Below are 72,089 nucleotides of genomic sequence, written 5' to 3' on the forward strand. Positions count from 1 at the left end.
CCTACTACATTAAAAACAATAAAATAAGTGAAGAGTAAGAAATACAAATACTTAAATCACTACATAGTATAAAACAAAGTCGATTTCCCTGTCCCTATGTCCCTAATGTCCCTATGTCCCTTTGTACGCTTAAATCTTTGAAACTACGCAACGGATTTTGATGCGGTTTTTTTTAATAGATAGAGTGATTCAAGAGGAAGGTTTATACGTATAATAACATCCATTAAATAGTGGAAAAGTACTGTTATTTTTGAGGTTTCTAAAGTGATGTCGTAAAAAATTACATTTTTTCCGCTTACATTGCAAACGCAGGCTGAACCCTACGAGTTTTATCAAAATAATGTACTAAGTATTATACACATTGAAAAGGTCTATAGAAAAGTCCGCGATGGTATATGTCTATCTCTTATGGATAACCCACAATAACATTTTTTTGTCATTTACTTTTTACGAAAAATAATGGCTAATTTTCGATGCGATTTTAACCAATACAGCATTAATCCTTAACCAATTAAATACCTTGAATACATTGTTCGTTTAATATAGATCTATATGGCCCTTTACACCGTATGATTTAAGTGAATATTTTCGAAGATATTACAGATTTAAAAATTGCGGGACGTAGCGTTTGCGGCGGTACCGGCTGGCCGCCAGGCTATCTAGATACGAAGTCGGAGCGGGCCGCTATGTTTTTATATACAACGTTCACAGTTTTTCTGTAGTGTATTTAGTATCAGCATTGCACCCGTGCGAAGCCGGGGCGGGTCGCTAGTAAATAATATAAAGTTAAAACATTATTTTATACCGTAACAATAAAAGCTTAAAAAACACACATTTTTCAAAAAGAGCGAACAAAGTAGCATTAATAATAACAAAACAAATACAGATTATAAAACGTCTAGCGCAAATTCGCGCCAAATGTGCATCTCAAAATGGCGGCCATTAATTACTCTGTAAACAGCGCGACATAATTGGGTTTTTGTCTGTTCGTAAATGATTCACGAGCAATCAAGTGATCATCTGTTTTTAATTAATGACTATATTTGGTGACTATTAATGAATTATTTAACAATTAAGTAAATTGCATTCTTAATTAAAAGCGCTCAAATAGTGGCGGGAAATCTGAACAATGGAAGTATTTTTAACGAAATGTCATATAATTGTAATCTATAATATAAAAATGAATCCCAAAATGTGTTGGTAAGAGCATAACTTGAGAACGGCTGAATCGATTTCGATAATTCTTTTTTTATTATATTCCTTGAAGTACGAGGATGGTTCTTATGTAGAGAAAACGTAAATATCTACCACGGGCGAAGCCGGGGCGGACCGCTAGTATAATATAATATTATGTTACTAGATGCTTTCTAGATGCGAGAGAAGGATAGACCTATGAAAAAGTAAATTTTTACTGTAGTCTGCAGCGACTATAATAATTGCATTGCTGTTGTATTCTTAAATTTATGAAGGCTCTTTTGTAATTTAAAATTAAAGATATTGAATATGTAATGTAATAATATTTTTGTCTTAATATTTTTCTAGATCACACACCCACTCGAAATCGTAGAACTTATTTACTCAATAATTTATTATTCAAGTTATTTGATCTAAGGAAAGAAAAACAAAACAGTGAAGACGATATTAATATTCATTATACAAGTTTACAAGTGAGGCGCTTCGAGAAAATGATATAAAGAGATATCGATAAAATTTTATCATAGATTTTGTTCGTTAACACAGCCTTTGAAGTCGATTGAGGATAGTTACTATAAAGTTATAAGTTGCGGAGTTATAACGATCTACTATCGGGTTGCGTTGAGAGCTGTGGACGACACTATTGCTAGTGATGTTCGATTGCGATATCGATATTTTGAATTAATATTTTTGTTTCTTGTGAAGAAAAAAAAAATTCATTCTTTTATAAGTAAATTACGATATCATTCATTGTTCATTCTAGATAATAAAACAATAAAAAAAACGTCTAATAAGATGTTTTAATTTTTTCTGCATTCAGGATTGAACACTTTGGTTTTTAAAAGCAGTGTTTTATCATGCAAAGTGTTTTGTCATGCAAACTTTTAACCAGTAATCAACGGTGAACACAAAACAGACATTATTTTGCATTCACAATATAAGAACACTTTGATTATTATGATTGTAGAATTGATAATACTTTCCTTGCTGGTTGGCTTTTATATTACTTTTACTAATGTATTCTGTTAATGTTTAATTATGTATTATAGTTATTACCACCCACACTACACTATCAGTCTATCTCTAAAACAACGTCAAACCCATTGCCACTGCCGACAGGCCCGTGAAACTTTTAATTAGTATCGTATTTCATCTCGGAGATGTTATGCTTTACAGTTTACAGTGTAATCTTACTTGCCAACTTGTCAAACATATTTGTGTTCGTACTGTGCCAATCTTGGATAGATTGTAGAGGCGATTGAAGGAGATAGTCAGACAATTCGCTATTAATTATTATATAAGAGGACTGAGGAGGACCAGATTATTAGAGGAGAAAATTATTCAGTCATGTAGTGTAGAATATGACCGCCTCCTCGGTACAGTGGTTGACGCGTGAGCGTAACACCGAGGGGTCCCGGGGTTCGATTCCCGGTGGAGACGAACAAAAAAAATGTCTCGGTCTAGCAGGACACAGAAGGCTGATCACCTACTTGTCCCTAAAGAAAATCGATCAGTGAAACAGATGTATAATCTGCCCCTTACCCCACTAGGGGACATGGGACTTCACTTTCACTTTTTAGTGTAGAATATAACAGTTTGTCAATTAAAAAGTGCATTTAGAAACAAGATATTGGAAAGAAAATGCTTCGAGTTTATTTTTAGTTATTAGTCGCGAAAAAAGACATGCTCATGCTTCAATTGAGTTTCTGATTTTGAAATATTTCTTTAACATCAATTATAATCTGTGTTAATGCTTAAGAACAAAGAACACGTACATGTGAACAACGTGTGAAAGGTTTTGTTATTTAATCAGCTTAAATAATAAATAAGAGGTTCCATAAAAACAAGCAAGGTTGTGTCTAACAAGGCAAACGTATTCCTAAATTCGAAAATACCTGAAAACGAAATCTTATAGATAGACCGTAATCTCTTTTTATTGCGTCCATTCAATACGACTTCAAAAACTGTACTAGCTGTCATTTATAAATACAAAACCATCACTACCACATTGCCTAGCGACATTTGAAAAGCGCTTCAATATTGCTTATATCAGCAGCCAGCTAAAATCACCGATTCCGAATCCGTATCCAGAACATGCAATTTGTACTGCACAGTGAAAAGCCTACAATTCGTCACCTACGACAGCTTATTCTCTACATTCACGAAATAATAGCGTGGAAACCAAACTGTACTATAAACAAGCCAAAACCAACCTTATTACGTCCACTTAAAGTTCATAGAAAACGCAGGATTAAAGTCGGGAGCGTGCATCACGTCCAGTTTGTATAGAACCCCAGCATTTGTAACATGTTTCCTCAAAACAGGGGGGGGAGTGACGGATCGGGAGAGGTCAATGTTAAATGGTGTTGAATGGAAACATCCTAAGTGTATCTAGTTAGGGAGCAGGAACATTGTGCCATCAATATTGGCTGCTTCCTCTTTCAAAAGCGAACCTGTCGATAGTGCAGACGAGGTTTTATGTGCCTTTAATTGCTGTTAATATTTCGCCTATAATATAAATGAGATTCAAAACTTTTTCATCAACTGTTCAAAATTATACTCGAACTAATTTGGCGATGTAATCTAGCATGTATAACCAAAACTAATGATAAGTATAATGTCATAGAATAAACTTACCAAATTGTTAAGCAGATAGATTTTAAAAAGTTATGTGAACACAATTTTATTTTAACAGAATTTATATAAATTTTTGGGAAAAATTATATAACGATGGGATCATAAATACTAACAGTTTTTACGGGACATCATAAATTAACAAATTACATACCTTGAACAATATTCCATATTGAGCGGACGATGTCACGGGCAATAGCTAGCATAAACCAATTTATAATTTACATAAAAACAATTACTTTTGATGCGGGTTGTATAAGCCTAATTGACTGAGCCGTTCTATATTAAAATTTACTTTCAACAAACGAACAAATAAAAGAAAATTGTGGATTTTCATGCCGTTGAGGGTGCGGGTAAAAATTAATTTACCGTTGCACCATTACATGGTTATCTCTCGGGTTCGGTTCGATTTACCGCGATTTGAATAAATCTTATCTAAGTATTTCGCGATTTGCCTATCCTGCTATTATTAAAAATGTGATAGTTTGTGAGGATGGATGTATGTGTATGATGTTTGTTAGTCTTTTACGCAAATACTATTGAACTGATTACAATGAAATTTAGCACACATAATATAGAGGGCAACTTGGATTAACACATAGGATAGGTTTATCCCAGAATTGGAATGGGTTTATTGATTTATTCTATCCATTTCTGAGTAATGGACAAGTTTCTTAACAATAATAAAATAAATTCACACAGAATATTACTTTTGTTATAAAATTTAAATTCCCGGAACACTGAAAAACAATTTGCTTGTTCTAAACTTTAAAACACTTTTTAGTTTTTCTTGAACAACAACAACAGTATTTAGTACTCTCGAATTATTTAGTATTCTATCCCTATAAGAAGTTGCCTTATACACCGCTGTCACTACCACCCCATCTCTCTAATTCGCACTTCTAACCAAGTTTTTCTTCTTTTTATCGTTGTTTGCTTTTAACCTTACTGGCTCAGCAATTACCATACCAGCTTAGTAGGCTTCTCGGGAAATCGGAAGGCTTTAAAGGGTTTGCAGTAATGTGTAGTATGTACTGAAACTTCTGAAAGGTAGAGTAACTTTTCTTTGGCTATAAAGGGGTAAAAAAAAGGTTTTTGGTAAAACAAGTGGAGAAATGCTTTGAAAGAATTGGGTAGACTTGTTAAAAGGAAAGAAAAGAACAACACCGAACACCGAACACCGAACACCGAACACCGAACACCGAACACCGAACACCGAACACCGAACACCGAACACCGAACACCGAACACCGAACACCGAACACCGAACACCGAACACCGAACACCGAACACCGAACACCGAACACCGAACACCGAACACCGAACACCGAACACCGAACACCGAACACCGAACACCGAACACCGAACACCGAACACCGAACACCGAACACCGAACACCGAACACCGAACACCGAACACCGAACACCGAACACCGAACACCGAACACCGAACAACGAACAACGAACAACGAACAACGAACAACGAACAACGAACAACGAACAACGAACAACGAACAACGAACAACGAACAACGAACAACGAACAACGAACAACGAACAACGAACAACGAACAACGAACAACGAACAACGAACAACGAACAACGAACAACGAACAACGAACAACGAACAACGAACAACGAACAACGAACAACGAACAACGAACAACGAACAACGAACAACGAACAACGAACAACGAACAACGAACAACGAACAACGAACAACGAACAACGAACAACGAACAACGAACAACGAACAACGAACAACGAACAACGAACAACGAACAACGAACAACGAACAACGAACAACGAACAACGAACAACGAACAACGAACAACGAACAACGAACAACGAACAACGAACAACGAACAACGAACAACGAACAACGAACAACGAAAAACGAAAAACGAACAACGAACAACGAACAACGAACAACGAACAACGAACAACGAACAACGAACAACGAACAACGAACAACGAACAACGAACAACGAACAACGAACAACGAACAACGAACAACGAACAACGAACAACGAACAACGAACAACGAACAACGAACAACGAACAACGAACAACGAACAACGAACAACGAACACCGAACAACGAACAACGAACACCGAACACCGAACTGTATCATTTTTTGGGAATAAATGTTTTTCTATTCTATTCTATTCTATTCTATTCTATTCAAACACCAAACAACGAACAACGAACAACGAACAACGAACACCGAACACCGAACAACGAACACCGAACACCGAACTGTATCATTTTTTGGGAATAAATGTTTTTCTATTCTATTCTATTCTATTCTATTCTATTCAAACACCAAACAACGAACAACGAACAACGAACAACGAACAACGAACAACGAACACCGAACACCGAACACCGAACACCGAACACCGAACAGCGAACAGCGAACAGCGAACAGCGAACAGCGAACAGCGAACAGCGAACAGCGAACAGCGAACAGCGAACAGCGAACAGCGAACAGCGAACAGCGAACAGCGAACAGCGAACAGCGAACAGCGAACAGCGAACAGCGAACAGCGAACAGCGAACAGCGAACAGCGAACAGCGAACAGCGAACAGCGAACAGCGAACAGCGAACAGCGAACAGCGAACAGCGAACAGCGAACAGCGAACAGCGAACAGCGAACAGCGAACAGCGAACAGCGAACAGCGAACAGCGAACAGCGAACAGCGAACAGCGAACAGCGAACAGCGAACAGCGAACAGCGAACAGCGAACAGCGAACAGCGAACAGCGAACAGCGAACAGCGAACAGCGAACAGCGAACAGCGAACAGCGAACAGCGAACAGCGAACAGCGAACAGCGAACAGCGAACAGCGAACAGCGAACAGCGAACAGCGAACAGCGAACAGCGAACAGCGAACAGCGAACAGCGAACAGCGAACAGCGAACAGCGAACAGCGAACAGCGAACAGCGAACAGCGAACAGCGAACAGCGAACAGCGAACAGCGAACAGCGAACAGCGAACAGCGAACAGCGAACAGCGAACAGCGAACAGCGAACAGCGAACAGCGAACAGCGAACAGCGAACAGCGAACAGCGAACAGCGAACAGCGAACAGCGAACAGCGAACAGCGAACAGCGAACAGCGAACAGCGAACAGCGAACAGCGAACAGCGAACAGCGAACAGCGAACAGCGAACAGCGAACAGCGAACAGCGAACAGCGAACAGCGAACAGCGAACAGCGAACAGCGAACAGCGAACAGCGAACAGCGAACAGCGAACAGCGAACAGCGAACAGCGAACAGCGAACAGCGAACAGCGAACAGCGAACAGCGAACAGCGAACAGCGAACAGCGAACAGCGAACAGCGAACAGCGAACAGCGAACAGCGAACAGCGAACAGCGAACAGCGAACAGCGAACAGCGAACAGCGAACAGCGAACAGCGAACAGCGAACAGCGAACAGCGAACAGCGAACAGCGAACAGCGAACAGCGAACAGCGAACAGCGAACAGCGAACAGCGAACAGCGAACAGCGAACAGCGAACAGCGAACAGCGAACAGCGAACAGCGAACAGCGAACAGCGAACAGCGAACAACGAACAACGAACAACGAACAACGAACAACGAACAACGAACACCGAACACCGAACAACGAACACCGAACACCGAACTGTATCATTTTTTGGGAATAAATGTTTTTCTATTCTATTCTATTCTATTCTATTCTATTCTATTCAAACACCAAACAACGAACAACGAACAACGAACAACGAACAACGAACACCGAACACCGAACACCGAACACCGAACACCGAACACCGAACACCGAACACCGAACAGCGAACAGCGAACAGCGAACAGCGAACAGCGAACAGCGAACAGCGAACAGCGAACAGCGAACAGCGAACAGCGAACAGCGAACAGCGAACAGCGAACAGCGAACAGCGAACAGCGAACAGCGAACAGCGAACAGCGAACAGCGAACAGCGAACAGCGAACAGCGAACAGCGAACAGCGAACAGCGAACAGCGAACAGCGAACAGCGAACAGCGAACAGCGAACAGCGAACAGCGAACAGCGAACAGCGAACAGCGAACAACGAACAACGAACAACGAACAACGAACAACGAACACCGAACACCGAACAACGAACACCGAACACCGAACTGTATCATTTTTTGGGAATAAATGTTTTTCTATTCTATTCTATTCTATTCTATTCTATTCTATTCAAACACCAAACAACGAACAACGAACAACGAACAACGAACAACGAACACCGAACACCGAACACCGAACACCGAACACCGAACACCGAACACCGAACACCGAACACCGAACACCGAACAGCGAACAGCGAACACCGAACAGCGAACAGCGAACAGCGAACAGCGAACAGCGAACAGCGAACAGCGAACAGCGAACAGCGAACAGCGAACAGCGAACAGCGAACAGCGAACAGCGAACAGCGAACAGCGAACAGCGAACAGCGAACAGCGAACAGCGAACAGCGAACAGCGAACAGCGAACAGCGAACAGCGAACAGCGAACAGCGAACAGCGAACAGCGAACAGCGAACAGCGAACAGCGAACAGCGAACAGCGAACAGCGAACAGCGAACAGCGAACAGCGAACAGCGAACAGCGAACAGCGAACAGCGAACAGCGAACAGCGAACAGCGAACAGCGAACAGCGAACAGCGAACAGCGAACAGCGAACAGCGAACAGCGAACAGCGAACAGCGAACAGCGAACAGCGAACAGCGAACAGCGAACAGCGAACAGCGAACAGCGAACAGCGAACAGCGAACAGCGAACAGCGAACAGCGAACAGCGAACAGCGAACAGCGAACAGCGAACAGCGAACAGCGAACAGCGAACAGCGAACAGCGAACAGCGAACAGCGAACAGCGAACAGCGAACAGCGAACAGCGAACAGCGAACAGCGAACAGCGAACAGCGAACAGCGAACAGCGAACAGCGAACAGCGAACAGCGAACAGCGAACAGCGAACAGCGAACAGCGAACAGCGAACAGCGAACAGCGAACAGCGAACAGCGAACAGCGAACAGCGAACAGCGAACAGCGAACAGCGAACAGCGAACAGCGAACAGCGAACAGCGAACAGCGAACAGCGAACAGCGAACAGCGAACAGCGAACAGCGAACAGCGAACAGCGAACAGCGAACAGCGAACAGCGAACAGCGAACAGCGAACAGCGAACAGCGAACAGCGAACAGCGAACAGCGAACAGCGAACAGCGAACAGCGAACAGCGAACAGCGAACAGCGAACAGCGAACAGCGAACAGCGAACAGCGAACAGCGAACAGCGAACAGCGAACAGCGAACAGCGAACAGCGAACAGCGAACAGCGAACAGCGAACAGCGAACAGCGAACAGCGAACAGCGAACAGCGAACAACGAACAACGAACAACGAACAACGAACAACGAACAACGAACAACGAACAACGAACACCGAACACCGAACAACGAACAACGAACAACGAACAACGAACAACGAACACCGAACACCGAACAACGAACAACGAACACCGAACACCGAACACCGAACAACGAACACCGAACTGTATCATTTTTTGGGAATAAATGTTTTTCTATTCTATTCTATTCTATTCTATTCTATTCAAACACCAAACACCAAACACCAAACAACGAACAACGAACAACGAACAACGAACAACGAACAACGAACACCGAACACCGAACACTGAACACCGAACACCGAACACCGAACAACGAACAACGAACAACGAACAACGAACAACTAGGGCATGCAGAACCGGATCCGGTTCCAAGTTTCTGAAACCCGGTTCCAAATCGAGCTCAGAACCGGGTAGAACCGGGTTACCCGGTTCTTTTATAATACTTCGGAAAAAATACGAAATTAAACAAAAGTAACTGTAAAAGTATTTTATTTTACGCGGCTTGTGTCATATTTTATTAAATTAATAAAGAAACAAAATTTCAATACTTCTCTTTATTTATCAGTCTTATAAAAGTACCTTGGCCCTTAGTCAAACGTCAGTATCGCCGAGGAATAGAAATTGATAACGCTAATTATTGACATAAGCTCATGATATTTTGGTAATGGTTCGGTCACACTACCAACGACGATGACGACCACGACCAAAATTCAAATCTTGCCAAAATTTATTCAAAATAAAATATTTAAATCTCCCGTCATTACGGTACTCGGAAAAAAATTAATTCGAGGTCAATTAATAAAAAAATAGTTTTTTTTGCGATTTTCGCCGAGACGGTAAGTTTATCATACAATCACCTGGAACCAAAATTGTACATCATAAAATTATCTATAAAAAAGGTTAAATATATTTTTTCCTAGGAGCTACCGTTTCTACGAAAAACCTATATTTTATCCATTGATCTCGAAAACATTTTTTTAATTGTGTTTTGCACAATTTATTTAATTTCGACTGGATGAAAACTTTGTTCGTGGTCGTCGTCGTCGTTGGTAGTGTGACCGAATCCTTAGGCAAAACATCATAGGCTTATGTCAATGTGTATCGATAGCGTATTCTATTCCTTAGCGTTTTGACGGTTGTCTCGGCGCTCTTGTTATAATATCATATAAAAACATGAAAAGTACCCAGCTGTAGGTTTTGAGTCCCATGCGAATGTCGAAATTTTCGAAAATTTTCAGCATTTACGGCTGTATCTTTTGATGCGTTGGCTGGTGAGTTCGACTTTTTCACATAAAAGGGACCGAAGACTTGAGTATTCGATATAAATTTCAGCTTGATACCAAAAACAAAAACATGACTGGATCATTAAATATGAATCAGTAAAATTAACAGCTTTTCAAATTCACGAGAAATCTAATAAAAATATTTCTGTAGCCTAATTTTTGTCATTTTCGAAGCCTAATTTTTTTTGGTAATGCAACCGTAGGAAACTTATAGCATCTAAGGTTAGACAACCAATCGGAGCCACGTTTGAGGCGTGGCACGAAAATTCGCGATGCACGTGAGTCTGGCGTTGCCAGATACAATAAATTTGTTAAAATAATGCAGCAAAATATAAATAATACTTTATATTTTAATATTTTGGTCGGAACCGGGAGAACCGGGTTTCATACTATTCAGACCCGGTTCTCAAGATCATCAAAAAACCCGGGTTTACCCGGGTTTTTCGGAACCGGGTAAACCCGGGTGCATGCCCTACGAACAACGAACAACGAACAACGAACAACGAACAACGAACAACGAACAACGAACAACGAACAACGAACAACGAACACCGAACAACGAACAACGAACAACGAACACCGAATACCGAACACCGAACACCGAACACCGAACACCGAACACCGAACATCGAACACCGAACACCGAACACCGAACAACGAACACCGAACACCGAACACCGAACAACGAACAACGAACATATACATATTATATATAATAGAACCGCGTTCTTTAGCTATTTAAGTAAATTGTTGTGTTCCATAATTATTACCAGACCGTCGCCGTTGTATACAATACACGTAATTATTTAATTGAATAGTATTCTGATAGGAATAATTATCGTATGATTTATTTTTAATCGATTTTCAATATATACTTATTATTATAAAGCTGAAGAGTTTGTTTGTTTGAACAACGAACACCGAACACCGAACAACGAACACCGAACACCGAACACCCAACACGGAACACCGAACACGGAACAACGAACAACGAACAACGAACAACGAACAACGAACAACGAACAACGAACAACGAACAACGAACAACGAACAACGAACAACGAACAACGAACAACGAACAACGAACAACGAACAACGAACAACGAACAACGAACAACGAACAACGAACAACGAACAACGAACAACGAACAACGAACAACGAACAACGAACAACGAACAACGAACAACGAACAACGAACAACGAACAACGAACAACGAACAACGAACAACGAACAACGAACAACGAACAACGAACAACGAACAACGAACAACGAACAACGAACAACGAACAACGAACAACGAACAACGAACAACGAACAACGAACAACGAACAACGAACAACGAACAACGAACAACGAACAACGAACAACGAACAACGAACAACGAACACCGAACACCGAACAACGAACAACGAACAACGAACAACGAACAACGAACACCGAACACCGAACAACGAACACCGAACACCGAACACCGAACAACGAACACCGAACTGTATCATTTTTTGGGAATAAATGTTTTTCTATTCTATTCTATTCTATTCTATTCTATTCAAACACCAAACACCAAACACCAAACAACGAACAACGAACAACGAACAACGAACAACGAACAACGAACAACGAACACCGAACACCGAACACTGAACACCGAACACCGAACACCGAACAACGAACAACGAACAACGAACAACGAACAACGAACAACGAACAACGAACAACGAACAACGAACAACGAACAACGAACAACGAACAACGAACAACGAACAACGAACAACGAACAACGAACACCGAACAACGAACAACGAACAACGAACAACGAACAACGAACAACGAACAACGAACAACGAACAACGAACAACGAACAACGAACAACGAACAACGAACAACGAACAACGAACAACGAACAACGAACAACGAACAACGAACAACGAACAACGAACAACGAACAACGAACAACGAACAACGAACAACGAACAACGAACAACGAACAACGAACAACGAACAACGAACAACGAACAACGAACAACGAACAACGAACAACGAACAACGAACAACGAACAACGAACAACGAACAACGAACAACGAACAACGAACAACGAACAACGAACAACGAACAACGAACAACGATTAACGAACAACGAACAACGAACACCGAACACCGAACACCGAACAACGAACAACGAACAACGAACAACGAACACCGAACACCGAACAACGAACAACGAACACTGAACACCGAACACCGAACACCGAACACCGAACACCGAACAACGAACACCGAACTGTATCATTTTTTGGGAATAAATGTTTTTCTATTCTATTCTATTCTATTCTATTCAAACACCAAACACCAAACAACGAATAACGAATAACGAACAACGAACAACGAACAACGAACAACGAACAACGAACAACGAACAACGAACAACGAACACCGAACAACGAACAACGAACAACGAACAACGAACAACGAACAACGAACACCGAACAACGAACAACGAACAACGAACAACGAACAACGAACACCGAACACCGAACACCGAACACCGAACACCGAACACCGAACACCGAACACCGAACACCGAACACCGAACACCGAACACCGAACACCGAACACCGAACAACGAACACCGAACAACGAACAACGAACATATACATATTATATATAATAGAACCGCGTTCTTTAGCTATTTAAGTAAATTGTTGTGTTCCATAATTATTACCAGACCGTCGCCGTTGTATACACGTAATTATTTAATTGAATAGTATTCTGATAGGAACAATTGTCCGTATTTATGCAAAATGGAACCACTCGACAAATTTCGTTTTTTGCTTTTATTGAAGAATACTCATCCAAAAGTGGTCTAAATTCTTATACAAACAAGAACCACATGATTTTTACGTTGGAAACAAGGTATACTAAAAGCAGAAAGGAACCACCAGCAACAACGAATAATACCATATTAAGCAAAACCGAACCACAGCACCACGGGACTGCTTTGTTCAAACAAATAAACGATATTACTATCATGTCATTTTATACAAAACAGATCCACACCTACTTGGTACCATTATACATTACACATATTTCTATTAATAACAATTATTTTTAATACACAAAATGGAACCAGGTTTCTGTGGTATGGTTATGCGTAAAATAAATACATAATTTAATTGTAATTTTTTTATTGCAAAATAAAACCACAAGCATTCGGTTCTATTATGCATAAATAAATATTGTAAAACATTCTGAAACCCATCATCGCTATATGGAACCAAATGCCTTGACTTGTTACAATGCTTCTCATCTTTAAACAACGTATTTCATTACTTAAATAGCTCAAAGTGCAAAACTCCAATTTTTAAAGTAAAACGTCGAACATCTGTCAATATAGGTGACATTCAGCGAAGTAGTTCGAATACGTGACGGTGTTTTTTTCCTCCGCGAAGTAAGTTCTATTGTTTTTGTTAATTACCTTTAAAATTAAATGTGAAAATGTTTAGTAATAAATAAATAAGCAAGCAATGGGTAAGAAAAGCATTGGAGACGAACACCGAAGATAATAATGAAGATACAACGGGTAAGTAGTTTTATTTAATGCATTTAAGTACTTATTAAATCTGAGATGCAGGTACGCTTTATCCACTTTTGATTCATTCCCGATTGTGGTGTGATTTTAAGAAGATAGTTCATTAAGTAAGTACAAGAGGAATCCTCTGTGGATTTACGTATTTTAACGACAATGTCGTTGTTCACGAAGGCGCGGCGAGTCGAATTAAGAGATCATTTTGTTACGATTCATCTGTCATTGTGAGATGAAACTACTAAAGTCTAAACCCTGTTTTAAAAATAACTGTCGATGATCTAGGTACCTACCTACTATTTTGGTAAAATACGTTTAGATGTATTTCTGATGCCGCTGTAACAACAAATACTAAAAAACAGAATAAAAAAAGACGTGTGGCACTCGGGGACTGCCGCGGTAAAGCTATTGCATAGCATGCCTTCAAGCCACACCTCCGAGCCCGTCGGAGTGAGGTTTTTTCGTTACGGAATTTCTCGATTCAGTCCCCGCGCTCAAGGCCCGCGATAGAAGCTATGCAATAGCTTAATAAATATTTAAGAAACTCCCATACAATAAGCCGTGATTTTTTTGCCGTTTTTATAGATAATGGTACGGAACTCTTCGTTGCGCGAGTCCGACTCCCACTTAGCCAGTTTTTTGTACATGGCGCATGTACATACAACATACTTAGTCGTCTAGTAGGGACACGGCTTTATAAGAACTAATAATATTTTGCTGTCGCCATATACCTACGTATAAAAGCCACGCGGCTTTATTGTTTTGATTTAAAGCTTTTTTTCTTTATATTACAGAAGATAACGAAGAACCTTATACGTCGCTGCCTCTGGAGAAGCTTTCTTCACCTTCTAGCGATATTCAGTCCATATTACATCTCATTCCACAAGATGCACAGTTTTTATAACGGTCTCATTAGTGATGATGCAATAGAAGACCACATAGATGGACTAGACATGGTGGATTTCGAAATCCAATTTGATGATAACGTCGAATAAACGTCCTATATAAGTATTATTTTATATATTTTATTAATTAAAGCTTTAATTACGATATTATAAATACATAGTTTCATTTATATCATTAAATCCCTGGGATGTGGTTCCTTTTTGTATAAGAGAAAACCTATCAATTGATAAATGTTAAAAGGAACCACATGCACATTTTCTTAATTATCTAGAAAGTTTAAGAATATTCAGAGCAAATTTATATACACATACTTAAATAAGTAATTTATCAATGAATTTAAATAAAATAAATTTTAATTTTACTTCATCTGACAGAGCTGCAAATGTTTTTGTAAATCCTTTAATATCTCAGAAGTGCGTTTTTGCTGGGTGGTTCCTTTTTGCTTAAATACGGACAATTATCGTATGATTTATTTTTAATCGATTTTCAATATATACTTAATATTATAAAGCTGAAGAGTTTGTTTGTTTGAACGCGCTTATCTCAAGACCAACGTCCGATTTGAAAAATTATTTCGGTGTTAGATAGCCCATTTATCGAGGAAGGCTATAGGCTATATTATAGCATCACGCTAAGACCAACAGGAGCGGAGCACTGTGGGTAAAACCGCAGGGCACTAGTTATTTATGTGTTTGTGTTCTTTAGTAGAGTGATGAGTTAGACAACTGTTTAGCTGACTTGACAGGTATTTAAATACATAGATGGTTGAGAAGTCATCACGATAAGACAAACAAGAGCAGAGCAATGCGGGTAAAATCGCGGGGCAGAGTTAGTCATAGATAATTGAAAATCGTTATTGTAATAGAGTTGTGAATAATAAAAGGAGAATGACCACGGGTGGTATCGGTAAAATTTTAGTTGTGCCACGTATTCGTTATATTGTTAATTCCTATTTGTATTTATAATGATCATATGTATCAATATTAAGTCTTAATTAAACCGGATAAATTGAAATAATAGTAAGAGTTTTTCTTTTGAAACATGTATGACTACGTATGGAATCGGTAAAATACTAGTTGTGTCATGGTTGTGTCACGTGTTCGTGATATTGTTAATTCCTATTTGTATTTATAATGATCATATTTATCACTATTAAGTCGTAATTATACCGAATAAATAGAAATAAAAGTAAAAGTTTTGGTTTTGACACATATATCTATCTCTCTTGCAAACGTCATATGTCATAGTTTCTATTTGAAATGTCAAATGAATGTGTTCGACGCATTGTTCGATGTTATTTTGAAATAATGTTTAAATTACGATTTACTTTTCACATTTGTCTTGTAAATTAAAATATTACCTATGTAATAAATGTAAAACTTAACGTTCATCGTTAGTTTAAACTCGATTAAGTAGTTTTTTGAAGTGTTGAATAAAACTATTGTTTAATTTTTATTGTCGCGAACTGCGGCTTATTTACATAAAAACTTTAATCATATCTAAAAGTACTAACATCAAGCTTTAAATTGAGCTATATTTCATCTTGACACAATAAGTTTGATTGCGATACCAAGTGCCATAGTCACTTGGGCAATCTCCTTTATACAATATCGTATAAGGTATAAAATAAATATTGTTCAGAAGAATTCAATCATATTTAACAACTTCGCACATTAATTAGTTTAAACAAATTGCAAATAACTTAAGTAAAAGAATGTTGAAACAATGTGAAACTTCAATTAGGAAAGAAATTCATTTTAATAAATCAGATTTCATACTGATTTTTTGTGTAGGCCAGAGATACAATAGGCCGAATCGTTTATTTATTAATAATTTTATTGTTAGCCTAATACAGAATTTTGTAAATAAAAATTTAGTTATTATAGGTTTGATGCATAATATCAATTTACTCTTGTTTTTTAAATTTTAGGAATGTATTTTTTTGTTGTAACTTGAGATCATATAAATGATTATGAAAATAAATATTTGTATAAAGAATTCATATTTTACTACTGGCTTAAAATTAACTAAGATCGCTGTAAAATTCAACGCCTATTTAAAATATACCTACATTATCATTCAGTACTCATTCCCTCACAATCGAAACAAAGTCTGTTAAAAAATTTAGCGCCTTACATACGCGAAATTAATGAAATTTGTACAAAAATTTGCCGTCCCGACGAAGCGTTAAGCGCCAATAAAAAAACAGTTGTTAAAAGTTCAATGTGTCCCCAACTTTAACGAGGTTGGGGTCAAACCAGGAGTCCAATTAAAAAACTTTGTGAGCTACTCCTAATTAGAAATGCTTGATATTCAGACGTTGGTACTTCACTGTAATTGCTTTCAAATTAGTGAAACGGAAAAAAGATGGCGGGGCTTACATAAAAGAGTGATTATGTCGCTGGCTCATAAGAAATTTTTAATTAAATAGATCCTTACAACTCGGATTTCTTTATGTTTTAAACGTGATTTAATTCAGCTCTTTTCGAATATGTGGAGAGGGTATGATGATATTTTTTTTATGATTTTACAATTTCTCTGCTCGCTGCTCATTTCGTTCAAGGAAAATCTTGTTACGGTGCGTTTTCGAGCGAAAAAGTTTGACATAAAGTTTGTGATGGTTCACACTCGCATGGTAGATTAAAATATCATAGGGGCTTATGTTTCACATATTATTATTGATCTTTTCAATATTACAGAATAGATGATGTATTCATACAATTAATAACTCATATTTAAAATAAGTGTAAACTTTTTTTAAGACAGTCAATGTGCCTCAATTACTTTAAAATAAAAATATGTTTAATAACGTTGTTTCATCATAAACTATATTGTTTGTTTGTTTGAACGTGCTAATCTCAGGAACTACTGGTCCGATTTGAAAAATTCTTTCGGTGTTAGATAGCCAATTTATCGAGGAAGGCTATAGGCTATATATCATCACGCTAAGACCAACAGTAGCGGAGCAATGCGGGTAAAACCGCAGGGCACAGCTAGTGTTTAATGTTACACATACACAAACCGTTCAAATTCACTCTCAAACATTCACTACGTAAGGAATTTCCTCGTAATATAGAACCAATTCGTTTAATATTAAATGCGAGATAAAGCCTCATTAAGCAGCTCAAATACGAGGTTAGACGTTTCCACAATTGCTGAATAAACACTGTATTAGCAGTTCCCGGTAATGAACCAAGATGCGAGACAAACATAAAAGTGCACACTTGCAATTTTCGCAATTTGCGCTAACGATGGTAAACGTTGATCGTTGTCAACCAATTCTGAATTGTGGTTGTGGATGTTTAAGAAATAGCCTATTGGATTATGTTGGTTACCATTACGTTGTTTAGGTAAGAAATAGGCCTGAGATATATTGTAATAGATTTCGACAGGTGAACGTTTTTTTTATAATATTTATTCAGCAGTTTTAGGGATAACTTCCAGCGAATGAATGTTAAAAATATTCTTGTAAATAATATATAAATTATGTTCATTGCCTTTGAATGTTTTCTGAAGTCGTTTAAGTTCCATGTACCTAGTTTTATTTTGTTTATTATGTCAATGTACTCGCTTTTGCTTTCACTTTTACATATTTGTTTCATATAATAATTATCTGATGTTTTTAGTACCTACGACTCTATTTATAGTAACTTATGTACATTTTTCAGCCCCAAAACATACCATAAAAAGGTCGAATTTTAGCAGCGGGAACGCCGAACGCAGTAAACGGTTTAGGGTCCAATTCTAACAAATTGGAGTGTTTGTGAACGTTTAATCGGTTCAGTAGATTTGTGGATGAGGGGACGGTAGCATTTATCCCGTAAATAGTTCTTTGAATTCTATGAATAGTGTATTCGGTTTGTGAAACTGAGCAAATGATAACGGTTTGTGAATTAGGTCTACTACCTTTAAAAGTTTGTGAATAATATTATGTAAAAATAGATTGTATTTATTTATTATAGAAGTATGTTTTGTTGTATGTTCGTTACATTTAAAGCTATTGCATAGCTTTAAAATCCAGAATCCAGAATCCAGGGACCGAATCCAGAAATTCCGTAACGAAAAAACCTCACGCTCCCCACTCCGACGGGCGCGGAGGTGTGGCTTAAAGGCATAGCATGCAATAGCTTTACCGCGGCAGTCCCCGAGTGCCACACGTCTTTTTAGAGTAATTAATGTAAGCTGTTTACTGAACATATCATTTATTATAGGTAGTATTTTATCGAATACCTGTGTTCATTTAAATAAAAGACAACAAAAAATTTAACATACAATTTATTTAACCAACGATCTTAGCCAAATTACTGAAATCGGGCCACCCTTCGTCAGTCTCATTTCTCCTGTCCCTAATATCTTTAATTTCCTTCAAAATGCTGTTAGTGATATTCTCTTCCGGTTGTACAGTTGTTGTTTGAACAGTTTCGCCATTCTGAGCCTTCTGGTACTTGACAATAAGTTCCAAAATCTCGTGTTGCATTTTGAGTTTCAAATCGCTGGTTAGGTTCTTCATGGAGTTACCTATATATTGTCCGAAAACAAAGTCTTCTGTTACTTGATGGGTTAGGAATTCTCTTCCTAGTTGTGTTAGTACGTCTTTTACTATGTTCGTTCCTGCATTGATTTGTGACGGGGTTGTTCTGGGGTGTTTTATTGTTTTCTCGTATTGGGGTCGGATCGCTGGAGGGCCCACAGCTACTGATATTACTTCGTCATTTTCCATGTCATCTTCGTTCAATGGTTTGAGGTGGCCTGAAGGCTGCAATTGAGATTGATTAGAAAAACGTATTGACGAGATTAGCTATTTAATAAATATTATAATGTTTAGTAAACTTTATAATATATTATAGATTAAAAAAACATGCATAGGTATAGAAAAAAAATATTTTGTTATACATAGAACAATAAAATCGGAGCACTTATTTACGCCCAAAAACTACGTAGAAAATTCTTAAAAACGTATTGCAAAAGCTCTACTGTAATGATATTTTAAACGTTTAATGATATCGATACTTGATAAATATTCATATTAAAAAAAAAATTAAAACTTAAAAGTGCACGCCTCATAACGATAATTCAAATTTTAGATTGAAAAAATATAAGAAAATAGACGAACAGTTGTAATTCCGTGTTAATTTTAAATCAAAACGTGAACATTTTTCACGAATACAAAGATCGATCGAAGATCCAGGAATTCTGTTAGTAAGTTATGTTAAGTAATTTTAAATTCTATAATATGTCCAAATACATTAAACTAAAAAGACTAACCTTCTTCCTCCCTTCCTTCGGAGTCTGAGTACTAAACCGCTTCCTTGCTTCAATCTCGCGGGGAAGCATGTGACGTTTGGACTGATAGTGGACGTCGCTTTTCAGACCTCGAGGGTGCCGCCTGTACTCATGGGTGTGCCAGGCTTCCTGAAAATATACGCAATAATCTATACTTTAATGTTATAAACGGAGAGATTTGATTGTTATATACGATGTATCTAAAAACGACGGAATCGATTTCAATAATTATTTTACTAGCAAAAAATAATTAATTCCAGAATCAACCCGAGTGAAACCGGGATGGGTAGCTAGTATAAATAACAACATTAATGATAATTCGGCAAAGTAGCTTTAATAGAGCGGGTTTTATACTCGCTGTATAGTACGTACAATATATATAGAGAAAAAATGAAACACGTAAATGGAGCTTCCTAAATTAAGATCAGTACCTAAGAGCGTATACGCACTATGCGGGTAGCCGCATTGCGGGTAGCCGTCCGGCTGACCGCAAGCACATGTACGTAATATTCATTTCTATGCGCACTGCGATGCGGCTACCGCAGACCGCACAGTGCGCATAGAAATGAATATTACGTACATAATTGTGCTTGCGGTCAGCCGGACGGCTACCCGAAATGCGGCTACCCGCATAGTGCGTATACGCTCTAAGACTATTAAACCAGGAACAGAAGCATCTACAATATCATAATCATTTATTTCTTGGCTCAAGTTATCTATATAGATTTAAAATAAATTATAAGAACTCTCAAAATATAACAATCACACGTGAACTTACTTAACGTAAGATATCTGTGGATACTGTAATGGTGCATTTACATCAAACGAACACAGAGCAAGAGCATTCTTTCGTGATATTTTAGTATAAACGAAAACTCGTATTCAGTATTGTTCAGTAATTGAACATTATAATATATAGACAATCTTTTCGAATGCACTAAGAACAACGAAATAATGCTCTACGCCTGTTTACACTAAAAGAATTTGACATAGTGGGTTTAGAATCGTTCGTTTGATATAAATGCACAGTAAAAAGGCAAAAAACAATTCCTTTAATTTAATAAAAACTTACCACTATAATTGGAGTTAACAATAAGAAAGAAATGAGCCAATATGTTCCCTCCATCGCTCGCAAGTTTTAAATGACAATGTTCGCTGCAAGATGGAATCAAGAATTGTTTGTTGTTGAAACAAATTCAAACAATGGAAGACAATACATGTGATTTTGAGAAAAGATCGAGGAATAAATAACTATTGCTGTGATGTCTGTTTGCTTGTGTATATTTTTCAAAATAAACAAGCAACATTTTTCATTTTATATACGGTTAAATTTTATGCTGTTTTCCCCCTTTTTGCTATTTGTCTCAAAGGTTTTTTTAAAGGATATTTTTAAAACATAGACTAATTGTTCTTAAAACATAATATTGTAATATCACTGTCGCCTTTTCTGTCCCTATGTACTATGCTTAAATCTTTAAAAGTACACAACGGATTTTGAAGCGGTTTTTTAATAGATAGAGTGATTGAAGAAGAAGATTTATATGTTTAATTTATTAGGTTTTAGATACAGCGGGCGAAGCCGTGGGTAGTAAGCTAGTAACATATAAAAAAGAAATTACGTTTTTGTTATATCAAGCAGCTCCACTGTTTTATTGTTCTACGTTGCATTTATTTCAAAACATTACTAAATATGTTTTAAATTCATACATAGTTCAATTAACATATTAATTAAAAGCCAATAGCATACTTTGCTATTTAAATAATTGAAATTCTAGTTTCAATTTCATATTGTAATATTATTTGCTCTACTAATAGTTTGTGGTTGAATTTTTCATTCAATTTGTAATATTATATCTGAAATAATATTATTTGCTGATAGTAATAATTGATTTAAAATATTGTATGCTTATTTTAGGATTTACTATTATTTTAGGCACACACACATAAAAACTTTTTAAACATATAAGTACATTTAAGGACAAAATTATCATGGTAAAATAATCCAAAAAAAAAACCTTGAATTAGAATCCTCTTCTTTTTTGAAGTCGATTGAAAATGATTTTCAAATAAATAATATATAAGATCGTGCTTGCCCGTGCACTAGTGTCAGAAGTGAAACTTCTTTGGCAATATTCAAAGATACCAAATTCGACGCCTTATTCCACGACATGACGGTATTGCCATGACGCAACCTTGAAATTTTGCTCTCAAAGCGCCTAAAGAAGTTTCACTTCAAAATCAATTCCCAAACCAACATCCACACCTACAAAAAGGAGACATTCTCAAATTCGACAAAAACACAAAAAGTTCGCAAAAAGTTTAAGCTTTTACAGCGTGTGAACAAAACACGTGGTTTTGTTTGCTTTGAGATAAAACTTGTAACACGAAAACGCTCTTGGCGAGTTCGGGAACGTCTTAGCAGGTTTTATTCTCGAGTTTATTAAGGTTTTATTTAGTAAGGGCCGATTTTTCAATCGCGAGATAAACAGTCTAATAACTACCCCTCGAATAGATTTATTCAATTATTTATCTAACTCATAACGGCTCGCCTATTTTTCAATCGCGATTTATTTGATGAATAACTATCTGACCATATATTTCCATATTGGCAGCTCTGCTCTCGGAGTGGCGAAACAAAAATATTAAATTAGTCAGGTTAGAGCGGGATAGAGTCAACTCTTGCAATTTGTCAACAACCGTCATTATGACTCACGTCAGGAGTGCATTTTAGTTTGTCTCGTCTTCTATGATTGTTGATTGTTGTTTTGATTCGAGTAAAGAGTTTGGTTAAATTTGTGTTTCAATTTATATATTTTACGATAGAAACGACATACTTAAAGGCAGCGTTGGGCAAATTTTCAATGGCATGGTCATCAGTACTATCAAAAACATCAATTTCAATATGATTTTAATTGATAATAATTATATAGAAAGAGGTTTAATTGTTAATAATTCTACGCTCTATGTTATGACATACGAAAATATCCCAAATTTGACGCGTCAGTTGTCAACTCAAACGCCTAACCGCCGAATAGCGCGCTATCTGGCCGTTGGAGCGGCAAATAGATTTATTTCTCAAATAACGTAGTTATTCGATAGATAAGGCCTATTCGTCTATTGAAAAATTGAATATTTTGTTAACTGAAGAATAAAGTCTATCTAGCTGTTTATCTGGGCATTGAAAAATCGGCCCTAAATCTTTTAAGATCTTTTTATTCTTGAGTTTCTTTGGTTTTGTTTATTTATTTCAATTAATTACATCCTGAAACTCAAACTCATTGTTTTACTACGAAAATAAAACATTTAGTTTTTTTTACAACAGACACGCACGATAAACATACATACTACTTATTGAAGCACCCCTTTATTTTCATCACAGTAAATACCAAAATTGAATAGTCCTAAAACATTATTTTAACCTGGAAAAGCCAGTAAATATTCCTGTATTAAATTAACAGGAACAAATAATTACCAAATGCTCATAGAATCACAGCAGTTATCAAGTCCATAACAGATAACCGAATTCGATCCGCAGATTTCCCAAACATCTGTTTAAAATGTAAAACCATAAAATGCTAATGAAATTTATTCTGAACACATCAAACTTCTAAGTGAGATCGTTTGTATTCCGAAACGGTCTACATAACCAGACATTTGATCTCTCATTGCTCGCATTATTTGCCAGTTAAGTACCATTTTAGAAGGGGCGGGAGGTCTTGTTATACTGGTCACACGATATGTTACGATGTACTAAAGTTGTACAAGGGGAAAACAACTCCTTTCGAGATTTAATTAGATGCCCTTAATTGAAAATATGCTTGTATAAGTCTTGTAGCGTCAGAGGAGAAATATTTGTACGTTTTCGTACTTTAATAATTTAGAAAGTTGGCGTAGATGTGGTTGTTTTGGTACAAAAATGGAATATAAAGTGAATGTCTGGTTAGAGAATAATTTATAAAATATGTTAGCTCAAAGAAGAAGCCATGGAAAAATGACTTAAAGCTCTATTTAATTATTTAAAAGAAAAGAAACATTAATGCCAAAAATATCGTTATAAAAAATTCATGTTTTTAAGAAAATGGAAACGAGGAAACTATTGCAGAACAACCTTATTAAGACTGTTTATTATTATCAAAAATATGTACTGGGTATGTAAAACCATTTTGTTTTGATAATAATAGTGATAGTCCGTCACTTTGCATTGAAATCTCTTTGTCTATACTATCTATATTTATACTAATATTATAAAGAGGAAAGGTTTGTAATTATGTATGTATGGTTTTCACGCATAAACTACTGGACCGATTTCAAAAATTCTTTCACCATTAGAAAGCGGCATCTTCACTGAGCAACAAAGGCTATATTGCATTTTCAAAAAATACTGTTTAATACAATGAGCAGGCGTAGTGCGGGACGGGGTGAAGGTGAGGAGGGAAGGGATATTGAGTTCTGCGAGATAGGTAGCCGTGGGTGTACCACGGGCGAAGCCGGGGCGCACCGCTAGTTACTAATAAATATTAAACTTAGCTAATATTAGCTTAGCTTAAATAGATTTTTTTTAACAAACATCGAAAGTACATGCGAAATAATATCATTCTATCGGTACTTCATATAAATGTTTAATTTGCTGTCTCTATCGTAAATTTACAAGTTTCAAGTCTTGGGTTAACTTGCTACATTGTTAGTTTCGTATCTTCTACTAATTGTTGAGCTAACCATAGTTTTAGATAAATTAACAAGATGTAAAATGAAACCGGACGAGAGTATGTAGTGTATTTAGAAGTTTTAATTAAATAGAGAAACTGAACATTTTTTAATATTTATTATTTATTTTTATCACGGTTTTTAATTGTACATGTGTATTGTGTATGTAGTTGTAGAAGGTATGAATAAATATTGTATTTATTGTGATTAGTCTATGCTATTACATTAGGTAATTTAACTTAAAAAATAATTGCATTTAATACACATAATATACAAACGTTCACGAATAAATAAAAAAAAATGTGTGCGTGTACACACGTAAGAAGTGAAACTTCTTTATGACCTTATTTTTCAAAAAAATATTTTCTATATGCAACTTTACAGAAATACGCATGGTAGGGATAAGGAAACGATGGCGCGTAACGGAAAAATGTCACGCGTAACGAAAAAATGTTACACTAAATTTTATTCCAACCCCGATAAAGAAGTTTCACTTCAAAAGTACGATCAATTTGATTCTATTACGTGGAGGAATGACCGGAATTTAAAAATAGATTTACAGTAGTACTCGTTAAGCACGTTTACAAATCTAGGCTTTATTCACAATTTTATTCCCAAAAGTTAGTGACTACTAAAATGCTTCATCTCCGTACTTCCACAATGAAACCGCAATGACGAAACAAAGCAAGCACTCCATGAATAAAATCACAGCACTGTATAGGCCAGTAGAAATCGACACTAAAAAACCCTAAATTCGCAAAGCACGATGTAGATTTGAATTTTTGGTATGTTGTTTGGATCAGTTAGGGTGATGTAAATCCCAATTTGCAACTTCGAAAAAGTTGTGCTCGCTGCGCACCACGTGATAAACTGCGAAAATTTTGGACTTTTTTCACTTTTTGCTCTAAAAGTCATAAACTATGCGTTTCCGACAAGTATGATTCAGTACATAAATTAAGGTTATTAAATTTGCAACAATTTAAGCCTAACCGCAGCTCTCTAAACCTTATAACGACTAAACTGTGGCCATTCGAAGATGGTTCATTTTTCCGGAAATATTGAAATTTTTAGTTTTGCTCCCGTTTGAAGCAAAATATTGGCAAAAACCGCTCGTTCTATGAGAAGTTCGTATAATAAAGTTGTAGTGCATTTAATTTTCTTTCATAAGAGCATAGAACAAAGTCTGTGAGACAAATAGTTCACTCACAATATCTGAAAAACAAAAAGAAGGTAGAAATAGATTTTTAATGAATTGAAACTGAGGGCATATAAAATCATAAAAAGGATAATACTTTTTCATTTACAGGATAGGTAATTAACAAAATTACAAAGATAATTAAATTTGCAACAATTTAAGCCTAACCGCAGCTCTCTAAACCTTATAACAACTAAGCTGTGGCCTTTCAAAGATAGTCAGTTTTTCCCGAAATTTTCAAATTTTTAGTTTTGCTCCCGTTTGAACCAAAATATTGGCAAAACCGCTCGTTCTATGAGAAGGTCATAAAATAAAGTTGTAGAAAATTTAATTTTGTTAATTACCTATCCTGCAAATGAAAAAGTATTATCCTTTTTATGATTTTATATGCCATCAGTTTCAATTCTTTAAAAATCTATTTCTACCTTCTTTTTGTTTTTCAGATATTGTGAGTGAACTATTTGTCTCACAGACTTTGTTCTATGCTCTAATGAAAGAAAATTAAATGCACTACAACTTTATTATACGACTTTCTCATAGAACGAGCGGTTTTTGCCAATATTTTGGTTCAAACGGGAGCAAAACTAAAAATTTGAAATTTTCGGGAAAACTGACTATCTTTGAAAGGCCACAGCTTAGTTGTTATAAGGTTTAGAGAGCTGGGGTTTGGCTTAAATTGTTGCAAATTTAATTAGCTTTGTAATTTTGTTAATTACCTATACTGCAAATGAAAAAGTATTATCCTTTTTATGATTTTATATGCCCTCAGTTTCAATTCTTTAAAAATCTATTTCTACCTTTTTTTTGTTTTTCAGATATTGTGAGTGAACTATTTGTCTCACAGACTTTGTTCTATGCTCTAATGAAAGAAAATTAAATGCACTACAACTTTATTATACGACCTTCTCATAGAACGAGCGGTTTTTGCCAATATTTTGCTTCAAACGGGAGCAAAACTAAAAATTTCAATATTTCGGGAAAAATGAACCATCTTCGAATGGCCACAGTTTAGTCGCTATAAGATTTAGAGAGCTTTAATTAGGCTTAAATTGTTGCAAATTTAATAACCTTAATTTATGTACTGAATGATACTTGTCGGAAACGCATAGTTTATGACTTTTAGAGCAAAAAGTGAAAAAAGTCCAAAATTTTCGCAGTTTATTATTTGCGTATAATCTTTTTTCCTACTTTCCCAAATTTTGTAATTTTGTTAATTACCTATCCTGCAAATGAAAAAGTATTATTCTTTTTATGATTTTATATGCTCTCAGTTTCAATTCTTTAAAAATCTATTTCTACCTTCTTTTTGTTTTTCAGATATTGTGTGTGAAATATTTGTCTCACAGACTTTGTTCTATGCTCTTATGAAAGAAAATTAAATGCACTACAACTTTATTATACGAACTTCTCATAGAACGAGCGGTTTTTGCCAATATTTTGCTTCAAACGGGAGCAAAACTAAAAATTTCAATATTTCCGGAAAAATGAACCATCTTCGAATGGCCACAGTTAAGTCGTTATAAGGTTTAGAGAGCTGCGGTTAGGCTTAAATTGTGGCAAATTTAATAACCTTAATTTATGTACTGAATCATACTTGTCGGAAACGCATAGTTTATGACTTTTAGAGCAAAAAGTGAAAAAAGTCCAAAATTTTCGCAGTTTATCACGTGGTGCGCAGCGAGCACAACTTTTTCGAAGTTGCAAATTGGGATTTACATCACCCTAACTGATCCAAACAACATACCAAAAATTCAAATCTACATCGTGCTTTGCGAATTTAATGTTAATTTCCACTGGCCTATGTAGTTTTAGCTCACAACTCAATCCCTAAGGCCTACATTCACTTTGAACACTGAAAAATCTTAGTTTTATATCACTGCCCCAAAGGTCTAACGACCATCATACGTTGATCCCTACGACAGACGCTCGCTTTGTAATTTCTAAGGCCCCTCCAAATTAACGGACGGTATGACGGGTCAACGAAGACTGGACGGACTTCATTCGATGTTAGTTATGCTGGGATGGACTAGACGATTTTTGTTGGAACTGCTTAAGTGAGCTTTATAATGCTTTTTATTTCACTCGTTAAAGTGAGGGTTTTATTATCAACACTAAAGTCAAAGTTTGTAAATTATTTATCGACCTGAGACGGTTCGCATAAATTTAATTGAAGTGGATGGATCGTTTTTATTTGGGTTTAAAGTGTTTTATTAATAATTAAACCGTACTAACTTTCCCGCGATAAAGCCAAGACAGCTTTGATCCTGATAAGCCTCTTTGATCGATAAAGACTAGTCAACTGAGCAGATAATCTAGATGATCTGATATGATGTCTATGTCTATGCAATATATTATTATTATAATGCATAAGTATGCTCGCAAACACCTGTGTACTTCCTATACCACCGCTCTCATAATTTGACCAGAGAGATCGCTATTAATAGAATCTATTGTATAAGATCGAGAAGGAAAAAAATATGTGCGCACATTATTTTATTTTCGAGAACCTTCCTACGTATTAACAACGTTCATATCGCGTTGGACTAAGGTTACTTTCTTATCGAAGGATCAGTCCTTAGTATTTGTACTCTAATTAATTATTCCGCTCAAGCTGAAATTATAACAGTTTTTCCAGCTTCGCAAGCTGACCTCGTCATGTCATGAATACCTAGTACTTTTGGTTATTGTTCTGTAACATTAAAACGTTCTGGATTCAGGCCGGCCGTCAGTTTTATTTCCTTTTTACTATTTACATTCATGTTACTCCATTTTCGGGTCAACGAGTTTCAGAATATTTTAGGCTCCTCCGATCCGTGGTTGCAATACTTGGAAATTACTTTTTTATCTGGGATTTAGCTGACCTGTTGGTTTTTTAGGTTGATCTAAATTTGCGATATGAATCGACATATATTTGCATTTATTTATGTTACATTGTACTTTAGTATGTTGTATGAAATTATTAACTATTGCTTATTTCTGTTGAGGATACTGATTATGCATGTTGTCAATTTCTTGTGAGAATACTCATTGCCATGCTGCTCATGCCTACTGTCAATTTCTTGGATATTGTTACCATCGTATTCATATTATAATTGCGAAAGTCTGATTGTTACATTTTAATAAAGAGAGATAGATAATACCCAAGATGCATATACAAGCTTTAGAGCGTTGCAAAAACAAAATTTTAAGGACCACTAACCCAGACACACTATTCATAACCCAACACGTTTTATCAAGAATGATTAATTTTTCTATTCCTCGCGAGCAAAAATCGCCATTTCCAATACAACCAACGGCACGTACGAATTCGTACATTATAGATTCCTTTCCATATCTCTTGTACCAATTTCAACAGCCGACATTGCAAAGGTAAAAATTCAATAGGGGCATCTCGTATTTCAATCTGCCAGTACAGCCGGTAAAGTGGCGTCCTGATTTATATGTACATTTACAATGAAAAAGTGGTTTAGCACGTTTTGTTTTTAGATAAAAGAGCTTTGTTTTATTTTATAAAACGTCAAAGAGAACGCGACTATCACTTGACTGACATCACACGATGTGTATAAAAACAAAAAATTAAATTCATACACAACAGTCTCGTGTTTTTTGTCATAATAGTTAGGAATTTAGTGTCAAGTTTGTTTAGTTGCTCAATCAATTAGTTAGTAGCTATTAAATATGCACTCATCAACGCCAAAACACTCAACCACCTACAAAACTTTAATACACTCTCACATCTGCCTCACATCTAATCTAAAACTTTAAAAACTTCCATAAACTTCCCACTATTTACATGCATACATTTACAGTAGCAACCCGGGACTTGCCAACAAAAGAAAAATTATCGTTCCAATATGTTAATGTCCCCATTTATTGGGCATACTTTGCCAACGTCAACGATGCTTTAGCCAGCACATTTGGAATAACGGTGTGGTGGCGTAGCGACGCTCCGGTTTAGTTTACAGCTCGGATAAATCACTTGAATTGTTGAATGTGCGTGAAAAGCGGAGTCTGTTTTAAATTTACAAGCTGCAGGCGGGAGCGGGTTGGTTCAACTTTCTTGGAATCTTGAGGATATAGCCAAAGAGCTGGTGGTTTAGATGTTGCTCATGTTAGTGACACTGCAGCGATTGTATAAATATAGGTACCCAAAATATGCTTCAGTTAAAAAAAGCAAATACTTCCCCATAATTTCTTCATCATCATCATCAGCCAATATAAGATGTTCCCACTGCTAGGACACGGGCCTCCTATGCGGGTTCAGGTCATAATTCACAACTCTGGCCAAGGGCGGGCTGTCACATGTCGTCTTCGACATGTCAGTTTCCCCAGGATGTCTTCTTTCACCTTTCGAGATGGATTATATTTTTATATTTAAGTGACAATTTTCGTTAAATAGATCATCCAGCAATAAATCGAATATTAGCAATGATTTTATAATTTTACCAGCCCCTACCATACTGCCATAATACCTACAATGAACGCACTGCAAATTACTACTATTCATATTAGCTAAGAATAAACCAAATTTTGTAAAATCTTTTCACCTCACTTCCATACTACGTGAAGAATAATAAAAAAAAGACGGGTTGCATTCCGGGAGTGCCGGCAGAAGTGAAAACGCGCGTAGTAGAGAGGGGATAGCTGTCTACTCTCCATCCGTCTTACGCTTTTTCGATCAGGTCACGTGTCCTGACGCGAGTTTAAGATTTTATACCCATTACAGAAAAAGTGCTCAACGCCGCTAAAGAAGTTTTCACTTCAAAAACGCATCATAAAACATCCGAACAATTCTCTCATGAATTCATTCGCATCCAAAATGCAGAGCAAACACGGCCAATCCCATTTGTTAACTTAACGCTCAACTATTTGGATCTTGTTCTGTGTACGATCATGTTAGGATGTCATACGTGATGCTTACATGTAACAAATATGACCAGTTTATGGGTGTAGATGTCGTGGTGGATATCCATAACAAGACATCTTACTACAAAGATTGCTTTTCGAAGTTTTACCCCTGTATATTTCACAACACCGTTTAGATCTACTTTAAAAAAAGATCTAATGTCTATCTATACTTAATATTATAAAGATGAAAAGTTTTTTTTGTTTGTTTGTTTGAACGCGCTAATATCAGGAACTACTGGTCCAATTTGAAAAATTCTTTCAGTGTTAGATAGCCCATGTATCGAGAAAGGCTATATTATATATTATCATCACGCAAATAGGAGCGGAGCCACGAGGATGAAACCGCGGGGCGCAGCTCACTAGCTGCATTATAATACACTTATTATAATGTGGATTTAAATTTTTTTTCCTTAAAATAGACAGAAAGTGAACTGCCATCTCAGATGATGTTAATAGGGATGCATTTTCACTCTAGACAAATAATATAAACATTTTGAAAATTAATAAGTATTTGAGAGTATTTGCTTCTCCCTTCACTTTAGTCGCGTCTTAATTAACAAGGCAATATGGCTCAGTCTATTTTAAATTAATTTGTTTAAATACACCCCTGAAAAGTTTTATGCGACAATCTAATCCTTTATCTAACAATTCGAAATCAGAAATAGACTTAGGATTAAGACCATTTGACCACTATTTTTAATATGTAACACCAATAAGCATGGCTCACAAGTTGATCCGGGTAATCCCGGATAACGGTAACCGGGTAATGGCGCCAAAGTGTGTTTAATGCTATCCGGGTTTACGCTTATGTTCTATGATCAGCGCACACTGCGTCAAGGTGAAACTGTGAGTGAATAATATGAGCTTAATCAAAAGTAATATGTATTGAGAAGTACTGATTTTTTTGAGAAATGCAGGTTTAAATTATTATTATTGTATCACTATTTTTATATTTTTAAAGCAGTTTTTAGAAAAAAGCTTCGGTTGAGAAAATCCCTCCAATAATAATTATATTGGTCGAAATCACTATTTAAGCCATGTTCACATTACATATATAAACATATTTAGGAGTGTTTGTTAAACTTAGGGATTATTATTATGCACAATTAACTGAATATGCAATTAAAATAGTATGTAAGCCTAAAATAAAAATAACATACATTTTTGAAACGAATGTTATACAAATCGAATCGAAATTTTTGCTTTTCTATCGATATATATTCCATTCTTATAATCAAAATAAAGCAGTTGTCTTTACGAAACCCAGAAAATATCACTTCTACAAAATATATTCCATGCAATTTACAAGAAATCACGTTACCAAATCCAATTCGAGAGGTTGAAATTAAATTCCGTTCATATGAACGACGACCCTTACGACGAAGTTTAATCAACGGTTTGCCTTATTAAACAGGCAGTTTAACGCTTACATAAATGTCGAGGTATAATATAATAAACAAGCGAATATTATTAAATTCGCACAGAGAACGGAAAGTACAGTGCAGCTTATATTTTGCTTCATTCATGGGTATATTTTGCAGGCAGTTCTATGGGGTTCATTCTATCATAAGTTCATAAATCATCTACCGAATAATTATAAGTTTTATTTTATTTGTATTTTTAACTTTACTAAATATTTTTGTACATTGCATAGTATGATTTCAATGCCCTTGCTTTTGACTGTCTCCTGCATACCTCTACCACGATTAGACCAAGAATTTGATGCTATATTATGATACGAAAATCACGATATAGGTAGGTATGTATCGCGATATTAAGTTTATTTATACAAAAAAGACCTGTGTAGTAATACCTACATGTAGGTATTACAACTAAGGGCGGCCGTACATGGACCGCTTCAAGCAGTTGAGACCGACGATACCTAGACATTGTATTATTATTATTATCTATTTAACTATACCTATTCTAACTATTCATTGCCGTACACGGAGTGCTCGAGCCGTCGCGACCACTTCAAGCCGCTTCAAGCTTCGAGATGCGAGTTTCGTTTACGGCCGCTCTGAGGAAATCGGCTTGAAGAATGACGTATTTAAAACATATTAGCTAAAGGTATAAAATAGACTCAGATCTCTACAATAATTATCTGCAACATAACTGCTTAAAAAATTGGTTGGTAAAGTTGGTTTACTGACGATGGTTGAACGTGACAACGTCCGATTGTGCTTCTTTGTCGCTTGTTCCGCGCTCTCGCTTGCACTTCAAGCCTATGGAACGCCTCAGAGCAAGGTAACGCCGCATGAGTCATGTTTTTTTCGTGCGTGCAGCCGGCTATATCGAATTATAAGACGTTGACACGTCAAAAAGTAACACGGATCAACTGAAGCATTAAAACCAAATCGAATAAAATTAAAAATAAAAGACTTGTATAACTTATTTCGTAGAATATTTGAAACGTCTTCGTTTATCCACTTTGATCCGGTAAATTGAACAAGATGGCTTGAAAAGTACTTCTAATGAGTTAATGGGTTGAAATTTAGAAGTTATCTTAGTACATTTTACCTTGAAGTGTATTATAAATTATTTTAAAAACAGACACAAAAAATAATTATTAAAAACAAATTGTTTGCATGCATGCAAAGAAAAAAAAATATTATTTACTTGTTAACTCTATCTTGAATTCGTTTAGTATCTGTCATAGATCGATTTTTCTGGCAATATAACTATGTTTACATTCTTAGCAGACCCAGGCATTTTAAAATACACCAGTGAATATACAATCTATATGTACATAGATATAATTCTATTGTTACTATGTTTTAAAAATCACCCCGTTACATAGGCTCTTATGAATTTTTTTGTGTAAGTATTTTCGGTATTTTTATATATACATGTAAACTAGCTTTTCGCCCGCGTTTTCAAAGAAAAACCCGCATAGTTCCCGTTCCCGTGGGTTTTCCGGTATAAAACCTATCCTTTGTGTTACCTACCCTATATATGTGTGCTAAATTTCATTGTAATCGGTTCAGTAGTATTTGCGTGAAAGAGTTACAAACATACATACCTACAAATACACATACATCTATCCTCACAAACTTTCGCATTTATAATATTAGTAGGATAGGATACTTCGAAAAACTGTCTCGTCAGCTAGTTGACTATAATGACCTCTAAATGAATACATACATCATTTAATTCAATTAACATCTAAGCCTTGCTAATATTATAATGTATAATATGTAGGTATAAACACACTGAATATTACATGCATTTTGAATCTTATCTTGATTGAGGATTAGTATGTTTGTTTAATTAATTTATGCACAAATGGATGAATACTATATTACGTACCTTGATAAGGGAATTTACTGTGAAAGCAATCTCGCATTTGCTTATGTTTATGTGATTGCAAGATGTAGGATTTACATATTATCTACTTTAAAATATACTGAGTTGGTCAGGCATCCGCCCCGGAATGGCGCGAAGGATGCGGGTTCGAGTCCCGCCTCGTGATCGAATTTTTTCTATTCTTTATAAATTTATACTTTAAAATATTCCTACTAATCACTACATAGTATAAAACAAAGTCGCTTTCTCTGTCCCTATGTCCCTTTGTATGCTTAAATCTTTAAAACTACGCAACGGATTTTGATGCGGATTTTTTTAATAGATAGAGTGATTCAAGAGGAAGGTTTTAGTATATAATTTATTAGGTTTTAGACAAAGCGGGCGAAGCCGCGGGCGGTAAGCTAGTATTTACTTAAAGTGAAATCACAAGTAGGTGATCAGCCTTCTGTGTTCTACCAGACCGAGACATTTTTTTTTCTTCGCCTCCACCGGGAATCGAACCCAGGACCCCTCGGTGTTAGGCTCACGCGTCAACCACTGTACCAAGGAGGCAGTCAATAAATATTTACTTTGATTAAAGATAATTTTTGAATGGGGTTATTATAGGACTAGTGGAATTATGCTATGACAATTTTTATATCGTTTTAAAAAATAGATGCATAAATATTCTCTGTAGAAAATGCTTTCCGGACCGGTCGTAAAAGGTAAAACTATGTTATGACGATTCAAAAGTGCGTCTAAAAGAAGACTAATTGAAAAAATAAATGTTTGAGTCTAAATAAATATTATTTTTGAAGTAAAACTTCTTTAGGCGCGACTAGGGAGTAACTCAGATTTTTTTTCTGACGGAAGTAACGCTTACTATTGTCTGTGTAGTTTCCGCCATTTAAAAATAATAATTCTGATTGGTTGTAAGTATATGTCATATACTACACGCTTCTTGACTTATACGCCAGCTAGTGGCAAATATCATAATCAATTAGGATTATTTATTTTCAAATTTTCAAACGGATCAATTGTGAATAGCAAAGTGAATGAAAAATTCAACAGTTTTAAAAACATTATTTTAAATTGCAAAATTTTTTGAAAATCTCTAAATATACTTGTTTATTTATTACTTTTAAAATAAGTAAATTAAAAATAAAAATAAACATGTTGCGGATTATAATCAATCTATTTTAAATATTGTTGAAGACAAAGTAGTATCCATAGCAACAGATATGTATATAGGTTGTCATTCAGTTGAACAAGAAGCATATGTACGCCAACAATTTCATAAAATGTCAGTTATTGATACAGGAGGATCGCCTTATGAAATCATATTAGTTCTTAACAAATTTTACATTATTACAACCAATATTGATGTATCTGATGGCTTAGCCAACGGTTGTGTTGGAAAGTTAGTGTATATTGAACGTGATGACAGTGATAACATCATACGCTTATGGCTTGAGTTTCCTGGTAAAATAGGAGAGAAAATTAGGAAAAAAGCTGCCCATCATATTCAAACTCTAAACATTAGTAGAACAGCAGTCCCAATTTTACGAAGATCGTCATCTGTACCAATGAATAGAGATAAGACAATATTTGCAAAGAGAAATCACTTTCCATTAGTATCTGCTTGTGCGCTTACAATACATAAGTCTCAAGGTGGTACTTTTGATCAAATCGTTTATGAATACAATAAAAGTCACAGTCAGCAGCTGTTATATGTAGCATTATCACGATTAACTGATATAAATGGATTGTTCATTGTCTCAAACACCGATGACAACAAATTTTATCATGGAAGAAAGCGTCCAGGGGGAATAGTTGATTTACAGTGTGAATTTGAAAGACTTTCAAATTCTCGCCTAATAACACAACAGGAAGAATTATATAACCTTGTAAATGAGAGTAACATTACACTATTTTCCTTCAACTGCCAAAGTTTACGTGCTCATGTTTCTGATCTGAATGATAAAGTATTAAAAAGGTCCACATTGCTGTTATTTTCCGAAACTTGGATGAAAAATGACGAACAAATTCTTATTGAAAATTTTTATTGCGTTACCCAATACAAACGACCCAACTCAACTGCTGGTGGAGTAGCTGTATATCATTCATCTACAGATACACTGAACAATGTAACACCAATTCAAAATATTTCACCAACTATATTATCACAAATTTCCGATGAGGTTTCACAAATTGGTGACATCGCCTTGGTTCGATGTGTTAATACGAATGACCAACCTGTGATTATCGTTGTTATTTATATTTCTACAAATACTAGCCTGACAAATATCATAAAATTTATTCATCAGCAATTACTTCACTTCACAATTGAAGGTTCTCGACTTTTAAATAGTAATTATCATGAATTACCGATGATTCTAACTGGAGATTTTAATGTTAATTTTCGCTCTCAGGAATCTCAGCCGTTAATTGATTTTTTAGAAGAAAAATTTGATTTATCTATGAATACTTCTCGACTTCATTCAACAACGCGTTTCGGTACAACGATAGATGCTGTATTTTCAAGAAAAGTAGCAAATTTAGAGAGTAAAATTTATGTTTCACATTATAGTTACCACAAACCTATAATTTCGTACGTAAGAAATTATGATGACATTCAATTACTTACCTGTTTCGAATGAATAATATTAATATAACATTTAAATAATCTTTGTAAAGCACATGAATAATAAATATAATTAAATTATAATATAATATTTATTTATTTAAGTTAATATTTAATCATTTCAGTGATATATGTCGTCAACGCCGAAGAAGTTTTACTTCAATCGCGCGTAAAGGTTACACGCACACACTTTTTTTTTTCATGAGTCAAGTATATTGTAGTAGCATACCTAATTAATATTGCAAACTTTAATATTAAGTATATAAGAACTTATTAAATTATTAATGAATTATTATAAAACATTTTATATGAATAGCAGAGGGCTTTTAATGTTCAAAGTTTAAACATCTATTTAGTGCGGAACGTGCTTGACCCGGATTCGAACCCCACGGCCCACGTACTTTACGCACTCAACCCACTAACACATAAAGTCTCTGAAAACATTACTGTTATAACTTACATATTTACCACTACATTATCTTTACAAGTATTATAAAAGAGTTTGTTTGTTTGGCTAATCTCAGGAACTACTAATTCAAATGTAAAAATCTTTGTTGGATAGTCGATATATGGAGGAAAGCAGCTGTAAGCTGTATATAACATCATGCTGCGATCATAAAATATAAAAAATGAGTTCTGTTGTATGTGTGTTTTATCTTCAAAAAAAAAAAATGCGAGTGAAACCGCAGGAAAAATACAAGCTTAATATCTCATGTAATGTCAACTCATCTTCTTTCCGGTAGAAAATTATATTTTATCAAATAAGTATCTTTCTGATCCAATAAAGTTGACGACAGTCATGAAACTCGATCTGTTTCCTAAGTGAAGATACAATAAAACAACAAAAGAACTGTGGACAGTTGGAATCCGGATATAATATCAACAAATGTTTTATTTATTTATTGTTATTTTTGATAACACATAGCAAATAGCCAGTTTCTCACAACGTTATCATCTACTGTATTTTGTGTAGTATTATTAAGTTTTGTAACCTTTATATTTATAAAGTTGTATAATAAGTGTATAATAAGTGAATAGAAAAATATTTATAACTAGCGACCCGCCCCGGCTTCGCACGGGTGCAATGCTGATACTAAATACACTACAGAAAAACTGTGAACGTCGTTGTATATAAAAACATAGCGGCCCGCTCCGGCTTCGCACGGGTATAAAATAGATAGCCGGGCGGCCGGCCGGTACCGCCCCAAACGCTACGTCCCGCAATTTTTAAATCTGTAATATCTTCGAAAATATTCACTTAAATCATACGGTGTAAAGGGCCATATAGATCTATATTAAATGAACAATGTATTCGAGGTATTTAATTGGTAAAGGATTAATGCTGTATCGGTTAAAATCGCATAGAAAATTAGCCATTATTTATCGTAAAAAGTAAATGACAAAAAAAGTTATTGTGGGTTATCCATAAGAGATAGACATATACCATCGCGGACTTTTCTGTAGTGAAATTGAAAAGTTACATTTGGGGTCAAAAACAATCTACAAAAATGGTCTGATATAATTTCTTCGTAAACTTATAAAAAAAAGTTTTATTGAAAAATATAAACATCTCTAATTTCTGAACATTTTCACTTATAACTTTTTTGTTTATAGTTCTACGACAAAAAGTTACTGAACCTAAGTTGTAGAGAATTTAATTTGCAACGAATAATGTTAACATTGTTTTATTATCAGATAAATAGTTTAAGAGATATATCGTAAAAACCATTTCAACCGCTATTTTCAAGATGGCGGCCGTGGGACAAGGGTGGCGACCCCACAAACTTGGTGATAGCTTCACATTGACCCCCCCTACACATCAAAAAAATAAAATTGCGTCCTCTAAAAAACTCAAGGTCAGGCCTAGAAAATGTAACATTTCAATGGATCATAGACCTTTTCAATGTGTATAATACTTAGTACATAATTTTGATAAAACTCGTAGGGTTCAGCCTGCGTTTGCAATGTAAGCGGAAAAAATGTAATTTTTTAAGACATCACATTAGAAACCTCAAAAATAACAGTACTTCTCCACTATTTAATGGATGTTATTATACATACCTTCCTCTTGAACCACTCTATCTATTAAATAAAAAACCGGCCAAGTGCGAGTCGGGCTCGCGCACAAAGGGTTCCGTAGCAGCAAATATAATAAATTACAGTTAAATCAACCTATCTCAAAAACTATAAGAGATACTTTGATCAAACCAAAAATCGTTGAAAGAGTTAATTAGCATGCATCACCTCTATTTTTTTTAGAATTTTATACCCCGTAGTTATAAAAATAGAGGGGGGGGGACATACTTTTTACGACTTTGAGAGCTGATATCTCAAAAACCGTTCACTTTAAGAAAAATGTTTTTTAGAAAACTTTATATCATTTTAAAAGACCTTTCCATTGATACCCCACACGGGTATGTACATCGAAAAAAAAAATTTCATCCCTCAGTTACATGTATGGGGGGCCCCACCCCCAATTCTTTTTTTTACTATTTAGTGTCATATTTTTGTAGCGGTTCATACAACACATATTCCCATCAAATTTCATCACTGTAGTACTTATAGTTTCCGAGTAAATCGGCTGTGACAGACGGACAGACGGACAGACGGACAGACGGACATGACGAAACTATAAGGGTTCCGTTTTTGCCATTTTGGCTACGGAACCCTAAAAAAACCGCATCAAAATCCGTTGCGTAGTTTCAAAGATTTAAGCGTACAAAGGGACATAGGGACAGGGAAAGCGACTTTGTTTTATACTATGTAGTGATGATGATACATAGTATACATAGTATGTTTCTATTCACTTATTATACAGTCATAATAACATTGGTAGCTAAATTTACAACACTTACAAAATTTCCATAATATATTCACGTCAATAATCTCAAACAACGATTCTTTAAAATAATAAATTGATACCATTGTCCAATTATCCAATGCTAATACGTCATTATAAGCAAACGAAACAATACCAGACAGTAAACCTAACGTTAATCCAATAAAAAGTACGAAAAATGTAAATAGAGCCGCGTGGAGCGTTGTTTTATGAATAAATGAGTCTTCCAGTGATTGCTGGTGAATTATTCACCGGGCCCTCCAGTTTTTCCCGAAATACTCTTTCGCGCATTCAATATTGTAATTCTTGCTTCTTGAATTTAATATGAACTTTGTTACCGTCCGTGTGATTGATGCTTTGATCGTGTTTTGTTCGAATTGTAATGGAATTGTTAGAATTGTATGAAGATATCTCTGTATTGATGGACAGCTCTCTAGCTGTTGGAACTGGACTTGATTTGATTTTTGGTTGAAATTGGGAAGTTTACATACTCGATAGCCGTTCCGTGTACATTTTTTTGACCCAGATTAATTCCTAATACAGAAAGCTTTGCAAAAAAGCTCAAGCTGTTCTATCTGCTTCGATTTAGCTATTATAACATAAGTTATTTAATGGTGCATACATTTGGTGAAGTTTTAAATGTTCGTTCTACATAAATGGTGACAGAAGTAATCAGTCTATAAGGACTATAATTTTATTACAGAATCTATACTAATATTATAAAGCTGAAGAGTTTGTTTGTTTATTTGTTTGAACGCGTTAATCTCAGGAACTACTGGTCCGATTTGAAAAGTTCTTTCGGTGTTAGATAACCCGTTTATTGAGGAAGGCTATCCGCTATAGGCTATATATCATCACGCTAAGACCAACAGGAGCGGAGCAATGCGAATAAAGCCGCGGGGCGCAGCTAGTCATAAATAAAAGTTCTCACCAACTTCACATTCAAACACACAAATAAAGCTCGTAACAAGATTGTAAACAATAATTTTCCCATCAAAGGTACAAATGGTAATGTAGTTTTTCCCTCAAGCATAGTTTCCGCAGCCGAGTTTAACGAAAAAATAAAGGTACAGCCGTGTGTTGGCCAAATGATAAATGATTATTGCCTGGGCCGTTGAGAGTGCGTTCTGCTTCAAATTTAATGATTGCTCAAGTTATAAGCTGCTAGGTTAGAGCTCTGGTTGGGATAGTTTGCGTCGAGAAATGTTCTGTAGATCTGATGAAAGTGAAAATACTTCCAGATAGTAAAGCACACGCTTTAAGAAAATAATAAAAATAAATCTGGGTGTAAAGACTTTTGAACAATGTATTTGTGAAATAAATTCTTAAGACATTATAAATGCGAACGTATGTTTGTCTGCTTGTCCTTAAACAGTTACTCTATAATTATAACAAATGACAAATGTTAATTTAAAATTTCTTGAGCTTCGCGAGCGTGTCCACGGGTAACAACTAGTTGAAAATATAGGATGGCTGTTATTTATCAGCATTCCGCTTCAGTATGACAGATCTTGCATAATTTATTACCTTTTTCAAAGCTTTGTAAAAAAATGAGAAATGCATCTAAAATTAATAATATGTTTACAACTATCCATGCTTCACTGCAACATCGTTTTTCAAGTCTTTTCAAATTATCTTCAACAAAAAGCTTTAAATTACGCTATCTTCACTTGATTTATTTGCTCAGGTAACATTCATGGAAAAAGTAAAAAATATAGATTTTCACATCTATTTTTCTGCAACAAATCGCTTATAACTTACACCAAAATCAACAAAAACAATTTATTATGCCGCGCAAAATAATATAGATATTTCATCTGCTGGTGTCAAAAATAACCGTTGATGTATCAATAACTGATGTTTATTTAATTGTTGCGTAGGATTTTTTGCTAAAATTGAAATAGAGTTTTGCATGACGTGAATTTAGTAACAGTTTATATTGGTTCTGTGAATTTGAATATGTTTTAACGATATTTCGTGTGTTGTTAAACGGCATATTTAAATACTGGTTTATAATATTTCTTTTTTTTGAGAGTTTTGCTTGAGTTTTGAAATAGAGTTTTGCATGACGTGAATTTAGTAACAGTTTATATTGGTTCTGTGAATTTGAATATGTTTTAACGATATTTCGTGTGTTGTTAAACGGCATATTTAAATACTGGTTTATAATATTCTGCCCATTGGTGATTAGAGAAGGATTCTATGTATATAAAAAAAAATTGATTGTCTGTAAAGTCGGTTTACTGACGATAGTTGAACGTGACAACGTCCGATTGTGCTTCTTTGTCGCTCGTTCCGCGCTCTCGCTTGCACTTCAAGCCTTACATGGAACGCCTCAGAGCGAGGTAACGCCGCATGAGTCATGTTTTTCGTGCGTGCAGCCGGGTCTATCGAAGTATAAGACGTCGTCACGTCAAAATTGGTTGTTAATGTTTGATAAAACATTAGATTTTGTGCGACACTAAGTCTTAGACTATTTTCATTCCATACTTCTTTTAAATCGGTAGTTTAGCCCTGAAAACGTAATAGACAAAAATTATTTAATATATTTTATGTTATTACTAGCTATGCCGCGGCGTTTTACTCGCATTGCTCCGCTCCTATTGGTCTTAGCGTGATGATATATAGCACATATCCTTTCTAGATAAATGGACTATCTAACAGTGAAATAATTTTTCAAATTGGATATTAAAAAAATTACCGGTCTTATCTCTATGTAGCAATTTCTTCCAGACAACCGGACTAATTATAGATTATATTATATATATATCTAATATTGTAGATTATGTTTAAATATTGGCTCTTAAAATGTTGTGTTGGCTATTAAAACGATTTAGATAGCCGGCACTAATTACGTAAGTATAATTAGGCCGCCTAGACAAATGGATGTAGTTAAAATTGCTATTTTCACGAGTTAAATTAGAATTACTGTTTTAAGTTCTGGAGGTGTTAATAAAAGAAGGAATAAGAACTGTTTTATTGTTTTAACTTTGGTAATTGTTTTTATTGTTATTGTAGACATTATATATTATATCATATTTATGAAGTTTTTGTTCTGGACTTTGTAATGTATTAGTTGATTTAAATAGATTGAGGTTAATTTTTGTTAAGCTAGACTAATTAAAGAAAAATTGTAAATCTTAATGAATGTCTGTTTCTCTTCATCTATGAAACAGATAGCTCATGTTATACGTTACACTTTTAATAGGGGAAAATTAATTAGGTTTAAAAACATTCATATTATATTTACTGGTGTAATCGCCTTTCATATTTTTATATGTAGTGTAACAGAAATACCGAAGTTATTTTGTATTTTAGACCACGTTTACTTTTACTACTTTTTAGCCCGAAAACGGTCGGTTCCTATGGGACCTAGAGTATATCACTTCAGTTTTTACGTCGTACATTTTCATTCATTATAATATAGTTAAGGTAAAGTTTGTGTGTATATTTTAAATATTGCGTTTAATGTATGAAAATAATAATGCTGTGAGCAATAATTTGTAAGCATATAAATATTTATGCTGCATGTAAAATATAGAATTTTAATATGTAAGTGAACACAATAAAATAGACATACCTAAATACATATAATAAAAAATAAATAAAAAGTAAATTTGTCTCATTATTATTTGTAAAAATACCTACATCACGTAACAGTTTGTATTAAGAAAAAAGTCTTAAAATATACATAAATTATTTCACAAAACTTTATACAAGTTTATCTTCCGTATATCAGAGAAACGATTAGTATTTATGTTTGTTTATAAAGTTAGTAAGTAGAAGTAATGGAACAAGTTACCTCGTTCCGTTGTCGTGTCGTTGAAAAGCCCTTTTTTACGAAAAACCTGCGTTTGAAATGCCCTAAGTTAAAAGCAATAGCGATTTATATTGGTCAGCGGGACTTATGTTTTTTAACCCCTGGAGTAGCAGAAAGTTACATAACACCGTTATAAATTTAACATCATGTGGGTTTGTGTCTTTGTTTTTGATATGATGACTTCTAAATGTAGCCAATTTAAGCGTGTTTTTTTATTGGAAAGTTCGCTTACTTGAAATAACTTTTCTCTGCTTTATTTGTTGAAGAATATATTTTCCACATTTGATTTATAACGCGAAAAGTTTAAGTTTTTCGCGAATATGTCGCGTCTGCTCGCCACCTTTTGTCTTGTGCACTATAGATAAATATGTAGAGGTCTAAAAACTTTCTGACAATAATCAAGAAAAAAAGTTCTCTAGCCTAGGAAAAATTAACGTGTAAATAGTTAACGAACCTGCATTTATTTCTTGTACAATTAAGTACACCATAAGAATAATGATTTAGTTCTGATAGGAACAACACCAATGAAACCCAATTTTTGTTTTTAGATATAAATAAATAAAAAAACAAATCGCTACATCTCCTAACACGCACCGGTACCAGTAAATATTTGCACGCGTCTGATGGAACGAGCTCAACTTACTGTTTGGTTTTCCATTATATTTAGGTTTAGCGAGTTTATATAAACTTTTGTTTTATTTCATTTCTCTGGTAGAATCCGTAGGAATGACTTTACTGGAAATTGCGTAATATAAAAAGTGTGTGAAGTCCCATGTCCCCAAGTGGGGTAAGGGGCAGATGCATTATACATCTGTTTCACTGATCGATTTTCTTTAGGGACAAGTAGGTGATCAGCCTTCTGTGTCCTACCAGACCGAGACATTTTTTTTTCTTCGTCACCACCGGGAATCGAACCCAGGACCCCTCGGTGCTACGCACACGCGTCAACCACTGTACCAAGGAGGCGGTCGAAAAAAAATTGCGTAATATACCTACCTTAAATTTTAATAAAAGTGTGTTTAAAATACAGTGTGGAGGAAGGAAGGTGGAATTCTTTCTTAGAAATAGGGCGAATCCTCGCCCAGTTGACTCGACTGGCCGGTAAGACCCCAAGTATAAGAAAGAAAGTGGAAATTAAATATTATTTTGGTCCCCGTGCTCGCTGCAAAGTGTGCGAAATGGCGGGATTATAATAATGAATAAATCACGTTTAAAATCTGTTAAAATCTTTAATTTCTAATTTTCTAAATGAATAAATATTTATACTCGCGTAAAATCAAACAAAAAAAAAATACTATGTAAGAAAGTATATATGCTCTGTGTTGCTACATAATGTAAAATTATTGTTCTATAATAATATGACATAAGCCGGATTCCCACAGAGCGAGCAGCCTCGCGAAGCAATTGCTGCGCGAAGCAGCTCGGTCAGTGTGGACCATAGACTATATACTTAGGTGTGGACTTGGCTCGGCTGAGGAAAGCGCGTGTGCAAGGTATAAAGATATCTAAATATGATTTAAATATCTATGCGTTTACTTTACTTATGTAAATATAACAATTATGCGAAGCTGCATGATTCTAAAGTTATTAATTAGCAGTTCGTGAAATTAAGCTCCTTTATAAAAGTGTGTTTAAAATACAGTTGAACGAGAGATGAAATAACTGAATTAAAAGAGGCAATATGAAGTACTTTTCAACTGATTAAAATATGAACTCTAAATGTAAAAAATGACGCACTTTATTCATCTATATTCTATTCACACTTAACATAAAAATAACATAATATCTAATAGGCTAACTTTTTCATTTAGTTCATAATTTCTTTGATATGATTTCTCATTTATTGCAGTATTCGTTTGAAAGAAACTTAAAATAATTGGATGACCTTTTGAAGTTTTTATTATGCGTAACATTTGAATACGCTTGAGTAATACGATGTTAAAATATAATAAAAAACCTGAATAGCTTTGAAATTCATATTTACAACTTTACATTTCGTTACACTTTGTAAACTTGTAAACATGTTATTCATAACATTTTACTAACAACTTTTAGGCATACCTCACAAAATCAGAGAGCATTCACGCATTCTTCTAAAAAAGGGTACTAACTTATAATTTTAAACATTACATACCGGAGTTCAGCAACCATTTACGCCAGTTTCTTATAATAAAAAAGGGATATTAATCCGGCCTAAGGGTGCGTTTCCACTGATAATGTATGAGAATGTGAAGCGAGGAATGTGTTTGTAAATAACCAATAGTATCGCTGCAAACGCTAAACGCTTCGAACTTCAAACTAAATGAAGCTAAATGATTGGTTTTTACAAACACATTCCTCGCTTCACATCCTCACACAGGTGGAAAAGCACCCTAAAACAGCAACATTCAACATTTATCAAGCCTAAAAGAAGTTGTATCTCTTATATATAAAATTCTCGTGTCACAATGTTAGTCTGCATACTCCTCCGAAACGGGTGGACCGATTCTCATGAAATTTTCTGTGCATATCGGGTAAGTCTGAGAATCGGCCAACATCTATTTTTCATATGTACCACGGGCGAAGCCGGGGCGGACCGCTAGTAATCTATTATCCTTATCTAGTACAAATATTCTAGGAATATCTCGACTCAATGGTTTCTGACTGAATTTAATAAGATCAAGTGCCTCAGCGAGCGAAGATGCCAGCGATTCTATTCATTTTTCTGTTCTTTGTTAGTTTCTTCTTTGTCGATCGAGTGGAATTTTAATTTAAAATTTAATGTCTTTACTCTCACAGATTTAGAATATTAACAATGTGTGTTATGTTGGCAATTGTTTGGTTATAACCGGGTTTGTAGGGAAACTCTGTCATTACTGTTTTGAGCAGAATGTTAAAAAGACGTCGCTGTTTGATCAAAATTGGGAAAAGTAAGAATTTTGTGTCTTTTAACTTCTGGCTTGATCTATCCTCCTTGACTTCTTTCTTCTTCTTTTTCAGCCCGGTTTAACCCAAAGTTGGGTATAGGCCTCTTCATGTGCACGCCATTCCTTTTTGTTCGTCGCCACTCGCATCCACTTCCTGACTTACTACATCTACTTCCTCCTTGACTTACTACGCTGTAAATGCCGTAAGGGTCACTCTAGATAATATTATCTTGACAAATGAAAAACTACCTTTATAAATCTAATCCATTTCATTTTCTAGTAGATTTAACTACAATAACAATACGCTCTTCATATAATTCCTGAGAATAAATAATGCTTATAGAACATTCTAGTGAACGAAACAGATTTGATTTTCAGAATCAACGTTTCGATAAAAATCAATTCGCAAGATTTCCAATTTCACAGATCATTTGCGATTGTCTTTTGCCGAGATTTAACTTAAATGCGATAAATAAGAAACGACAATATAAATAAAATGGAGCGTTCTCTGTTTTTTAATGAAAAGGGGAAAGAAAACACATTTATTTAAAAGGTACGAAACGATCGTATATTTTTGGTGTTGTTTTTTATTTCGACAAAGGTTAGGGATCTTTTAATTGTTTAATCAAAAGAGTTAACACTTTTTAGTATAGGATATTTTATGTAGCTTATTATTATCAAATTGTTAACCTTAAACGTATTTTTATATAACGTGAGATTAATTTTTATCTGATATTTTTGGAATAATAACTTCTCAAGTTTCCTACTCTATTAAACTAAGGTTATAATAAAATCACTGAAATCCATTAAATGCAAATATACATATATAAATATTACATTTGCAACTAAAACTAACTTCGAAACATATACAAAACTGAATTTTAAAATAACCCAATGCAATTCTGCGTGTTATTAATTGTGTTAGTTATTTAATCCAGAACCAAACATGGTTTTTAGTTATATCAAATGTGGCCTTAGTGTAAGCGAGAATAATTAAAATATAAAATGTGAATCTGTTGGTTTGTAAATTGTAGCATTTTCCCGCCTGTACTGATTTTGATGAAGTTTGACATGGATATAGTTGAGTATATATAGTTAAATATTGCCTGAATGAAACCAACGTCGACTTATGCCTTGCTTGCTTGCCAGTACCCTGCTTCAATGAAGTGGTAGTGAAAATTATTTATTTTACCAGTAAGTAAAATAAATAATTTTCGTTTATTAAGAAAATATGATTTTAGACGACGTAGAGTCATGACCATTATCTTTATACAAAAACTTTATTGTAGATGATGATGATTAGAAATTCGTAAGAAATTAATGCATAGAACCATAGATCCCAAAGACAACTGTGATGAGACTCATTAACTTTTGAAGAGTATCTTGAATATTTCAGCCTCGATGCCACGGACTACTGATATTAAATCTAAGTAACATACATAAACAGTAAATGCCATATTATTTTATTATAACACGACAAATCGCTATAACTACCGCCACGCACAAAATGTACACTTTGTGGCTTCAAACCGGTCAATATCATAACGTCTTTCACCGTGGACAGGACGCATATTATTATTATTTCCACATCCATGCCCGGACGTGTGTCCCGGATTATCCGGCTTTTGTCCGGGACTAGCGTTCACTTTCAATACTTTGTTACTTTCAATACTTTGTTACTTACAAAGGAGTTTTGTTGACGTTTTTCTACGATGGGACATCTTTTCAATGTACATTAATAATGGAAGTTTATGCGGATACTTTGTCAATCTTTGTAAGAAATATGAATGTGGGATGTGTGGATGTTGTGGATAATGTAAGGGATTAGTAAATGCTACTGTATTTTATTCTCAGTACAAAATGCATTAATAACTGGTAATGTATTGTGAATTTTGTTTATTGCATTTATTGAAAACTAGCGGTCCGCCCCGGCTTCGCCCGTGGTACATGTTTACGTTTTCTCTACATAAGAACCATCCTCGTACTTCAAGGAATATAATAAAAAAATAATTATCGAAATCGGTTCAGCCGTTCTCGAGTTATGCGCTTACCAACACATTTTGCGATTCATTTTTATATATAAGATAAAACAAAAAGCATATAATATTATATAAAACGACAATGTATGCCTAATATTTGATTTGCAGTTTAAATATTATATTACTAGCGGTCCGCCCCGGCTTCGCCCGTGGTACATATTTACGTTTTCTCTACATAAAAACCATCCTCGTACTTCAAGGCATATAATAAAAAAAGAATTATCGAAATCGGTTCAGCCGTTCTCGAGTTATGCGCTTACCAACACATTTTGCGATTCATTTTTATATATAAGATATTAGGTATATTGTACACACACAATTCCGTGAATTTTGTGATAAATATTCCCCAACTGCGGCTGAGTTCTGCGGCCCTGCTTTATGAAAAAATATCAAAACATGACTTATGACATTCCTACATTAATATCGAATAAATTAAAGTAAATCACTACTTCTATATTAAGGGAAGCGTAAAACATCAACGTAGCATAGTTTATTTATATTTACTTTGTCTTTCATCACAAATATTAAGAACCGATCAATATCACATACTAAATCACAGTGAGCTCATTTAAAAACATCTAAAACACACTTAAAGTACATTTCCAACACAAGCTTCCAATAAACCCAGTCCACTGAATAAATACTTGAACACTAAGACGAATCGAGAGCAATTTTAAACTGCAATATATCGGGGATATAAAAAACCTAAGTGTAGACCTAGTATCCATGCCAACGTGACCTAGGGCAATATCGTACAATGAAATGACCACTGTCCAAGCGTATTTTAATACTATTCGACGTACATTGCTGGTTTCGTAAGACTATGAATTATGAAGAGTCATACATAAGAAGCAATGTACTTTAAAAGAACTAGTAACTTGGAATTTTCGGACAATGCTATACGTGATACATTTGTCTTTCCGGTTCAAATAAATATTTCACTGGTTCTTTTGTCTGAGTTTTATTGGACGGCGTAATAAAAAATATTCGAGAAGAATTTTACTGTACAAATTTGTTTACAGAATTTAGGTCAAGACCTCATAATCTATGCTTTTTCAAGTCCCATGAGAATGGAATTAAAGCGCTTTTATTATTAATTGAAAGATTAAGAGCCCGTTTCATCGCTTGCCAATTTTCCTGGTAACCTAACTAATCTATTTTAGCATATACTGTTTGGTATTAAGTTTTATAGCAATCAAATGCTTTTTAATTGAAATTCTTAAAGAAGGGATCCTGCCTCGAGATCGAAATTTTCCTATTCTTTAAAATTTTCTATATTAACTTTGATAACCAGACCACTATAAACCCTACAACTCGTCAGACCAGTCAATCCAACAAAGGAGCGAGATGAATCTCTTACTTAGACTAGAGCGTCTTGCTCTTAACTGTTGCAGAACAATCTTGTAACACTTAATCTTCTTACACTGGTGTAACTCACTTTTTACGTTACCCGTATTCGTTAGTTAAATTACTGCAAATAAGCTAAACAGTGTCAATAAGACAAAACAGTCCATATCTACAGTACAGAGTTGACGTTTGTATTAACGTCAGTGAGTCAAAAACAGATCTTTACAGTCGCAATGCCGCGACCATTCCGAAACAGAAATCGTCAGACCGGTCAATCCAACAAAGGCACGAGATGAATCGTTCTAGATTGTTCCAGAATGATCTTACAGAGCTCATCATACACTGGTGGTCGCTAGTGATCTCTATACGGTGGCTTAACAACGTGACCCCAGGCGGTACATTCACGCGAACTCGAATCTTACGTAAGTGATACAGCCACTTGCTATCCGCTTCAAATAAATTGACGGTCGGCGTTGCGTCATAGATTAATTGATACAGATGTTCCATAATGTAATATTTGTAATGACCTCATTTATGTGGATAGTAGAAGACCTGTAATCGAGAATCTTAGACAATGCACAATAGAGAAAAGTGAGAGGCTCACGAATATAACATGCTTTCTCTTGTATAAATTAATTTTACAGTACAAATGCTTTTAAAATATTAATTCAGATATGTATTTCTTAAGTGAACGAAAACTTCATTGCCATATGTGTAGGTAGTATTGGCTGAATTAGACAAATCTGAAATACCTGATCGAAATTGTTGAATGCTTGTAAAATAAAATTGTATTAAGTAGCTACATAATAAAGAACATTTTTATATTTTTGTCTCTCTTCTTTTCTAAGTTTTTACGTCAAATATCTGTACCCTTATCACTTAATATTCTTTGGCCAAGAGTTCTATTGATAAATTGAGCAATCGACTCAGATGAAGTCGACTCAGGCTGCCGGGGACATTATTTCACGGTTTGTTCAGTGAAATGAGAAACTGAAGAAAATCACTGAAATCATTGTTTATTATTTTTAGAATATCTGTGTCTGTAGGTATTGGGCCTTAATTTTTGGGTATATAAATTAAAAACTATGCGTCGCGTTTAGAATCTAGACCAATATAAATGTCTGGACTATGCTGCCTAATAATTAGGGATACCTAATGATATCATTTCAATAATTACAAAATCTAATTTTTTGAAAGAAGTTTGAATGATTTAAATGCTATAATTTCAATTGACCATTTTTGTCATGTAAAACATTGTTAATTTTGTTGGAATTTCTCTATCTCTTTTGTGATACAAATGCCGGAAAAATCCTCAGAGAATGCTATCAGAATGTAAAATTTTTTAATTTAAACGGACATTATAAAAAAATTGTCAAAATATACAAAAAATATTTACAACGTTACCTGAAGATAGATAACACCATTACTCAATACCCGTGAAATAGGCGCATTTCTTATGTAAATAACTTAGCAACAGATGCATTAGGAATAATTAATGGTAATGAAATAGGGGTCCAAATGTACCTTCATTTATCATGCTGTGGTCAGCCCTAACGGACACAGGAATCATGAATTAGGGGATTTATAAATGGCCCGTAATCTCCCGTATTTAGGATGATATTTGGGGTGATTTTAAACTGTTTTTTTTTGCTTCTAATTGAAACAGTGATTGATAATTTGAATGTTCCTGCTGCTACAAGGTTTAAAGATTATTTTTAAATTGAAAATTTAATCACCGTCAATTAGAAATTAATTATGAACTTTTCTGCCTGCTTTAGTAACACGTATCCGTCACGCCAAAAATATCCAGTTTTAGTCAATATAAATAAATACAGTTAATTATTAAGATAATATATGGAATTAATAGCTTATTATAAATTTTGATTTCTTAAGGGGCCCTGCTCCGAAATGTATGTTTCTAAATCATGGTTTTTGGATAGAAATCATCATATTTAAAATCCTAAAAAAATATATAGCACAGATAAACGTTTGATCTAGTGACTTTTTTGGATAAAAACACAATATTAAACATTTGACTCGATCAAAAAAAAATCAGAAGTAACATCGATTTTAAAAGCATAATCAGTTTTATGAGAATTAGGGGAACGCTATGTTTATGAAAATTTGACATTTCATTTACTAATCAGGTTTTACAGGGAAATTTTTGGATAGATTTTTAATTTAGCCCTTATTTTTTTCTATATAAAATATAATACGTAAAATGCGACTCGCGCGCACCACGTCAGTGCCGCCAGAGTCCAGCCGGACGTCATCGAAGGAGGACCTGTGCTAGTTTTGCTCCCGACCACGTTGCAGTCGCCGCTCGCGTATTAGAACCGAGCGGCGAGTAAAACGGCGAGCATGTCACGGTATAAATAAATCAGTAGTTTGATTTTGTTAGTTATCCTAGGATTATTGTTGTAAATATAAATTAACTTCTTATTCTATACTATTAAACGAACAATATTTGCATATTAATATATTTGTTTGTAAATACAGTGTGGAAATTTTCGATGGGCCCTGGGTGAAAGTACTAGAAATACTGGAGATAGCAAATATCCTTTATTTTTAAAAAGAAATAGAACTGCATTCAAAGATTTTCAAAAATTCATTTTCTTCGACCGGGAATCGAAAGAACTATTAAAACCGCATCAAAATCCGTTGCGTAGTTTCAAAGATTTAAGCGTACAAAGGGACATAGGGACAGTGAAAGCGACTTTGTTTTATACTATGTAGTGATTTAAAATTATGTTTTAAAAATGGGTTATTGAATAGGAATAGCGGCAAAGTTTTGAAGTACTAGTAGAAAGACTATTATGATGTTGGTTGATCTGTATTCAATGAGTATGACAAATATTATTTTTATGAAACAACAATCCAAGATGGCGCCGACGAAAATTTGACTTTTTTCGTGATGGGTGTCATTTTCATGGTTTTTGGGGTAGCAATTAACGAATATGAGGTCAAAACTATAATCCAAGATGGCGCCGACGAAAATTTTACATCTTTCTTCATTCATAAAAAAGTATTTTATACATTTCTTAAAAAGCTTCGATATTGTATACAATAATACAAATCATTAATTGATTATTATTCAAATTGTTGTAAAATAGTCACACTTTTTTAAGTTGGTTGAATACACTAACTTACTTATTACATACTTATATTCAATTTTTATTTTGCCTTTTTTATTTGTTTTACTTTTAATTATTATTACCAATATTTTCAGAAGAAAATAAATTAATGTATCCAGAACGAGAGTTTCATTTTAAACTTTAAATGTATGTATAAAATAGACCAAAAAATTTTTACGAGAAATTAACAATAAATTATCTTTTATATTGTTTCTATCGATTTGAATAATAAAATAAAATTTGAAAAAGGAATGTTTCCTTTCAGAAAAATTTGCTATCCCTAGTATTTCAAGTACTTTCCATTCAGGGCACATCGAAAATTTCCACACTGTATATATACAAACAAATATATAAATATGCAAATATTGCTCGTTTAATGGTATAGGATAAGTAGTAAATTTATTTATCAACAACATTCCTACGATAGCAAATAAAATCGAACTACTGATTTATTTATACTGTGGCATAATCGCCCGCCTTCATAGGTCACCGGAGTTCATGCCGCGCCGGCTCCTGCGCAACGCGGGCGCGAGCCTTCTCAGTGCCTAAAATGCCTAAACTTTCAGTACAAGGGGCTCTTAATCTAAGTATCTAAAAATCTTCACCTACGCGGCACAAAAACAGTTATCTTGCGTAAATCTTGAAATATATTTTTGCTTATAATATTTCAATTAGAAATAATATTTATAAAAACATTATGTAAAGAAGCCTTTGAAGGCTTAACTGATCAAAAACACCGTCTGGCGAAGGGAGGTTCAACGTGCCATTTATTTTTAAATATTTTTAAAAACGTTTTTCCCCTTTTTGTTGCTACGATATATATATATATATATATATATATATATATAGGTAATATTATTATGAAGAAAGATTTTGTAAGAACATTATAAAAGTTAGAACGTACTAAAAAAAGAAAAAATCACTTGGTAGCCATAATTTTACAAATAAAACGAACTTAGGTATGGACCTGAATTTTTTTTCTATTCTTTAATAATTTTCATTTACCTATATAAATGACTAGCCATGCCCCGCGGTTTTGCCCGCGTTGCTCTGCTCCTATTGGTCTTAGCGTGATGATATGTATATAGCCGTTATATAGTTAGTAGCACCCATAGCCTTCCTCGAAAAATGGGCTATCTAACACCGAAAGAATTTTTCAAATTGGACCAGTAGTTCTTGAGATTAGCGCGTTCAAACAAACAAACTCTTCAGCTTTATAATATTAGTATAGATTTGAATGATATAAAACTAAATTTCAAACTATAAGTTTTTGTTTTCATTTTCGTCGTGTAGAGTAGGACTTTATAGTCCTTACATGTTCTTTGGGAAAATTGAAAAAAGGCTGATCGATATTATAGGCTCCTGGTGTAATAATAATTAATGTAGTCCAGATAGCACATACGCTTCTATTTATTCGGGGAATGCGCAAAGCCGCGTGCTCCAGCTAGTTAATACAGGTATTAATACAACATTATATTATTTACCTATATAAAAAAAACACACGTGACCTAGACACCGTAATTAAAACCATTAAAACGTTCATTTATGACGAAATCATTTTAATATTTTCAAGAAGACTACCAACTGCCGAGCGCTTAATAAAACCACATATTTTGTATTCATAAACATTTTATAACAGAACGTCATCCTTTGATTTTGAAAGCTAAAAAAATCTTTAAAAAGCTTTTCATCAAATACACGTCGTATTTTCGAGATATTTTATAATTTTCAAGTTAAATTTCAAAAAATATCAAAGGCGGATGTTATTGAAAATGTCATCAATGTTTTTGAATGTGAAATGAGTTTTCTTTGGTCACATGATATATTAGTTGGTTTTAGTTTACTTTTGGACTACTGCGAATGGGAAAAAGCCTTTGAAAGAAATCAAATTTTCGCGGTTTTGCATCAGATTTTATGTATATTTTAAAACAAGTTAGCGAGGAATATTTAAGCACGAATTCTGCAGTAGTACTGATGTCCCAACAAAGCAATTGCTAATGAGAGTGTTTTGAAGCGAAACTTCTTTAGGCGCATTGAGAGTAAAATTGCAAGGTCACGTCGTGGCAATACCGTCACGTCATGAAGTAAGGCGACGATTTTGGTATCTTCGGCAATAAGTTTCACTTCTGACACGTGTGCTCGGCACACACGCCATTTTTTGCGGCTTAATAAGAGCACAGCTCAATTCAATATTATTCATATAGACGTATATAAAAAAATATAAAGATTGTTCTTTATTATTCCGTCAATAGTGCTATTATTCACACTACATCAAACTTCCAACCTTTAAAAATAAATAAAACATTTTCCCCACAAGATTAATGGTATTGTATTTCAAAAACAGCAGTTTTAAATTTCAATAGAAACATGGAATTGTAAAGTACTGTAAAATATACAGAAACGAAGTACAGAATATTCGAGAATATTTTCAGAAGTTCGAGTAATACAGTTCGAGTATCCATACTAATACTATATATGCGAAAGTAACTCTGTCTGTCTGTCTGTTACTCAATCACGCCTTAACTACTGAACCAATTTTCTTGAAATTTGGTATAGAGATATTTTGATACCCGAGAAAGGACATAGGCTACTTTTTACCCCGGGACATAGGATAGGTTTTATCCCGGAAATCCCACAGGAACGGGAACTATGCGGGTTTTTCTTTGACTGTGCGGGCGAACCGCGGGCGGAAAGCTAGTTTTGATATAAATCATGGAGTATTAAATTTATAGGTTGAGTATGAGCATGGACTAATAGAATCTAAAGGTATGAGTTATTATAACGGGGGTCTGTACGGAGTACAAGACGTTATGTTTCTGTATTGATATTATGATAATGTTGGAACTAATCTTAAATCTTAAAGCACAAAACTGAATAGTTTTAAATACTATTGAGTTTTGAGCTTTAAGTGTTGTGTTGTCCATTAAATTAATTACATAAGATTTAAACGCAGTTGAAGGGCTGTGTTAAATTTATTTTAAAAATATTTAACTTGGCTATAAAATCTTTGATCTTTTCTATTTTAACTGGTTGTGACTCGTGGTTGTACACTTTTAAGCTCTGATCTCTTAATAAGATCATGTAATAAATGTAATTCTATTTCATGGAGATTATACTCCAATATTGTATCTACTATATTATGTTAAAAGTATTATAATCGGTCCTATAGTCTTTATATATTGCAAAATGCAAATGCTATGTGCGATTGAAACCGATCGTTTTCATGATGTGTGATCACTGATCAAGGGAAAGAGTTGAATATATAAAATTGTCATGTCGTGTTTGTTTCCAAACTCCTCCAAAACGGCTGGACCGATTTTCATTAAAAATTTTCTCACAATCGGTTTTCATCTATTTTGTCATACCCTTAAATGAGTAAGTTACAAAGTCAGCTAGTTAATTTATTTATATAAATGGATAACATAAACACACTATTAGATCAAGCCATACCAAGCATTACCAAGGTAAACCGTCTAATCCGGGCATCATATTTCACAATGAACACGAGAAAATATGCATATCAGCTTCATTTAGTTTCCTATTATCATAGTTTATGGGCTGTAATTATACGCTTGTTATCTTCAGAGCTTTTGTTCTATAGTCTATGCTACCTTTATAACTTGAGAGACTTTTTCAAGCTATAAATCGCCGTTCTTCCATCGATCGTCGAGGCGCACAGATTCTAGGCATCGCCATATGGTGGACGTTCCATGTACCCGGACTAAGCGGTTCGATTCCATATATTATCCGGACCGCGAGGGACTGGAACATGCTTCCTGAATCTGTGTTCCCCGACGAGTACAATATGGGGGTCTTTGGATTGAACACCATCCTTCTAGGGAAGCGCGTTCCATCTTAGACCACATCTCAGCTTACCATCAGGCGAGATTGTGGTCAAGCGCTTCCCTATTCACAATAAAAAAAAGAAGTAAAAAAAAATGTTAAAGCATTAGTTTGGACTGGCCGGTTGGCTTGGTTGGTAGTGACCCTGCCTTCCAAGCCAGAGGTCTTGGGTTCGATTCCCACCCAGGGCAAATATTTGTGTGATGAATGATTTTTGCTCTGTGTCTGGGTGTTAATTATCTATATAAATACTTATTTATTTAATTAAAATTATGTATATATGTATGTTTATAAGCCATTTCCATAACACAAGCGAAAGCTTAGTATGGGATCAGATCGTGTGTGAAAATTGTCCTGAAATATTTATTTGAAAGAAAGAAAGAAAGAAACATTTATTTATCAGAGACAGCACAACACACACACATACATAGACATAAAACATAAAACCGTACAAGTTAAATAAGAAAACACCGCAACAAGAAATAGTTACAATAAAAGAAGCAAATACTTAAATTAATAACATGAAAAACACGTACAAAAAAAAATAGAATGATAACTACATTTATTAAGGTGTGTCATACGACCCTGACAAAAAGGAGACAGCTCAGCATATGCTGCAACGTCCAGGAACATTGGCAGCGCTGTTTTTCAGTGCCCCCTTTATAATAAAGGCTTCGAGTTGGGACGAAAGGAGTTACTTATGACTACATATTATATACATAAATATATAAAAATAAATAAATAAATAAAGGAGTTATAATAAACTTATAGATAGATCATACGACGATATAACGCGACTAACGGTTAACTATTTATTTCAATCATATCTAAAACTGTAAAAACAAGGGATCTGTTTGGGTCATGTTATGTAATAAACATAGCTTCATTATAAGTATTGAATTTGCAAACCTAAAAAAAGTGAGATATCATGCCTATGCAGCATCACTTCACTACATAGTATAAAACAAAGTCGCTTTCTCTGTCCCTATGTCCCTATGTATGCTTAAATCTTTAAAACTACGCAACGGATTTTGATGCGGTTTTTTTTAATAGATAGAGTGATTCAAGAGGAAGGTTTTAGTATATAATTTATTAGGTTTTAGACAAAGCGGGCGAAGCCGCGGGCGGAAAGCTAGTATATTATAAAATAAGAATTTCACTATACATACTGAAATTTGTTTTAACATGAAAATAAAATAAATGGTTTAAATTGAATGAATCATTAGAAATATGATGAAAATGTATTGTTATAATAATGGCATAGACTTTGCCTTTTGAAACGGTGAAAATTTCTAATATTCTAAATTCAATGTCTTATAAATTACTCTTTGTTCAAGAAATTTTAAGAAATCTAATAATTTCAACTTCAAATAACTTGTAGAAAATTCGTATTTTACAATGTGATCTTTATAAAGCCCCAAAAATTATATATTTTGTTACAAACTTAAGTAATTTAATTACGAGCTCAAGCATTTTCTATTAACAAGACTGGCCCGAAAAGAATTTTCATTTATGAACTAATAAATTCGTCTTCCTTTCCCGCCTAAATATTGAGGTATTTAATTAAATTACCTTTTTACTTGATACTGTTCAATTTTAGTCTATGATAAAATAAATTATTATTTTGTTATCATATTATTTAGGTAAAACGTTGTAAAACATAGAAGGCACACTGGTGCCGAAATTAAAAACTATTATTGACTACTATTTATTAACTATTATTGAGGAGAAATTCAATATTTACATAAAAATAACAAATATTAAGGTGGCATCATCGGGCAAAGATTATAAAAACAGACCCGAAAATATAAAATGCCCTCGTTTGTTACACGTCATTTAGTGGAAAAAAGTGACTGATAATAGAGATAGTTAAATGTTGTTAACTTAGCCCATGATAAACGTGGCTATGGTAAAGTATTACGTGCTGTTTTGTATTATGAATAGAATGCATCTAATATTATAATGATATTATATTTCAAGAACTTATATTTAATAAACAATCTGTTTACAAGCTCGTATTCTTTGAATTCTGTGTTAAATATGGATTTCTATAAATATCTCCTATCATATTACACCAAATTTAAATTTAGCGGTTTTTCATACAAGGAAGGTTGATAGACTAGAGTAGTTAATTTTTGAAACAAAAAAAAATCGCAGTCGGATGAAACCCATTAGAAAAGGAGGGGAATATGATAAAAATGTAAGGAAAAATAAATTACGGTCAATCCGAGTTCGGGAAGCGGGAGGGGGGAGCTTTTAAGAGAAAAAAATGGTTTCTCTCGATTTCCGACAAAACTACAAGTCCTATAGAAAAAAGTTCAATGGCAAAGTTGTAGGTAATTAAAAGTTCTACAACTTTTGTATTCACAATTTTTTCACATAACCTAAAAATTTAGGTGAAAAATTCAAAAAACCAAGTTTTTGGTCTTTTATTTCTATCTAATTCAAAATTGATTTTTTTTCTACGAAATTTGGTGGAAACTTACTTTATTATGTCCCAAATACACTGTAATTTATTTGATTGAAAATATTTATTTTTTCGCCTTATTTTGAATTAATACCAAAAAAACAACCTAATTTTCAATCGAAAAGTCACCCGTCAAAATATTAGCTTTTTTCAAAAACTTGGGGTGCCTTTTATTCATTGAAATCTCTACTTTCATATGGTGTAAAAAAAATAAACACCACCATAGTAAATGTTCTCAGGAAATGCATACAAACAGTCTGAAAATTAGCTTTTACTAAATCAGGCACACTTCTCGAACTACCTGAAATGTTTTTATCGACATCATTTTGCTTTTGAATATGCTGTAAAATATTAAACTTAGAACAGATAATTATTTTTCTTTTGAAATATTACCGAAAAGCCGATACAAGAGAAGATATAGAGTTCAAGAAGTGTGCCTGATTTAGTAAAAGCTCATTATCACACTGTTTGTATGCATTTCCTGAGAACATTTACTATGGTGGTGTTTATTTTTTTTTACACCATATGAAAGTAGAGATTTCAATGAATAAAAGGCATCCCAAGTTTTTGAAAAAAGCTGATATTTTGACGGTTGACTTTTCGATTGAAAATTAGGTTGTTTTTTTGGTATTAATTCAAAATAAGGCGAAAAAATAAATATTTTCAATCAAATAAATTACAGTGTATTTGGGACATAATAAAGTAAGTTTCCACCAAATTTCGTAGAAAAAAAATCAATTTTGAATTAGATAGAAATAAAAGACCAAAAACTTGGTTTTTTGAATTTTTCACCTAAATTTTTAGGTTATGTGAAAAAATTGTGAATACAAAAGTTGTAGAACTTTTAATTACCTACAACTTTGCCATTGAACTTTTTTCTATAGGACTTGTAGTTTTGTCGGAAATCGAGAGAAATCATTTTTTTCTCTTAAAAGCTCCCCCCTCCCGCTTCCCGAACTCGGATTGACCGTAATTTATTTTTCCTTACATTTTTATCATATTCCCCTCCTTTTCTAATGGGTTTGATCCGACTGCGATTTTTTTTATCTTTTCATTATTTTCAAAGGCTTCTACCCCAGTCTATGAACTATTCTTGGAAAACGGCCCACGTATAATATACTAATTGGAATAGTTCAGAAAAGGGTTAATCGATCCATATTTCCCGTTTATCCTAACCTCAAATCTATACTATAATCTTAGACTATAATATTATTAAGCTAAAGAGTTTGTTTGTTAAACGCGCTAATCTCGGGTACTGCTGGTCCAATGTGAAAAAAATTTTCGATGTTAGATAGCTCATTTATCGAGGAAGGCTATAGGCTATATATCGTCACGTTAAGACCAATAGGAACGGAGCAATGCGGGTAAAACCGCGGAGCGCAGCTAGTTTGTAATAAAATGGCGCCGACGAAAACTTCCACGTACAGTCGGAGTGAAAAGTTAGTTTCGGATGTGTAGATCGGAAACTTGCGAAGTTTAGAAAATTCTAGAAAACTGAATTTCTAGGAATAGTTTTGGTTAAGAGGTTCTACGGCGATTTACTTAGAAGGAACTTTGGAAGAAAAAAGACAAATAATTTTTACGTAAATAAAGCAAAACTGTTTTTTTTTCTTACTTCTTCCTTGAAATACATCAAAAGACTTTTATTATTCATGGAACATTTTGAATAGATAAGAATTTATTCAGAATAAGGTTCGTTCAAATAAATAAAAAAAAGACGGGTGCAACGGCAGACTATGATATATAATTGGCCGGCAGAAGTGAAAACTTGATTATTAACGTTGAGCATGTTTGATATTTTGGAATGGTATCCGTCTTACGCTTTTTCGATCAGGTCACGTGTCCTGACGCGAGTTTAAGATTTTATACCCATTACAGAAAAAGTGCTCAACGCCGCTAAAGAAGTTTTCACTTCAAAAAAATGCTATCTTTCAGTTTTTATAAAATTTCAACAAAAATAAATTTATTTCACTGTTGTTTAAAGTGAAAAAATATCTGTAGAACATGTACCTATTATATTTCTATCAACTATATAAAGTAATAAGCGAGTAACTATGTTTTTATTAGAGAAAGTAATCAAATTAACTATGTTTATGGTATCTGTATAATCATAATGGTCTAAGATCCGAACATAAGGCGAAATTCAACGGCGTGATAATAGAATGAGACCAATTTTATAATTAATTTAGTCTATTAAAAAATGTATTAAAAATGGGTTGACTGGGAAAATCCTGGACAGGACATTTTTAATGAATTAAATTTTTTTTATTTATTTTTATTTTTTATTAATTGCAGTTTCGAGATAATAAAACAATTTTGTAATAAAACAGTGCTGACATAATTTTTTTTTTCATCATCCTATCAAGTGAAAGTAACTGGTACCGACATACCTGTTTATACCTGCCAACCTAGCCGTTTGTCCCGGTAAATATTAGAAAACGACTATGACTGCACATTCTGTAGGTTTCATACTTTAAGTCTATTATATTTTTTTTTATTATCTTGATACTGCAATTAATTAAAAAAAATGTTTTTTTTTAATTCATTAAAAATGTCCTGTCCAGGATTTTCCCAGTCAACCCATTTTTAATACATTTTTTAATAGACTAAATTAATTATAAAATTGGTCTCATTCTATTATCACGCCGTTGAATTTCGCCTTATGTTCGGATCTTAGACCATAACAACTGAATTACTTACAACTAGTATTCCCATGGTTCTATTAGTTACAAAAACAATATTCGTATAAAACACGAACCTTTATTTATAGTTAGCGATGCTCTCAAAGGAGTACAGATAATTAATATTTTAACAACGATATCGAATCACCATTTAATTATTTAAATCTAGGATTAAAATCTCATTATGAAAATCTTTATAATAGGAAAAGATAATCCTACTGTATATTACTGTAATCCCTACTAATATTATAGATACGAATCGTCTGCGACGTTACTCTGTTTGTCTCCTCTTCACGCCTCAACCACTGAACCGATTGAGATGAAATTTGGTACACAAATAGTTTTAGAGCTAAGAAAGGTCACGCGATAGATTCCATCACCGAAATCCCCGCGAGAAGGAACTATGTGGATCTTAGAAGATTAATTTTTTTTAGTATTTTAGTTTATAATTAACCGTGGATTTGATCGTATACTAGCACAAAATATAATTACTTTACTTCAGCTTTTTATTGAAAAATGCAACTAGTAAGACTTGATCTATGATTATTAAGTTTACTATTAAGTTTACTATTAAGTTTACAAAGTATCATAAATTGGTTGAAACAATTAAATATCTATTCTATTAACAAAACAAACAACAACCCAAATCAACCTCACCTTCTCCCAATATCAATACCTTCTCAAATAAAATAAAATACATCTGTATTATTTTCTTGCAGTTTACAAGGCCCCGACACTAAAACATTTCCACATCACAAAATAAAGCGTAGGAAATTTCTGGAGCAGAAATTTTTAAATTCCCTTGCATTTTCAAAGAACTAATGCAGCGGCGGCCACAAAGTATTGTCTCTTTGGTGTCACTTCAGTGTGAATATATTTTTCTATTGCGCGTGCCGCGTAGCATCACGGTTATATTTAAATGTTTTTCTTTGCTTGTATTTTTCTTTAGCGGTAGAGGTACACTCTTGAATGGTTGCTTGATATTACGTTGGGATGAACTGAGAAATATGTTTGTTACTGTAAACTTTTTGAATCTGTACTTAATATTAAAAAGGTGAAGAGTTTGTTTGCTTGAAAGCGTTGATCTCAGGAAACAGGAGCACGATTAGAAAAATTATTTCACTGTTCGATAGTCCATTTATCGAGGAAGGTATAAGGCTATATTACTTATATCATCACGCTAAGACCAATAGAAGCAGAGCAGTGCGGGTGAAACCGCGGGCTAAGCTAATGTAATATAATAATTGTAGTGTCATGATGTTATTCCTGTATTGGAAAACATATTAAACTGGTCTTAATGGATTTTATAAATCATGTGTGATTTGATTAAGGTAATAATTATCTTCAATTTTCTAAGTATTACAACTCACATGCAACATTTTATAATTGTGAAAATTAATTAACATTCTTCGTAGTAGGTAAGCACTATTATGAACTTTTCCATGTCTCCGATGAATTTGAAACTCAATGCTTCATTTTCTTTCCATTTTCATTTGATTTACACCTACTAAAAGCGACCAAATATCAAATATTGCCAACGAAATGGTTACGAAAGGTGATATTTCGTTTTACGTGCATTTTAAAGTACTCTCCATAACATGATATTCAGTGGAAGAGGTGATATAATATCTTTGCTAGAGTCAGGTCAATGTTCTTGCATAGAACAAATAAAATAAAATAAAATAAATAAATAAAACATTTATTGATAACAAACGAAAAAGTATACAAGCCACACAGAAACAGAAAAAATAAAAATAAAGTAAGAACAAAAACATGGTAAAAAAAACTTAAAACTAAAACAAAATATTACACAATCAAAAACTTACAACCTAAAAATTAGACAGGTACTGTGCGGCAACGTCTGTTATCAAAAGGGGCTTCTCAGTATAAAGCTGCAGTGACTTTTGAGTCAACTAGCAGCACTGATTTTCAGAAACCCCTATTGACAGTCGGAGTTACAGCCTGTGTGATGTGTGTGCGTGAGTGAGTAAGTGTGTGTGTGTGTGTGCGTGTGTGTGAGTGTGTGTGTGTGTGTGTATGTGTATGCGTGGGTGTGTGTGGGTGGGTCGGTGCGTAGGTATATAAATAAAATAAACGTAAAACATATAAATAAGTAAGAACTATATATAGGATTCAATAATACAGTAGATTAAAAAATAGATATACATATTAACTATAAATACTTACTATACTTACAATATTATAAGTGATGAAATATGGTGACAGACACTACAACGGGTACTAAGGCTGATTCGTAGAATTTAGAAGGTAGTTTCGATACTTGAAACGAAAGCTACTGACTGATGTTAATTTAGACAGAGGCGGAGGGAGATCGTTCCAGCACTTTGTGGCCCGGTAAGTGAATCCACCTCTAAAGGCTGCGGTGTGATGCTTCGGAACTGAAAGTTTTACGCTGGCGAATCTTGTACCATAGTTGATTTCACTACGTTGTCCCAACCATGCCAACTTGTTGTACAGATACTGTGGTATTTTTTTATGAATTATTCCAAACAACAAAGTGGCAAAGTGTAGTTTCCTACGTCCGTCCATATTCAAGATATTGGCATCTCTCAGATAAGGACTGACATGGCTTCTGGGCGGAATATACCAGCAAAACCGCGCACAGGCATTCTGCACTCTCTGTATAGCAATCTTAGTTCGAGCTAGCAGTCTGGGTCCGTATACAGTGTCAGAAAAATTAAATTTAGATAAGACAAGGGCATCGCACAGACGAATACGCAACTTTAAATCTAGATATTTTCTTATCTTGTATAATACTTTTAATCTATAAAAAGAATTAGAAATAACATTATTTATGTGTTTTTCGAATCTAAGATTCTCGTCAAATACTACTCCCAAGTTACGTGTTTCGCGTACGCGTTCTATTATATGATTATTCACAGCTACTTGGGGGTTATAGTGCTCAGATATTTCTAAAGCCTTAGGACTGCCTATGATCATAAACTTTGTCTTAGACAAATTCAGGACCAATGAATTGCTCGTAGACCATGCGAATACTCGACCTAAATCCGAATTCAAAAGATTAATTGCATTTTGTGTTTCCCTGGGATGATAAGATATATACAGTTGTACGTCATCGGCATACATTTGATACTTGCAATGTTTGATGCATGACACAATGTCGGCACTATAAAGAATGAACAGTAGTGGGCCCAGTATCGAACCTTGCGGAACACCTCTTAGAATATTGCTGCATGCAGACAAATGCTTTCTACCATCATCTTCCGAAACCGACACCGTTTGCGTTCTGCTACAAAGATAACTACTGAACCATTTCACAGCATTTGTACTTAGGCCGTAATATGATAATTTAGAAAGTAATAAATCAGTTTGGATTGTATCAAATGCGCGTGAATAGTCGAGCAGCAGCAGTCCTGTAGCCATACCTTCATCCTGTGCTTTCAAAATATTGTCTACTACGTCAATTAAAGCCGTAGAAGTGCTTCTGTGCTTTCGGAAGCCAGATTGTTCATCAGGTAAGATGTTATTGGACTCCAAAAAATCCATAAGTTGTTTATGCACTATTTTTAGGTAATATTACATAAAATATTGATAGTGAAATATTGAAGTTGATATCATTTATGTCCTGTAGCTCATTGAATCATTATTAAATTTTTATGGTGTGGTTATGAATATTACATACGATTTTTTTGTTATCAATAATGAAGAAAGAATAAATTCTTTATCCATTTTAGCCTTAATTTTAGCTCACAAGCAGATACTGGTTTTGATTTTTAGTACTAAAAACTTAGTTTAGTAGGACAAATAAGGATAATACACACACATAAGGAGGACAACTTTAAAAATATACTTTCTAAGAACAAACATGAAATTTAACTTTTTATCTTACAAACAATCATAACGCTAAAGATAAACCGAGCGAAACATTCAACAATAGAAACAATACAACTAAAATAAACTTAGAAAGACGTAAAAAAGTTCCATTTTAATGGTCTTGTGAACTCTCGCCTGTGTTTCGAAACTATCGGATGAAACTAACTTTAGTCAAAGACATTTCTATGAAATATTGAACACGACTTATTTACAGCATGCGATTGTCGTGATCTTTGTTTTGTTACAGTTAGAGTTCAATTTTGTAGAACAAATTGGTTTGTAGTTTGCGTTTTGTCAAGTTTCTGACGGTTTGGTAGTTTGGTTGTTTACGCCTTTATTTATAGTGCAAGACATTCGAGAAGAGTGTTTGCAGAACACTGTTCCTTGTTTTAGAAATTAACACTTTACACCGGGTAAAATTCGGATTTATTTTGAATATTTTATATGAAGCATTGACACGGGCAGATTTATTTTTATTATTTTACTTCGAGCCTTATAAACTGACTTCAATTTAAGAATCACAATGGCCGATCACCAGCAACAGCCTGCATCCAGGGTTTTTCTGCCACATTGATCAAGTCATCTGACCATCTTCTTGCACATCGTCTTATACGGAAATAGATAAACATCATACTGTGAGCAATATCAAATTCCAAAAACATTAATTCAGTACCTAACAAGGAAACCTATACAACCAAACTGAATCAAGTCTAGATCCCCGATAAACATCATATAAAAGGCTTGTTCACATCATAACTGCGTTACCGTCCGGGAACATTACGGGCCAGTACGGATATGGACTCGCTAACTAGTTCACTAAACAAAGGGTTTTACACCTCATTACGCAGAATTCAAGCAAAGTGCGTTTATAGGTTACGATTCGATTTGTCGAGACGATAATTTTTATATATAGGTAGCATAGTGATGTTTAATTTTTGTGGTAAGTTAGAATAACTTAAAAGGGAAGGAAAGGGTTCGAATAACTCACCTAAAATTATTATTAGTATTTTTTTTTAAAGATTGTGTTCTAACAATACTATCACTTCACAATACTCATTTTATTTTTTCAAAATTACTGTCATCTATTTAAATATCACAGTCTTAAGAAGCTAAGAAAACAAATAAACAGCTTATTTACCTCAGATAGATAAATGATGCATTTTGTGAAAACGATTGTGTATAAATGCTATACGATATTGCGTAGCATAAACTCACGTAGCATTCACGACAAAATATGGTACCCGCATATAATCCCTATATCGTGTCGTCACTTCTAAATATCCTTCAAACTTTTAGTGTTATGTTATACGGGAAACTACGCTCGATTTAACTGACTACGAATAAATATATGTATGTATATCAGGCGTATGTTACGTTATACTTAACCAAAATTCGGATAGGCTCGGGCCTTTGTGCAAGATTGGAGATTAGATTTGCGTACTTTGGCAACAAATTGAAGTAACTAGCTATGTATATAGTATTGCTTATTTGCGTAACTTATGTTTGATTTGGGTTTATGATATACTAGATTTCCGCCCGCGGCTTCGCCCGCGTTTTCAAAGGAAACCCGCATAGTTCCCGTTCCCGTGGGATTTCCGGGATAAAAACTATCCTATGTGTTAATCCAAGTTACCCTCTATATGTGTGCTAAATTTCATTGTAATCGGTTCAGTAGTTTTTACGTGAAAGAGTAACAAACATCCATACATCCATACATCCATACATCCTTACAAACTTTCGCCTTTATAATATAATATTAGATATTAGATATTAGATATTAGATACGGCACTTAAATCAGTTTTGGATTCAAGATACAGCTCGATCCGGAGATTGTTCATAATCACATCCTAAAAATTAATAACTCCTCTTTTCAAACATTAAACATAATCACATTTTTAAAGAAACCTCCAAACTCAATATTAAGATAATTTTTCAATTAAGAACGCGAACATTAGAAACACTTAGAATTACTTATACTTATTTAAATAGAATTCATTTACCGTTTAGAATTGCTAATTTGAATTAAAATTAATTTATTTCGTTAATGTAAGCGAATGCTCCGGAGTGGTTTGCAAATGAGTCTGTTTGTTTGTCCATGATAACATCTTTAACGGCGCGCTTTATATTCTGCGGTTTTAATGGCGTAAATGTTTCTTTGATAAAAAGACAGATGTTTGTCATGAATTTAATTACGTAGTCGAATATTTTGATCTGAGTGTTTTTATTATACTGAGTTTAAAGACAGTACTTTTCTCCCACTATTAAAAAAAGACGTATGTAAGCCCCAAGATATTATTTTTTTTTAATGATAAAATGATGATAAACTATTATTAGAATGCTTAGAAAAGGTGGCTTGTTATGTTTGTAATTTTAAGTTCCGAGTATAATTCAAAGTTAATTATTTGTAGCACCCACGTAGCAGCGTAGCAAGACACACCGTAGCATATAGTGACACAACGTAGCAAATTAAGCCATTCAGCACACACACAATTTTATGACCATTATTGCCTTTCAAAAGAAACTAAATGATAGTTATATTCGTATTTAATTCAATCTATAATCAACCGTATCATGTTCCACAAAACTTAAAAATGCACCTTCACAAAGACAATTCATTTCGCACAATATTATTCAAACGAAAAGGTAATATCAAAAAATAGATCTACCCGCAAATCCTAACAGTCATGTAGCATAATATCCTGATTTACATCTCAGAAATATTCTGGCAAAAAACCGAGTTTCGGCTTTATGAAAAGTGGAAAGTGTATAATTTTCCCATTAGAGGCTCCCTCACTATCTTCTATGGACCATCAAACATTACTCGGCATCTCGCAGACTTCAAATGACGTCATTAATGTTAGATGTCCATCTCCCCCTGAATATGTGATGTTATTGATTTTGCAATTTACAATTCTTTAATGTACGAGTGGCTTGTGAAAATTTTAACATTAGCTTCACTATATAAAACATTAGCTTCAATATCGTCTACAGAAGCGCGTTCCATCTTAGTTTACCACAGGCAAGCTCATGGTCAAGTGACTCCCTAAAGATTTGTTTTAAAGATTTATAAAAGAAAAATTATATTACTTTTATATAAATATGTAGAGGTAATTTGAGAATTTAATTTAACTATATAATAGGAAATGAACATAATATGATCATCACAATGTTAAAACATCACAATTACCAAAAGTAAGATAGATTGTAAGAAACTTCTTTTGCACAGTCGGTCTAAGGGCAAGTTCATCAAAGATACAATATGGCTTATTCCCAGCGGAGCACACGCAAGTATTACTTACATTCTAGTCTTGAATGCCAATCGTATACCCATAGGGAATAATCAGTCAGATCTTTATGCTTGAGATTATGTTCGTAATACATGTATCATGTATCAATGTTTGATGTTGATTTTCTTCATATTTTCGCTGTAATGTGCGTATTTTTTGGAGTTTTACTTCTTGATTCAAGAAAAATAACGTTATGTAATGGTGGCACTTTTTGTATTTTATTTATTTAGTATTGTTTAATTCCTTTTGAAAACTTCAGTTTTGTAGATTTGACAACTGTGTTTTTACTCTATTATCACACCTAGTTTTATTAATCTGTTTCTCTTAAGATGAAGATTATATTATATTATCTCGATATATGGAACCAAATAAAAATAAGTTAAATACAATCTCAAATCTTAATTACGACTGTTATAGAGGCATCGATATGACCTTTAATAAAATCATAATAGACATTAATATATCCTACGTAACTCAAACCACGCCGCGGGATAAGCTAGTCTTGGTCACTTACAAGCTGATGAATAATGAAATACCCGGGGGGTTCAAGATGGATTCGAATCAGCGGTTGCGTGTATTACCTAACGATACGGGGTCCCGCCGGGTCTACCCTTAACAAATTATGATACTATTCAATTTGGTAGCGTTAATGTATCTACAGACGCTCCGATTTGGTTGGTGCCAACCATATCGGAACCGACAAGGCAACCATTCCAACATTGCTACAGATTGTCCGACGGTTGGCCTTCCAGCTGTCAGTTGACCATAGAGTAATATGTCAGTTGACCATAGTACGAAGAGAATGGGCTAAATTCTACTATAGAAATAGAGAAAATTACAGTCATATGCGGCTCTTACAACTTAATTTTTAAGGTTTTTAATGTAGCCGCACTGTCAATTTTTTTTAATACTTCTAACATAATAAAATACGCTTGATTTCTGGCATCTCTATTTGCGTAATCTTTGTTACTTAAGTCCCACAAACAGGGAAAGTCTTTATATAGTTCCAGCAATTTTATTAATATGTCACGTTCGGTGACCGTAACTCCCTCGGCGTTCATGTTGACGTCCTACACCGGCGGCGATGCGAATGTGAATGAGCCAATTACCTAAATTACTCTATGGAATGAGCCGATTTGGTCGGAACAAAGCTTCCAAACGTTCCAATTTGGTTGGATCGGATAGGAAGTTTGTTTGGTCGGTATTGCTGGCGCATCCGACCACGTCAAACCAATATTAATAATAATTATGTCGGACCGACCGCTCTCTACACTTTCCGATTTGGTCGTGGTCGGATGGTTGGCACCAACCAAATCGGAGCGTCTGTAGATGCTTTTATACAACTCGCTTACAATATAATATGTGGACCTCGCTGGAACGCGGAGCCCCTTCCCGTTCCCCTTTACCTCCCCGCGCTCGCCCGCGGCGCGTCAGTACGGTTAGCAATTTCGTTGCGTTCGCGACGTGACGTCATCGACGCCAGGTCCACAGATATTGTAACCGGGTTGTACCTACGTTTACGATTGAGCGCTTCGGACATATTTAGAAACTTCTTCAGCCTACTAATTGGGTAGGAAGTAGGAACTATATTTGGGGCATGTGAAATTTACAGGCATTTTGGGTATATTTTATATGAATTATGCCAAGTTCATGCTGTTTAATCTTTTACATGAATGGTGACAGGAGATTTCATTTCTTCTTGTATAATATCAATAGAGCGTTCAAAATAACTGCTTTTAAAAGGCTGCACTTGTACTTAAAAACTCATATAGAGTTCGTTAAGTTACACTTTAATACACCTTAAAGCAAGCGACATTAATTGCATTTTATTATTATTTGATAAGCGTCCTCATAATTTTCAAGATTTTTATTTAATATCTACTCTAAAGGCTAGTAAAGACAAAATACATAAAAGAGCTTCTTGGTGTTGTAATAATAATATTAACGTGCTACGGTTTTCAGAGAGGTGTTTATGAAATAAATCCCAAGTTTGGTAGAGACTTTATTAAAATATGCCGCGAATTATGTTACTGGAAATATACATTTTATCCCCTTGTTTTTTATGGTACTCCTGGGTGCTTTATAAAATTTTTTCTTGATAGAATATTATTTTATGTAAAATCTTATTTTTTGTACACTTTTCCAGAACTTTGAAGCTTGGAAGCTTCGTTTATTCTAAATTATTACAATAAAGAACGATTACGAGTTTCAATTGTTTTTAATGTTTGGAAACTATGACCGGTTTTAAGATTTATACATGACAGGGAAGTCGCAATCTTATGAAAAGAAGAATAGAAATTGATTTTTCAATTTTTTTTCAATTTATTCAAATCGTCAATGAAAATCAGTATAATATGTGAGATTGGAATCATTTGCCTTGATTAGAGGCAGCTACAATACGTACGTGAAACATAACATCAAAGACATATCCATACTATATACTATATACTATATATTATATACTATATACTATATAATATAATATTATAAATGCGAAAGTAACTCTGTCTGTCTGTCTGTTACTCAATCACGCCTAATCTACTGAACCAATTTTCATGAAATTTGGTATGGAGATATTTTGATACCCGAGAAAGGACATAGGCTACTTTTTATCCCGAGAAAATGACGCAATCCCAGAAATCCCACGGGAACGGGAACTATGCGGGTTTTTCTTTGACTGCGCGGGCGAAGCCGCGGGCGGACCGCTAGTAAAAATATAAAATATGTAAAAAATGTATTGAGATATTATACAAAAATATCAAATTGCAAATCTCGTTTCCAATGAATTAATTTCATGCTATTGATCAGCAAAGTTATGATTA

At 34.4% G+C, this 72,089-nt stretch overlaps 1 protein-coding gene and 1 long non-coding RNA gene across 2 annotated transcripts; one reads left to right on the plus strand and one right to left on the minus strand.

Moving 5' to 3' along the window:
• The first annotated feature begins 13,322 nt into the window (after positions 1 to 13,322).
• On the plus strand, positions 13,323 to 15,498 carry LOC149486802 (uncharacterized). The gene is made up of 2 exons (XR_016315988.1): positions 13,323 to 14,120; positions 14,918 to 15,498. It is a non-coding gene; the product is annotated as an uncharacterized LOC149486802 (long non-coding RNA).
• Positions 15,499 to 19,308: 3,810 nt separating this feature from the next.
• Positions 19,309 to 22,482, minus strand: LOC149486803 (uncharacterized). Its single transcript, XM_089697898.1, has 3 exons — positions 22,456 to 22,482; positions 20,295 to 20,441; positions 19,309 to 19,785 (listed from the first exon to the last, which is right to left on the minus strand). Exons 1-3 carry the CDS (start codon positions 22,480 to 22,482, stop codon positions 19,309 to 19,311), a joined length of 651 nt encoding a protein of 216 aa, XP_089554024.1.
• Between the last annotated feature and the right edge of the window lie 49,607 nt (positions 22,483 to 72,089).

The sequence above is a fragment of the Colias philodice genome, chromosome 8 (genome assembly GCF_061535455.1).
Source record: "Colias philodice isolate Cphi_HAF_F1 chromosome 8, ilColPhil1 Martin Lab GWU primary, whole genome shotgun sequence".
Lineage (NCBI taxonomy): Eukaryota > Metazoa > Arthropoda > Insecta > Lepidoptera > Pieridae > Colias > Colias philodice.

What these genes read in the sequence shown, in the direction of transcription:
- LOC149486803 (XM_089697898.1), bottom strand. Translation starts at nt 22,482, where the DNA reads ATGTCGTGGAATAAGGCGTCGAATTTG. An exon ending in GGAATAAGGCGTCGAATTTG is followed by an intron (nt 20,442 to 22,455) that starts GTATCTTTGAAT and finishes GTATATTTTCAG; the next exon opens with GAAGCCTGGCACACCCATGA. An exon ending in CGAAGGAAGGGAGGAAGAAG is followed by an intron (nt 19,786 to 20,294) that starts GTTAGTCTTTTT and finishes TCTCAATTGCAG; the next exon opens with CCTTCAGGCCACCTCAAACC.